The sequence below is a fragment of the Ochotona princeps genome, chromosome 8 (assembly GCF_030435755.1).
Source record: "Ochotona princeps isolate mOchPri1 chromosome 8, mOchPri1.hap1, whole genome shotgun sequence".
NCBI lineage: Eukaryota > Metazoa > Chordata > Mammalia > Lagomorpha > Ochotonidae > Ochotona > Ochotona princeps.
The window spans coordinates 15,813,669-15,874,616 of NC_080839.1; the positions used below are offsets into that span (position 1 = coordinate 15,813,669).

Sequence of the window (60,948 nt, forward strand, 5' to 3'; positions counted from 1 at the left end):
TCAAAATCCTTGCTGATTTTGAGTCCATGGCAGCTTCCTGAGTGCCTTGAGTGCCACCTCTCATTCTAGGTTTGGAACAGGGCAGTGGCTGACCTGGACTCTGCTGCCCATGGGCCAGACCCCAATTCCAACTGACAGGCTGAGGAAGAGGAGCTGTAGGAGCTGGAGAGGAACCAGCGCTGCCTCCTGAGGTGCTCAGCTTGAAGTGGGGCTGGTGATCCAGTGCCCAAAGCTGGGCCCTCCTCAGTTTTGGACACCAGCCAGGGCCTCTGCAGTGACCATGCGTCATCTTTTCTTGTATCAGGGTGCAGAGGAGGGGTGTTGAGGTTACTCAGGATAGCAGGTATCCTCACAGGTCATATAACACATCATCTGAGGTGATTGATTGACTTATTCTGTCCTAGTTTTTGTGCCCTTCTGTGGGGGGTGGTAACCCAAGAGGGAAGAGTTCCCTCCCAGGCCACTACCACTCCCAGATTATGCACTCTCCAGGTGGTTTAACTTGACAGAACTAGCCCCCAGTGCCAGCCTCTGCCAGCTGATGCTGTGGCTAAGCCCCCAACAACCCTCACCCACTCTAATTATAGATTGTACCAGTAGGAATAATCAGCCCAGCCTGTTTTTTCCCTGATCTGGTCCACATGAGGCGTACAGGTGCTATAGCCCTGCCTAGTCTGGTCTACCCTAGTTATATGTTGGCAATGAAAATACTGGGCAAATGGAGACTCTATGATGGACTATGTCAATCGTGGATTCTCCAACGACTGCATCATGCTTGGAGTGGTGAGAGTGGCAGCAATTCAGAACTGTTGAACTATCAAAACCACTTGAGTAAGACCCTCAGAGCATGCCCCACATCTGGGACCTGGGGTGGGTAGGAGATTGACTGGGGCTTCTCCCTTAAAACCTCCTCTTACATCAGATATATTAAGGAAACAATACGGAACTGATTGTCTTGCCCCCCCCCCCCAAATAAGAATATTTTAATTTCCTTCCCTAAATTTTTTTTCTATCTAATGGCAAAATGGTGTAATTACATGGAAACCCTTATTAGAAGAATTAACAGTATCATTTCGTAAGTTAAAAAAAAACCACATCATCTGTATAGAGGTGAACATGCTCGCCAGCAGGTGATTGTTGTAGGTGTTAGATTCTGGGCATGCACAGTCTTGCAAAAGAAAAAGAGGGCTTAGCATGACTTTTTAAAAAGTTAAAAAAAAAAAAAAAACAGTCCTGGTGCAGTTGCCTAGCAGCTAAAGTCCTCGCCTTGCATGCACCGGGATTCCATAGGGACACCAGTTCATATCCCAGCGACCCTACTTCCCATCCAGCTTCCTGCTTGTGGCCTGGGAAAGCAGTAGAGGATGGCCCAAAGCCTTGGGACCCTGCACCTGTGTGGGAGACCCAGAGGAGGCTCCAGGCTTCTAGTTTCAGATCAGATCAACTCCAACCATTGTGGTTAGTTGGGAAATGAACCAGCAGACAGAAAATCTTCCTCTCTGTCTCTCCTTCTCTCTGTATATCTGACTTTTTAATAAAAATGAATCTTAAAAAAAATACCCATCTGGCTTCCACATATGGCTTCTTCCATTGGTTTTCTCTACACTTGATCTTAGCCAAAAGGCCGAGAAGCTATCTCTCCTAGTACTCTGAAACGGAAGAAAGCCATCTGGTTCCAGAAGCGTTGGAGCAAATGGAGGCACCTGGTGCTCTGCCCAACAGCCTGGCATAGGAAGCTATGGAGCAGATCCCCTATTTCCATAAGGAATCTGCAGAATGTCAGTTAGTTCAGTTTCCAAGTTAGCTGAATGTTTCCATCTCAGTACCGATGTGATCCAAAGCGTTTTACAAAGCAAATTTTTACCCTCATTGGAGCAGAAACTGAAGCAGGGTCTGAAAGTTCTTCAGAAAGCTGGCTAGGCCACTGTGGATGTAGCAAACCCACTCCCCACAGGCTGCAAGGAGTCAGGCTCTTGGCTGGTGCCAGGGGATAAAACCTCAGCCAGAGGTCAGGGTCCTGGCATGTCCTTGAGGGCAATAGAAGCAAACCTGCCTGGTGCAGGTGCACCAAGGAGATGGAAGGGATAATGGAATCAAGACAGCTGCAGCCAACAGAAGGAGAGCTTGGTGCCTGGCATTGCAGCCTTCAGTCAACAGAGAGCAACCAAGTACTGACTATCACAAACGAAGGACTGAATTGAAAGTGGAGCAGCAGAGACATGAACTGGCACCCATACGTGTGCTTGCAAGAGGAGGATTAACAACTGAGCCATCACACCGGGCCCCATCCTCACCCCTTCCGTCACACACCAACCCTTTGAATTAGATGCAAATATTATCTATTTTAGACACAGGGAGTTTATAAATAATCTCTGGTTCCCAGAAAGCAAAGCTCAAAGTGGAGGCTTCTGAGTGCATAGTTTAACTGGGAGAATGGGTCCAGAAGCCAAAGGTGAGGAGCAGTGGGAAGGAAAGAAAGCCAGTACAAGGTGTGTGTTGAGTAGCACAGCACTTTGAAGATGGTTGTTTGATCCAAACTGAGATTAGTTCATCCAAGGGAGACAGAAGACACCTTTATCCACTAGTGAGCCCCAGTCCCTACCCCTAGTGGTCCAAGTTTGATTGCAATTTATTGACTGGTGTATTTGCAAGCTGCACAAGAGTGAGAGCTGAGTGGAGTTGTGGACATACACAAGGCATGTCAGAGAAGCCCGAAGGCAGAAAACAAGGCACCTATTGTATAGATGCTGTCAGGCTACATTGGCTAGGTCCAGATAAGGGAGTGAGGCAAAGAGCTTTTGCACTAAGCAAGAGATAGGCTGTCCAAGGCCACACCACTAGTGTGCAGTGGCACATATGCTTCTTATTAGGTTTCACTCTTGCTGTTGCTGGGAAGACTTGGAGGTGGGAAGAGAAAAATTAGAGAGTGGACAGTCCTATTGCAACTTAGATTATCTTAAACTATACTACGCTTTATAATCCCTGCCAGGCATTGTATCTTGAACTGTCAGATTAGCAGATTTCCAAGGCTCTTACTGCAGGGGCTACAGTACCCTGGGATAGGGTTGGATACTTGCACCCACAAAGCTACCTTGGGGTGGGGGGTGGTAGTTATCATCAATTAGCATAGGTGCATCTGATCTACACCAATCATCATTGGGCGCTTTCTATTTGATCAGCTCAAAACATGGGAAATTTCTGAGCAAACCATAGCCCCGTGTTTCTTCTACCTCCGTTGTCTGTGGATTGGCATGGTTTTCCGATTGTCTCTGTTTTCTCTTTAGTTTTACATATATATATATTTTTAATAGAGCGAGCTCTGAATACAGACACACATTGGTTTGAATCTTCGACCTGCCATTAGCTTTGTGGCTTTGGTAAATGACTTTTGTTGATCCAGAAGATAAAAGCAGACCTTGTTCTAAAACCCAAGAGCATCCCCAGGCCTGGATGGCTGTCAACCATGTCAGCAATGCCCAGACTAGGCACAGGTCACAGTATCTGGCTCTGCTGAACACCTGAACATTCTGGAACCATTCTGAACCATTACTCGAGCCTGTATACTCAGGAAGTACTTGAGCCAGGAGTCATGCTGAGTCTTGGAGAGTAGGAAACAAATCATGCATTAGCCCTAGACTTTAGTTTACACTGTAAGTGTGAGATGTCAGATGATACTCACTAAGTGAATGAATTGAAGATGGTAACAGTGCTATGAAAGCAAATAGGACATGCTATTAGGAGGGGACTTGGGAGAGTTACTTTAGCCAGTTCCCTAGGAGAGGCCTCTGAGGAACTGGAGCAAGCCATGTATGTCAATTTCCTATTACTGAAGAATAAAGGATCTCACAATGACCCAGCTAAAACCAACAAAGGTTTCTTATCTCACAGCTTCTGTGGGTCAGTGATCTAGACAGCTTAGCTAGCTTTCTCTGGTTCAAGGTCTCTCAGAGGCGAAATTCCAGGTGGTCACTAGGGGGTCTGTGGTCAGCCTCCAGGCTCCTAGATGTGGTCAGGCCCAAGTTCCTGCTGGCTGGGAGCGAGAAACACCAGCTTCGGGCCCAGGGACCTCTCCATTGGGTAACTCACAACAGCAGCTGGCTTCCCTCCAAGCAAGCCAGCAAGAAAGTAGAGAGACTGTGCCCAGATGGCAGCCTGGAGCCCATCATTGTTCCTGAATTCAATTCACTAAGTCACTAAAAGCAATTCCAGGGGAAGGGATGATACAGAAGTGTGCAAACACCAGGAGCCTGGGAAGATTGGCACCATCTTAGAACCTGCCTGTTACACCACACAGAGAGCTGGGCAAAATGTTCAAGGCAGAGGGAATAGCCAGTGCAGTGGCAGAGAGAGAGAAAGAGAGAGAGAGAAAGAGAGAGAGAGAGAGAGAGGTTTTGTTCAAGGAAGTGAGAGGAGGTTGATGAAATAGAATATACTGAATAAAAAGAAAAAGAAAACAAAGTGTAAGAGATGAGGCAATCAGAAAGCATGGTCTAATAGGTATGGATTTTAGTCTAAGTGCAATGGAGACCCAGGGGAGGGTTTTAAGCAAGGTCATCCAGCTGCTTGGCAATTTCCAAAGCTCTATGATAGGTGTGGTCTCACGAGGAAGAAGGATGGATGGAAGGGAAGGAAGAAAGGAAGGGAGGGAAGGATGGAGGAAGGGAGGAAAAAATGTTCTCCTGATATAAAACTGTCGATGGCACCAAATGCCTACTCAACTAAGTATAAAGACCTCATGCCTTCTAAAGTATTCCCCAGGCTTATTTTTCTAGGCTTATTTCCAACCAATGCCCTAATGCCAGTTAAAGTAATGTCTCCATGGCCAATGCCAGGACCAGCAATTTAAACCTCTGCTTGCCACACCAGCATCCATTATTAGAGCACTTACTCAAGTTCCAATTACTTCAATTCCAATCTAGCTCCATGCTAATGTACCCAGGAAAGCAGCAGTATCAAGGCGCATTACTTGAACCCTGCCTTCTGCCCCCCCCCCCCCACCGTGGGAGTTTCAGGCTCTTGACTCTGGCCTGGCTAGGTCTTATCCATTGCAACATTTGGGGAATGAGCTACTGGATAGAAGATTTTCCTCTCTCCATGTCACTCTGCCTTTCAAATAAACAAATAAGTCTTTTAAAATATTTACTTTGTTTTTATTTGAAAGGTAGATCTTTACAGAAAGATAGGGTAGGGTCTCCCATCTGTTGGTTCACTCCTCAGATGGCTGCAAAGGTCAGAACTGAGCCGATCCAAAGCCAGGAGAAAGGAGGCAGAAGCATCTTCCATGTCTCCCACATGTGTGCAAGGGCCCGAGGACTTAAGCCATTCTCCACTGCTTTCCTAAGCAATATGCAGGGAGCTGGATGGGAAGTGGAGCAGCCAAACACAACCTAACACCCGTATGGGAAGTTGGCACCAAAGCTAGAGGCTTAGCCTATCACAGCCCGAAAGGTGTTTATGTGTTTGTTTGATTGATTGGTTTTTTTTTGGAAAGATTTATTCATTTTATTACAGCCAGATATACAGAGAGGAGGAGAGACAGAGAGGAAGATCTTCCGTCCGATGATTCACTCCCCAAGTGAGCCGCAATGATCCAAAGCCGGGAACCTGGAACCTCCTCTGGGTCTCCCACGCGGGTGCAGTGTCCCAATGCATTAGGCCGTCCTTGACTGCTTTCCCAGGCCACAAGCAGGGAGCTGGATGGGAAGTGGAGCTGCCGGGATTAGAACCGGTGCCCATATGGGATCCCGGGGCTTTCAAGGCGAGGACTTTAGCCGCTAGGCCACGCCGCCGGGCCCTGATTGATTGTTTTTAAGGGATGTTCTCCAAGCATGCACTGTGTTTTCCCATCTCCAAGTTTGTACTGTTTCCTCTGACTGCAGAGTTGTTTCCACCACCTCTATTTGTCAAACTCAGACACTGAATCTTGTATTTGGCTGCCTGGAGCACCCACATCCCATATCAGAGTGCCTGGGTTCAAGTTCTGGCTCTACTCTCAATTCCAACTAAAATGCACATCCTGGGAAGCACTCAGGTGGTTGGATTCCTGCCAGCCATGTATGAGACCTGGATGGAGTTCAGGATTCCTGGCCTTGGCCTGGCCCGTAGCTGTTATGGGAAGCCGGAGAGTAACCCAGGAGATGGGAGCTCTATAGCCGTTTCTTTGCGCACCTCTCTCTGCCTCTCAAATAAATAGACTTTTTAAAAACATATGAACCTTTTATTATCAATAACCACCTGCTAGACGAGACCTTTTCTGCTTCTTCCCTGAATCGCCATCACTCTATGTTTAGTTGTCTTTGAGGATTTGCTACATCTTTCCTGGTCTCAGGAGTTCATTTCTAAGCTGTCAACTCCTTGAAATCAGGCACTCCACTTTGCTTAATTTTGTAACCAATGGAGTACCAAAGACTTGAGCATTTATAATCAGTATTAACCAATATCTATCAGTCTGAATCAAATTGGGAACTAGAAAGTTAGAAAAGCATCACTGGCACTGGGGGTTTCCTGAGAAATACTTATACATTGATTAACACTGTCATGTTATGTTTTTCCTATCACAACTCAAAAATATAACATCTTGGGGCCAATTTTGTGGCACTGTGAGTTATGCTGCTTCCTGCAGGACTAGCATTCTATATAGCTTGCCAGTTCAAGTCCTGGCTGCTCCACTTCTAATTAAATACCCTGCCAATAATCTTGGGGAAACAGTGGAAGATAACCCAAGTGCTTGGCCCCCTACACCCATGTGGGAGAACAGGAAGAATCTCCTGACTCCTCGGCAGACGAAAGATCTCTCTCTCTCTGGAATTCTTTCAAATAAATAAGTAAAAGAAGTATGTATTTTAAAAATAAAAATCTTATCTTCCAAAGTTCAAGGAAAGAATTGAGAGTATTCTGCTTTTTGTGTGAAAAAAGGAGTCATGAAAAAATATACATACATGACCTTCACACTTTTGCAAGAAAGAATAAAACTAAATTAGAAACCATCAAGACTTAACTCTAACGCAAGGCGTAAATGGGAACAGCGTGGAAAGGATGTGTAGAGAACTGGGGTGAGGGATCGGGGGAAAGTTTCAGTTTTCTGAGTATCCTTTGGCTTTGACTTCGAGAATCGTGCTGAGATTCTACACACTCAAAATAAAGAATGCAAAATGTAGTTGATCCACAGTGGCATAGTAGTCACCATAAAAATAAATGAAGTACCTAAAGAAACCTTGAAAATGTTATATGTGGGTGGGTGGGGGGAAACAGATACTTAGGTCAGTAATGTAGAATAGCAGGTTAGGCTTCCACCTGTGTCACTGGCATTCCAAATGAACACCAATTTGCTCCACTTCTGGTCCAGCTCCCTGTTAATACACCTGGGAAAGTAGCAGAGGATAGCCCAAGTGCTTGGATCTTTGCAACCCAGGTGGGAGATTCGCATGGAGAAGCAATCTGAGAGTGGTCAGCCATTCAAACTAGAGGAAAAAAAGGTTTCTTTCTTTGTTTTGATGGATGCCCACTATGTTAGGGAAGCTTGCTACCTTATTTAGCACTGCTCTCTGTCTCATATTTCAATTCTTTCTTGCCCAAAGACAAGAACCTATTCCACTCATCTCTGCTAACAAGCCAGCAAATGGAAGATCTCTCTGAGTGTCTCCCCCTCACTCTGTAACTGTGCCTTTCAAATTAATGCATAAATCTCTTTAAAATAAGCCAGACACTGTATGATTTGATTTGTATGGTGCATTCAGAATAGGTAAATCCATGAGAACAGAAAGCAGGTGATTAGTTTATGAGGGGCTGGGGGGAAGGGTGATGGGAAATGACTGCCGATGAGTATGGGGGCTGCTTATTTGAGGAATGAAAATGTTCTGGAATTAGACAGGGGATGTGATTGCACTGGCTCATAAACATACCAATAATAATTAAAGCGTATATGCTAAAATCATGAATTTTATGGTAAGTGAATTATATCTCTGTTTAAAATAAGAATCTAATTAAAACCAGCCCCATGTGAGAACGCAAAAGCAGATATAAATAGTAGCAAATCATCTTGACTGTATTAAGAATGAGTAACTTAGCAATACTGACAGTTATGGAAAAGATGATATAAACCTATATCTCTTTGGGAAAAGAATGGTTTGAGTACTCAAAGGAAGAACTAAAGATAAATAGTATATTCTAGCAGTAAGAATCAGTTTTCACAAGGGTATGGGCTAAAAATTGTAAAACTAGTCCATGAGTATGCCAGGACTAAAAAAAAATAAATAAAAGCGTAAGCATTTGGCCTAGCAATTAAGAAAATAGGTGCAACGAATTTTTTGAGATCCACCCACAATCTTTTAATAGCATGCACTTTCCATGAACTGTTTGAAGACCCAGGCAGCTCCATGTTCAGAAAGGTGCCCCACTCTGTGACTGTCTTGAAATTTTTTTAAGATTTATTTTTATTTGAATGGCAGAATTACAGAGAGAAGGAGAGAAAAAGTAAGAGAACTTTCATCTGGTGGTTCACTTCGCAAGTGGCCGCAACAGACAGAGCTAAGCTGATTCAAAGCCGGGAACTATGAGCTTCTTCCAGGTCTCTTACATGGGTGTAGGGGCTTAAGAATATGAGCCATCCTCCCATGCTTTCCTAGGCCACAAGCAGGAAGCTGGATCAGAAATCAAACAGCCAGGACATGAACCAGTACCCATATGGGATGCCGCACCACAAGTGGAGGATTAGCCTGTATGCCACTGCACCAGAACCCCATCTTGAAATTCTTAATAATTGTATCTTTAAATTAATGATTTACAAGTGAAGTCCGATGGACATAGGCACATGTGGTTCCCTGGCAACTTCCTTTCCACCACCAGGCGCCCTGTCCACCTTCCCCCTGGCTGTGTTGGCTCTCCCCATTGTTACCTCTGTCTTCCTCCACTCTGGGTGGCAACTGGGTTGTGTCCATGGAGGCCCATTTTCTTCTGTCCTGTGCCCTCTGCCTGCAGGGGAAACCTGGGCTCCAGCACAAGCAGAGTTGAGGCTGGACACGTGCCCCCTGGGTGTCTCCTGACGAGGCCTGGCTGCAGCCAAACCTGTTCCCTGGCAGCTCCATAACTGTTTGGGACCTAGTTGCCAAGAGCAGGTTCCTCACCCATCCTCAGTCTAGCTACAAGCTTGTCCTGGCACTGAGATTGCAATCCCTTCCTACTGCTGTCAGCCAGCTGCTGTTGCATCGAACCCAAGCCTCACCCAAAGAGATGCAGCCCAGACAACTGTGCTAAACAGCACAGTTTATTGAGGAGGCAGGCCTGGAGTCAGCTCTCCTTCACTTCAGAGAGTGACCCAGAGGCGAGAGCTGAATAAGTTTTTAGTGCTCGTTTCGGCAGCACATATACTAGATGAATTTTTATAGAAAGAGTGAGTTATATAGCCTTGGGAACCAGGTGAATTGGACAGCCACAGAAGGCTGCCATGGGGACAATGGGTGGACAATGGATGAGCGATAGCAAGCTCAGGAGGCTACCGTGGGGACAATGGGTGGGCTGTAGTAGCCACAGGAGGCAGTCATAGGAATAATGAGTGAATAAATGATACAACTTTCATTCCTGGAACCAAGGGTTGCTGGCAGGGCATGTTATTCCTTGTGATCTGGCCCAAAAGGCAGGAAACTAGCAAAGCATTTTTTACAGAAGCATAAAGAGCAGATTAGCAAATTTAGGCAGGCCCGAACCAAAGTGACTCCATTTTGTGACCAGATTTTTACACTGCATGTTGGCATGGAGCCATGCATGCATCCATGATGCATTGGCCTGTGGCTGAAGGAATGGGAGGGGATCCTGGTGCCCATGAGAACTTGCACTTGTTCTGCAAGTATTCCCTGTCCAAGGAAACACTCAATTAAAACCCATCATAATGCATCAAGAGAAAAACCCCAGAAACTTAACTGGACAGGTACCTCAAAATCAGGCGTGCAGTATAAGGGCCATGTGGAGATCCTAAATTTGTCAGATGAGAACAGCGTGGAGGAAGTGTTGGTGAGCGTGAACCTTGCCAAAGATGAGCCGGACACCAACACTAATCTTGTGACCTTAATGAAGGAGGAAGGGGCGAAACTGCTGAGGGAGGCGGTGGGAGTTTATATCAGCACCCTCAAAACAGAGTTCACCCAGGGTATGATCTTGCCTACAATGAACGGAGAGTAGGTGGAGCCGGAGGGATGGCCAGCCCTGAGACCCGAGGAGCGCAAGGCCAAGATCCAAGCCATGCGTCAAAATCCCCACCTGTAAGAGCACCCTGCGCAAGACCTTCCTGACGTCGCCCCAGGAGCTCTATAGAGTGTTCACCACCCAGGAGCTGGTTCAGGCCTCAAACATGCTCCCGCGATGCTGGAAGCCGACAAAGGCAGCAATTTCCACATGGTGGACAGCAATGTCTCAGGGGAGTTCACCGAGCCAGTCTTCGAGAAACAGATCATGATGAAGTGGAGGTTTAAGTCTTGGCCGGGGGGGGGGGGGGGGCACTTCGCCACCATCACCTTGACCTTCACTGACAAGAATGGAGAGACAGAGGTGTGCATGGAAGTACGGGGTGTGCCTGCTCTGGAGGAAGAGCGCACGCGGCAGGGCTGGCAGCGGTACTACTTTGAGGGCATCAAACAGCCCTTTGGCTATGGCGCGTGCTTGTTTTAGCTCCGGCCTGCCCTGCACTTCAATCCAGCCCTTTCCTGACTGGGGCTTGCAGCTCGCAGGATTGCACCATCCCAACCGCTAACTTGGGGCTGGGGCCCCTCCCCTCCACATACACCTTGAGTTCGTGCATGTTTTCTGTGGGGTGGGGTCAGAGGATGATTTCTTTTTTGTGTACATACGCTACATAAACATAATTTTAAAAACACAGACGTGACGGTGAATACACTGCCCCCATCCTGACGGCATAGTGTGGTACTTGATACCTGAGTTGCTCACAGGTGCTGAGAACTCTGGAGTCTCTGTAAACATTCCTGTACCTCTGTAAAGATCTGCACAAAGAAGCCAGGGGTCTGTGTGCACACTGGACAGCACAGCTCTCCCCAAATGTAGACTTACTCGTGCTATCCCTTCCTCATCAGCTCCTCATTGCCTAGAGCAGTCACTCACCAAGCAGCACCGTGTCTCACACGTTACTCCCACCTGGAGTGCTTTTTAAGGTGCCACACACTCAGAGGACTTGGGTTCAGTACCCATCTCTCACTCCTGACTCCAGCTTCCTGCTAATTCCAATCCTGAGAAGCAGTGAGGATGGCCCACATCATTAGGGTCCCATGATGCCCACGTGGGAGAACAGGACTGAATTCTCAGCTCCCCACAAGGAGCTATTCTAACCCCTACCATTGCAGCCATTTGGGGAAGAGAAGCCGCAGATGGAAACTCTGAGTATCTGTTGGTGCACAGAGAGGAGGGAGAGAGAAAACAGGCTCGTGCTAGTCATTTTAGTGCTTTGAATGATCCTTTTTTTTTTCAGCTTGCTTGAATAAAACCTACATTTGCATTTTCTAACAGACCTGAAAATTTGGTAGTTCACCCTGCTGTCCCAGGGCCAGAATGTGCGTCATTATTCAAATGCAAGAACAGTTGACTCCAGGAAGTAAGGTGACTTCTTATTTGCTTATTCCACCCTTATTTATCTTTGCCTTCAAAGTGCTTATTGGAGGAAGCCGATGCCTTGGTGTTTCCAGTATTGGAAGAAGACCATACTGGTGACATCTGCAGAGGAAATTGCCAGCCCCCCGAGGGAATTTCTTGGCCATGGGATGAGGTGGTGGGGATAACTGGGCAAGGCAAAGAAGAAGTTAGTGATGTAAGATGATTCAACTGTGTACCCAGCCACTCCCTTCCCTATCTGCGGTTGGGTAACTTTCTGTTGGATCCTCATCTTCAAAGAGCCATGGAAAGCTGGCTGGCTGGAGAAGAGGGCCGTTTATTATGCGCCTGGCACTGTGCAAAGACAGCTGTCCTGCCTTGTACTCCTTTCCACTTTATTGGAAGCTGTTTTCTGCAGGTATCTCTCTCTCTGGTGAAAAGATGGTCTTCCTTTCAAAGATACCAGCTTGAGTGCCAAATAGGTCTGTAACTCAAGCAGATAATGACCGCAACACTCGGGGGGGTGGGGGGAGCAACCTGCTGTGGAAATAGCCAATCAACTGGGTTGTCTCCACACAGGAAGTACTGTAGGAAGGACAGTTTTATAGTCACAGCAAAGCCTATGCCAAAAGGCATTTCTGACTAGTTGAATTTTCTTACAGCATTGGTGTAGCTCGGAGGCCAAGGGCCTTCATCTGAACTCTTCTTTTGTAATGATCATACATGCCTTTTCCAAAACAACTACAAATTACATAATAATATGCTATCCATTAGTGAGTTTTCAAAAACATAAGTTAGCCTGGTAAAATAAGTGGGTGAGTTCAGTTTGTTTCTTTGTTTTTTTAAATATTTGTTCATTTTTATTGGAAAGTCAGATGTACATAGAGGAGAGATAGAGAGGAAGATTTTTCCATCTGAAGATTCACTGCCCACCTGGCCACGACAGCTGGAGCTGAGCTGATCAGAAGCCAGGAGCCAGGAGCTTCTTCTGGGTCTCGCACGCGGGTGCAGGGTCCCAAGGCTTTGGGCTGTCGACTGCTTTCCCATGCTGTAAGCAGGGAGCTGGATGGGAAGCAGGGCTGCCAGAATATGAAGTGGAATCCATATGGGATCTCGGTACATGCAGAGCAAGGACTTTAGCCACTAGGCTACTGTGCTAGGTCCTGTTTTTTTTTTTTTTGTTTATCTTTTTTTTTTCAAGATTTATTTTTAGTTTTATAGGAAAAGCAGATTTACAGAGAGAAGGAGAGAGAGAGAAAGATCTTCCTTTCACTGGCTCACTCCTTAACTGCTGCAACGGCCAAAGCTGAGCTGATCTAATGCTGGGAGCCAGAAGCTTCTTCCAGGTCTCCCATGGGGGTGCAGTGTCCCAATACCTTGAGCCATCCTCTACTGCTTTCCCAGGCCACAAGCAGGGAGCTGGAAGGGAAGTGGAACAGCTGGAACATAAACCCATATGGGACCCCAGTGCTTGCTTGCAAGATAAGGATTTAACACTGAGCCAGCACATTGGGCCCTGGATGAGTTTTTAATCGACTTGCTTTGGTTATTCGGGAGATTGTCCAGGAAATGGACTTGTGCAGGGTTGAGAATCATGGGAAGGAGCAATCGGCAGAATCCAGGGGACCACAGATTTCTGGGATGGTGCGCATGCTCTGTCTGTCCCCACCTCTTGTCTGTGGTGTGTCTGGGGAGGAGCCCCAGGGTGACGTGCTGAAGGATGAACTTTTCCAAGTCAAGAGCTACCCATGCCATGCTTTTTTTTTAGTAGTAGTAACCAAGGAAATGAACACTCATGCCCTTGAGATGGAAAACATCAAACACATTTCCATGCTAGAGACAGACTCAAATCATCCTTGCCTGCGTCAGAGCTGTGCGTATCTGCCACACATAAAATGAGACAAGCTGAGCCCATTCAAGCAGAACTCAAATTTCTAGCCCTTTATTTATTTATTTATTTTACTTTACTATATTTTGGCAATCTTTGCATTGTTGATTAGGGTAAAAAAGTTACAAGGGCTAAAGGGAATATTGAGGAGAAGCCCCACCCAGTGTCCCACCCACCCCAGGTCCCGGTAGTTCACCAGTTATGCATTGCTGCCAATCTCGCCGCTCCAGACACGATGAGGCTGTTGAATAATCCACTGATTGACGTAGTCCATCACAGAGTCTCCCTTTGTCCAGTGTTTCGCTGCCAACATATAGCTGTGGTGGTTGATTGACCTGTTCTGTCTTCTGCCTTTTCTTGGTTAAGGTTCTGAGTCTGCCATTTCAGTTGAAGGAATCCCCAAAGAAACTTCGAGGTGTTCCCAGACCAGACTCCTATATGTACCAGCAAGCACAGGACCTGGCACAGTCCATCTCCCCGATCAACTGGTGGTTGCAATTGCTGGGCCAGTTCTGTCTTGAGTCCCAACTTCCACTGGATCCAATGGGTGTTGCAGTCCATCCTGGTTCTGCTCATCATATACTCGGCCATCACACAAACCAGTGGGAGCTGCGCCTAGTCGGAGTGACCCACAATAACCCCCACCAGGCCCGCCCCCTACCCTGGTTTGCCAGTATGTGTAGCAGACTAGTCCAGTCTGTCCCACATCCCATTTGGCTCTCGTAAATGTCAAAGGGTATTTGAGCTTAGTTCCATCCAACCAACTCAACCGTCCAGCCCTCACGGATGTTGTTAGGTGCCTCTCTGTCCAGCCATCCCAACCCCTGTCGTAGTTATTATTGTGCCCTCCCATAGGAGTGTTAACCCAAGAGGGGGGAGCCCACTATTTCCCTCCCAGGTCACTCTCACTCCCGGATTATGCTCTGTCCAGGTGGCCCTGTGGTTGGACTTGACAGTATTAGCCTCTAGTGCCAGCTTCTGCTACGGTGAAGCCCCGACAGCTCTCACCCACTCTAGTTTTGTTAACACTAGTAGGAATAGTCCGCCCAACCTGGCTCGTCCCTGATCTAGTCCACATGAGGCGCACAGGTGCTGCAGCCCTGCCCAGTCCGGTCCATCCCCATCCTAGCTCACTCTCTCCAGTGAGAGCAGCTATCCAGCAAGGGAACCACCCTTCTTCCCCTGTCGGCTCTGCCCCTCCTTTCCTTATTCTCACGTGTGCTGGTTGGCTGCTGCGGTCTCATCTGGCACAAGCAGCCTCACCTTGGTATTCTGTGTTGTATACTGCTTTTGTCACGACCGAACCTGGCTCGACCCACACTCTGCTCTGGCATTCGGATTTGCCAGTGGATGACGCGAACTCATTCAGCCTGGTCCCCCCAAATGTATGCCAGTGGGACACTTTCCATAACCTCTTCTGGGCTGTTTCCTTCCATGCTTCCTGCGCTTATTTGTAGGATCCGTGTCCTGTCAGAGGAGTTGCTCAGGCTCCTCCCTCAGAACCCCTCCTGATGCCAGGTTTCGCGCTTACCAGTGGGTCTGTGGGCCAGCACTACTCAGTTCACCTCCTGTCCTAGCAGGAACAGTGGCTTTTCTTAACTGGCCTTCAACCCATTCTGGTTCTTGCTGTTGGATGTTTCAGCCCAGCCATGGCTCGTCATACCCACATATAGCATATACATGGCTCAGTTGTAGCCCTTTATTTTTATAACCATTTCTAGCCACTTTTAACCAAAATGTATTTGAGTTAATAGGGCCAGAGAGCAAAGGCGAGTGCATAGGGCATTTCTCTTCTATGCTCCTTGTCCCCACCAGAAGGCCCAGGAGCAAATGGTGGGATGGTTTTCTCCTGTGTTCCCTGCCTGCCATTCTAAGGCTCCTGTCAATCTCCTCATTATTTCTCTTGCTCTCTGCAGTTGATCATGTCTTGGGCACATGCCCGGCCCAGCTCTAGGGCATAAAGCAGCAGATGAAAGATCTCTCCCTGCTTCCACCCCACTCCCTGCCATCCCATTTCACTGTATCTCTGATTTCAAAAAAAAAAAGATACATCTTTTAAAAACAATTTATCATAAAATAGTGAAGCTGAAATTTTTTTTAAAGAAATTTCATGTCTTAGAAAGGTCAAATTAGAGAAAGGGAGGGACAGAAAGAGCTGTATCTTCCATCTGCTTCTTTACTCCTCAGAAGGCTGCAATGGCCAGGGCTAAGCCAGGCCCAAGCCAGGAGCCTGAAACTTCATCCAGATCTCCCATGTGGGTGGCAGGGCTCCACGCACTTGGGCCGTCATCTGCTGTCTTCCCAGGTGCATCAGCAAGAAACACAATCGAATTGGAGCAGCCAGGACTCAAATCTGTGCTCGGATAGGTTACTGGCATTGCAGGCTGCAGCTTAACCAGCTGCTCCACAATGTCAGTGCCTGAATTGTCATCTTTTCATTTGATTATTGTGTATATCCCTTACCTACATTCCTGTTCAACTGTGGACTTGTTATTTTTTTATTTGTTGAAGATTGTATTGAGTAGAGCATTAAACCTTTAGTTATAATATAAAAGTATGTTATCTCAGAAATTTAAAAATGTAAGAAAAGTCTAGATGAGATTAAGAATTTAGGGGGAGTGGATATTTAGCCTAGAGGTTAAGACATCTGTGTCCCACTACAGGGTGCCTGGGTTTGATTCCCACTTCAGCTCCTAGCTTTGCCTGTCCCCCAGCACAGGTCCTGGGAGGCAGCCATGATGACTTCAGTGACTGGGATCGTGGGAAAGATGGATTACACTTCTAGCTCCCAGTTCTAGCCCCAGCCCAGCTCTAGCTGTTACACTGCATTGGAGATCTCTAGTTCTTTCTGTGTTTCAAGTAACAAATAAATTAGTAGAAGAGGTGGAAGATAAAGTTGAAGACATCTTCTAGAAAGTAAAATGAATGGGAGAGAAAAAGCATAAAATTTAAGACTCAGTCTAGGATTCCAACCTCTCACTAATGAGGATTTCAGAAATGGGGCCGGCATTGTGACTGGTATAGTGGGTAAGACTGCTGTCTGCAATGGCAACGTCCCATACAGGTGCCAGTTTGAGTCCTGGCCACTCTACTTCCAATCCAGTTCCCTGCCAACACATCTGGAAAGCAGCAGAAGGTGGTCCAAGTGATGTGAGGAGCTGCATCTATGTAGCAAGCTTAGAAGAAGCCTCTGGCTTTTCTAAAGTTTAGGCCTGGCACAGAAAGAAAGAAAGTCCCGAAATTTGAGAAAGTGAACAGAGGAAATTGCTCAGAGACATTCTCAGGACTGAAGGTCATGAATTGCCACACTGGAAGGTGCTCAGCGAAGTGAAGGGAAGGACCCTGGGACTCCAGTGCATCCTCCAAGTTCAGGGCCTCGAGGATGAAAGGAAGAGCTGAAGAGACTCCGAACGGAAGAAACAGATCACTTGCCAAGCGCAGGAATCAGAATGGTGCCAGTCTTCCAGCGGCTACACAAGCCTGAAGACGGAGGGTGAATCCATGTTTGCAAAATCCTGGGGGGCAGCGACTTCTAATTTAAAATTCTACAACTGGCCAAAGCAGCATTCAAATTGGGACTCCAGTAAATTCTTCAATGACTCAAGAAAAAGAAAAGTATGCATAAAGAATCTGAGAGAACATACGTGATAGAGCAAATGACAAAAAGATAACTGGCTGTTGAACTGGGGAAGGCTATAAAGGAGGATTTTGTAATATTCTTGCAAGAGTTCTCTAAGTTTTGGGGAGGAATCCCCACTTAGAATGAGAATGGAATACAGGAATTTTAGGTGTGGAAGGTCTCCAAGGTTTATCTCCATGCCAACTTTCTTACTCAGCCACTGTAGAATGGGATGTGTACCACGCAAACAGGGAAGGGAAAGAACAAAGTGTCACCATGGATCAAGAAAAGAGAGTAACCCAATACAGAGGGAGGAGATGGGATACCCTGGGTGGCAGCTGTGGATGTGGCCTGGGAGGCACTCAGGAACAGGGCGGCCAAGGGACACAGGTTTATTTCCAATAAAATATGGAATTCACGGATGAGCCATTTGAGGCCCTTTATAGTTTGGAGATTTTGTGGATAAGTAAGTGGATAAGACTATAGAAAATAGAACAAACCAAAATTTATTTGAGTGAATTATTAACTCAAGGGGAAGTCAACAATTTCAGGAGAGATAAATGATGTGACTCAACCATGAACAAGACTTATACGAGTAAATTAGTATAATCAGGAATATGTAATGTAATGTTGGAGATGAAGGGAGGGAAATACATATAAATGTGGAGTATAAAAGAGATAATTCTCATCTCTTCTACATTAAGAAATCAATAGTGTATAAAATGGAAAAATCAAGAAAAACAGTGGGGACTTATTCTATGAAAACCAGAGGTAAGCACACAAAAAAGTGCTAGAAGCATTAAAGGCATTTGCCTCTGAAGAATGAGAATCAGAATGGGGAGAGATGAGCAGGGGACATGTTTTGTTTTGTTTTTGAGCATGATTTGACCGGGGCAGCACCACTTTATCATTCTTAGTCTGGCAGGTTATTCCTACTTCCCCTTTTGTTGTCCAAGTTTATCTGAGCCTTGAGGTGTTATTGACATCATCTGCTAATTCACTCCTCAAACTCCCACAGCTGCTGGGATTGAGCCAGGGTCAGCACTGGGAAGGTATTCCAGGTCTCCCACAGGGTGGCAGGAACCCAGTGACTTGATGCATCCCAGACCCCAGAGGCTGCATGAACAGGAAGCTGGAGTCAGGAGCCAGAGCTGGAAATCAAACACAACACCTGCATGAGAAGTACGGGCACCCTGGCTGCTGGGCTGAATGCCCAGGCCCCATCTCTCTATCTCTGATACAAATACAGGATCATAACATGAGAACTTCTCAGTAAGCAGGTTTATTTTCCCACCAAACGCTACATTTTCCACACAGTTCCACTTCTGTACTCCTGTAGTCATTGGTCTACAGTTTTCTAGTGTCTTGGTGCTAGTCTTCTAATTGCAGCTGCCTGGGTTCTGCAGTAACAACAAAACTCTGCACACACATCTCCATGTCCATGTCCAGTTGTCACCCTAAGCTAAGTTCCCTAAGGAGACATGAACTGGCATTTTAAACTGGCCTCTTGAGAGGCTGCTGTTCAACCCCAGCAGAAGAGGGCTGAGCCCAGGACTCCCACACTCCGCCCACTCACTAGGTTCTTTTGTCAATGTTTTCATCTTTCCTAAGGGTTAAACACCAAGGGGACAAAGCCAGCAAGGGTGTTGGGATGGGAGTCAGCCAAAGCAAACAAGAACTATCCAAAGGGTTCTTTAACCCCTTCTTTCTAGTTCCTGTCACACTCTACAATCTTCCAGTTTGGAACTCTGGAATGGCTGGATCCCTCCTCAGCTCACATCTCTCTCTTCCCCACCCATACCTCTTTCAAATTACATGCAGGGGTTAGTCTTTCCTCGCTAGGGAGTATAATCCTTTGAGGTGAGAGCCATCCCTTGTCATGTCAAGGTTTGAGCAAGGTTGCCCAGTAACACGGTCACTGTGATATGCCCAAGGAGTCTGAAATTTGAGAAGTGTTAGAATGAACTGCTTAATACATTCTTGCACATGCTCTGCCAGTCATGGAGCCAAGGCACAAGGAAGCCAGTTAAGACAGAGCAGGAGGCTAAGGGCTGGCTATATACTCTGCACCACCTCTGATTGTTCCTCCCTGCCATTTGGGCGCCCTCCAAATTCCACCTCCACTCACTGGGCACTGAAATGCCTTGTTCACTTTATTTTTAAACAGAACCTCTCTCTCTCTCCACCCCCCAAGATGTATTCATTTGAAGGGCAAAGTTTCAGAGAGGGAGAGACAAAGAGAGAGAGAGGTCTTCCATCCACTGGTTCACTTCCCGAATGGGCCACAACAGCCAAAGCCAAAGCCAAAGCCAGAGCTTCATCTGGGTCTCTCACGTAAGTTTAGGGGCCCAAGGACTTGGGAGCCCTCTGCTGCTTTCCTAGGCACATTAACAGTAAGCTGAATTGGAAGTGGAACACCTGGGACTAGCAGGTTAAAATGTATGCCATACTGCTAGTCCCAGGAATGCGATTCCCAGGCCACATTGTCAGTCTGTTCTTTACTTTCTAACCCTCATTTGCTCTGAGATGAAGGACCATATGCCCTCTCTTATTAAAACTTTCACCGTTGAACAGTGGCTTAGCTCAGCCTGTAGTGCTGGCAATTCCATATGGGTGCCAGTTCATGTCCCAGCTTCTCCACTTCTGATCCAGTTCTCTGCTTATGACCTGGGAAAACAGCAAAAGATAGCTCAAGACCTTGAGACTGCGCCCACATGGGAGACTCAGAGGCTCCTGGCTTTGGATCAGCTTAGCTCTGTCCATTGTAGCCATTTGGGGAGTGAACCAAGGGATGGAAGACTTCTTAGATTCTCCTTCTCTACAAAATCTGCCTTTCAGATAAAAATAAATAAATATATAAAAAAAACAACCACACACCTTTCAGCTTTAATTTAGGACAATTTAGTGCAATGGTTAACCAGCCTCTTGTAATCCCAGGGCTTCTTCCTTCCTGATCAAGGGTGTTGGTCATGACCGAGCTTGTAGTCTATGAACCCACACAAAGAGTATATTCCATGCCGCTCAGCAAATGGAAGGACCAGGTACTTCAGGCTTCTGCATACTACTCCCTTCACGTAAATCCTACTGCTGGCAAGACACACATCCATTGGCAGGAGCAACATAAAACACATGGAACTTTGCACCTTGATTTAGCAACATGGTGAAACCTTTGTCCTGGCAACTCAGGGTTCCCATATGTGGTTTGTAACATTCCTGAAGCTAAAAGGAGGTAGACTCTAACAGCTAGGCACAACTGGGACTGTTCTACCTCCCTTTTTGGTAAAAATTTCCTCCAGCACACGTGTACACAAAACCACATCCTCATGCAAAGGCAGACAAACACGTTTCTTGGGGTTTCACCTTCTACTACCTCGGACCAACAGCTTTCCAGAGCCCACTAGGGCTCAGCATTCACGGTCACCGCTACTTCGACCAATTTTTAAAAAAGGATCATGAACTATCATTCTATTTCTACCAAAAAAAAAAATAATTACATAAAAGTGACACACAGTCCAAAAGTCCAACCCTCGGACCTAAGCAAACACTAAACACGTGCAGGGGCAAAGGGGAGGTGGCCACTTTGGGGAGCTGTCTGGAAGCCCAGACCGGCCGGCCAGTCCCGCACCTCCTTCCCGCCCACTTAGCTCGTCGGCCCGGCTCCCGGCCGCGCCCTCCCGGCCCTACGGGCGCTCCCCTCGACGCCCCGCCCCGGCCCCGCCCCTCGGCCGACGTCACTTGTTATGTCTCGGTTCGGCCCGCGGCCGCAGCTGATCTGCTCCGGGGGCGACGGCCGCGGCCTGAGGAGGCGGCGTGGGGGGCGGCGGCTGCGCTGCGTGCCGCCCATCCGAGCTGGGCGGGTGCTGCGTGACCGGGAGGCAGGCCGGTAGCCGCCGGCGGGAGTCGTCGACTCGCATTCCGGTTTTTTTTTTGCTTAAAAAAAATTTTTTTTCCCCCTTCAGGACGGTCTCCCGTGCGTCCGACTTCCCTCTGCGGAGACCGCGACGTCTCTGTGAGGCGCCGCCCGCCCGGGCGAACCCGGAGCCGCTTCCCGCGGAGCCTGGGCGGCCGGCGGGGCCTGGGGCCTGGGCGCCGGGCGCGGCGCTGCGGCGGCCTCTCCTTCCCGCGCCAGGGCGCGCTGGGCCCCGGGCCTGGCCGGGCCGAGCGCCGCGGAGGAGCCTGGCGGTGCGGCCGCCAACCGCCGCTCGGGTCCGGCCTCGCCGCCGGGACCTGTGAGGAGCTGAACTGCTTTTTGGGGTCTGTCCCCTCCGTCCCATTTCAGATTACGGTGCCGGAGGAAGGGGCTCTGCGCCAGGGAAACGCTGCTGGCGTTTTGTTGCTCTCTGGGCGTCCTATTCCGTTCGGTGTTCATGGATGGACGTTTTTGAGTTTTCCCCCTTTTCTTTTCCTCACCTTTTGACGGGAAGGCCTGGCGCCTTGTGCCCGCCTCGTCTCTCCCCAAATCCACCTGCCCGGCCGCCGGGGATGACCCGCCGGTGACCACCCCGCGCGCCAGGGCCGGGGGCTGCCGTGAGAGCCGCCTTGGACCACCTCGTGCCCGCATTCTCAGCTCGCTGGAGCCGGAGGCCACGCCGGCCAAGATGTGGCTGAAGCTTTTCTTCCTGCTCCTCTATTTCCTGGTCCTGTTCGTCCTGGCCAGGTTTTTTGAGGCCATTGTGTGGTATGAAACTGGCATCTTCGCCACCCAGCTGGTGGACCCGGTGGCGCTGAGCTTCAAGAAACTCAAGACCATTCTGGAGTGCCGGGGGCTGGGCTACTCCGGGCTGCCCGAGAAGAAGGATGTTCGGGAGCTGGTGGAAAAGTCAGGCGAGTATGGGGCGGGCTGCCTGGGGAGGGGGCGACCCGGGCCACCCACCACCCCCTGTCCCTCAGGCTGAGACGGGTGTCCCCCCCGAAAGGGTTCGGCTAACTCCTTGGTTTTCTTTGTCCAGATCTGCGGTAGAATATGTGGTCCCCAATTTTGAGCAAGGGAGCTAAGGGGTGTTATGTGTCTGTTGGGGTTACTTTAAGGAATGACAGTTGAGTGTACTTTCTTATAGTTTGCTACATTGAGTGACTGTTCACATTCCTCTCCTCCCCTTTCCTCCCCCCCCCCCCAAATTCGGGAACGGCAGCAAAGTATTATTTGTCAGTTGAAATTCCAAAAAAACAAAAAACAAAACAAAACAAAGATACAAGAAAAGCTTGGAGGCTGTGTCCATCTGTAGCAGTTTTCATTGGGGGGGTAGTGGGAAGAATCGGATGTCAGTGGGATTTTCTGAGGCTGTGGGGCCTGCGACTTTAGTGTGAAAATGTGAGTTTCAGAGTCACGTGGGCACTGTGCAGTACTGGCTTTTCACACTTGAAGTCTGGCGATAATAAGGGCAGGATGTTGTGGGATGTCTGCCTTGATGGTGTTTCTGTTGGCATGTTTATAAACAATTGTGCATCTTCCACTTGGATGTTTTTTTCCGTCCCTCTTGGGTCACAGACAGAGCTGAATCACTCAGGGAGTTGGTGAATAGGATTGTAATTGTGCTAAGGGGATATTTTCTCTCTTAAAAAAGGTACTTTCCATAACTAGGTTTGGGGGTAGGATTGGGTGAGAAATACTCATTTGTTTTGTTGCTGAGTGAAGACGTCTGCTTGTTTAGATAGGTTCCTGAAAAGGGGGAACTTGGGCTGAGGAGCACTTGATTCTCAGTTGCTGTACAAAGCCAAACTGATGGCTTGTCTGCTGTGTTATTTCCAGTGGATCCTCAGCAGGGGCTTCTACCCCAAACAAAACACAAACCAGTTCTTTTTCTCCTTATTTCGGACCCTGTAGCCGCTCAGGAATGATATACTAGAATACACCTTGGAGGTTAAGGGCTCTAAAACTACTGGGATGAACAAGGGAATCCTGTCTGTTAAAGGGACCCTTGATTTTTCCTTCAGAGAAAACATGAGGAAATTTATGGGGGGCAAATTGAAAGACAGGCTTATTTTGGTGCGTGAAAAAGTTGAAATCCATACACAGGTCTTTTTCATGTTCGGTGGAATTTCTGAAGACACCCTGTATGACATTGTGTGCTCTTAGCCCTTGTTTACGAACTGATTTGTGGTGACTTTCGTTTCTGTAGAGAAGATGGAATACACTAAATAAAAGATTTCTAATAAATAAATAAGATCTCTGGGTTTATGAATGAGAAATGTCTTGGCTGCAAAAATCAAATCATCTTTTGACATTTCAAAAATCCTTGGTTTTATTTGAAAGACAGAATTACAGACAGGCGAAGACAGAGAAAGACCTTCCATCTGCTTGTTTAGTTCCCAAATGGCCTTAACACTTCGGGTGGCCCAGACAGAAGGAGGAGCTTTCTCCGGGCCTCCTACAGGGGTGCAGGGACTCTAGAACTTGGTTTGTTTTCTGTGGCTTTCCCAGGTGCATTAGTAGTGAGTTGGATCAGAAATGGACTCACCAGGATTCAAACCAATGTGCATATAGGATGCCGGTAGTGCTGGTGGCGTCTTCACTCACTACACTACAGCAGCAGCTCTTGTTGCTTCTCTTAGCCCAAAAAATACATCCCATGTTGAGCATACAGTGTGTCTACATATCATCTAAAGAATATATACAACCCACAAGAGTATGACTCAGATCACTAATTTTATAGCAGGAAAGTCTTGGTATGTCAATTTAACCGTAAAAGTTAGGTATTCATTGTGATTAGTTTTGCTTTTGTAATGGAACAGTGCTGGTTTTATTCACTTCAGAATTTAAAATAACTTGACATGTTTTGCTTTTTGTTTGATGATACAAGTTCTAAATTTATACAGTAAACTAGTATATGAATGTGGTACCCGTCCTACGTGGTAAAATTCTAGCCCTCAAGTCATATAAGCCTGTCACTGTTTTAAGTGGGGCTGATGACATATGTAACAAGCCCATTTCTAAAATACTTAATATTGTAATCATCTAAATCATACTGTATAAAATGATGTGAAGACTGGACATGTCATATGCTAAATATCCATTGTGAAGCAGGCAGATGATCACAGATGATCACAGAGCTAGGTCTCCCAGCCATCAAGGTTCACTCAGATGCCACAAAGCCAGGGCTTGATCAGGCCAGAGACAAATGCTTGGAACTCCATGCAGGTCTCCATGTGGGTGTCAGGGACCCAGCTGCTTGAGCCATCACCTGCCGCCTTCTAGGGAGCCGAGCAGACCAAGTGACCTCTCCCTGCTAGGCCAAACACCCAAACTGTCCACTGCTTTTTTCCTTATGGTGTTTAGTGAAGATTTGATAGCAGAGTTCCTAACAATGTAAGAATGCATTAAATCCCTGAGGTTGGGAGGTGGGGTGCTTGAAATGTTACTAGTGCCATCTTTCCCCTCTGCAGGTGACTTGATGGAGGGTGAGCTCTACTCTGCTCTGAAGGAAGAAGCAGCTTCCGAGTCTGCTTCTAGCACCAACTTCAGTGGTGAAATGCACTTCTATGAGCTCGTGGAAGACACAAAAGATGGCATCTGGTTGGTCCAGGTATGGCACATTCTGATAGTTCTTGATCATTTGAGAACCCTCCAAGAATTTTTTTTATCAAAATAATATGTACCTGGCAGTGAGATTTCTGTACAGAGTATACTTGCTTCCTAGACATAACTCAGTTCCCACAAGGAGCCTCTAGTTCTCTCTTGAAAGAAGTCCTGCAGACCAAGGAAAATGAGAATTGTAAAGTGGGAAAGATTGTTGGGAGAGAGGAGCCTGGCTGTTATGTTTAGAAGCATAGAAGCAAATCTGTTTTAGTTGGTGTGCTTTGTGGAGATGAGAAGCACACAGATGTATTCATTTTCTTTAGTAATTTGCATGTTTCTCAATTTTTTTTTAGCTCCAATTTTATGAATCAGTAGACAAACAGTTTTGTACCTGAGGGAAGAGCTTAAAAAAAAAACAGTCCTGTTAGTGGAACAGCCAATTATGTAATTTTAGAAGAGGAACTGATGTGGGGCAAGGGGGCGTATGGCTTTGCTTTGATGATGAATTATAGTTGCTAAATATAGTTACATCAGAAGTGTGAGATTTAATTACCATATTAGAACTTTAGAGCTAGGAATGGCCTTGAAAGTTGTCTTTTATGCTCTCCAAAGTGTGATTTATGGTAAATGAGTGGACACATCGTTTTTGTGTTTAATAAACTTTTAAAACCTATTATATTAAATATATAATTTCATGAACACGAGATTACAGTGTGCATTCGCCCAAAGTGACATGCCAAATAGATTAACAGAATGGAAATGACAGAATTGAGAATGTAGCCTGTAAGTGACTGAAGCTTGGGAGTCGTATTGACCTACCCTTGTCTGAGGCTTTAAAGTTGTAAAGCAGCTTGCCCAAGGTCCTGGTACCCTTACCAGTAATACTGAACCAGGATCAAACCTTATATGCTTTGATTGCTGGTTCAGTGCTCCTGTCATTTCACACTGGGATTAGCAGAGTTTGATTCAGAATATGAACATTAAAAGCACTTCTTGGCATTTCTGTCTGAGAACTAATATGGTAGAGAAACTTGGCATTCTAAGACCTTCCTAGTTGGTCTGATAGTATCACTGAAGAAAGAAAGAAAGAAATAATATCACTGATGATAATTTTTAAAATCTAAAACAAAAAAGAAAGAAAAAGGGTAATATATGGATTAAATGACCTTATGTGACAAAATTTGCCAGTGCAATTGTTGAGTATTTTCTGTAGCACACAGTCTCAAATACATAAATACACAGCTACAGAAGGAGGAATAATATAGCAGTATACTCTGCTAAAGGGTTCAGGTTTAAGAATTACAATGGGGATTGCTTTGGATATGCATACCTTTTTTGAACCTCTTATTGTGTTTGAGCATTTACATTCTAGATGATTAGGCTTTTTAGGTTCAGTACAGGGAAAGCCTTAGAAGGGTCACATGCAATCTGTATGTGATCCTTTCAAATTTTAATTTATTTCTGTGTTGGTATTGAAGAATATGCTCTAGCTACCTCAGAGCTTTTATGTATAAGTTGTTATTACATTTATTTTTTCTTGGATTTGTTTCTAATGGTCTTGATAAAGGAAGACTCATGGATTCTAATAATTTTAAATTACTGAAATTCAGTAACTGGTCCCATTGCCTTGTCTGTATTCATGATCTAAATGGTTATCAACCACATTGACCAATCCCAAGGACGCTAAGTGCCCTCAGAGCTTAGAAGAGCCATATCTTAAGTCTGAAAATTTTTTTGGTCCTTGTTGTGCTGCCTGAAATGACAAACATATTCTGTTTCACTAGTTAGCATGTGTTCTTATACATGAGCAACTTTTTTGATATCCTATTAAAGGTAATATATCGGGCCCCTCGTGATGGCTCAGTGACTAAATTCTCACCTGGCAAATGCTGGGTCCTATATGGGTGCCGGTTTGTGTCCCAGCTGCTCTACTCCCATCCAGCTCCCTGCTTGCAGCCTGGGAATACAGTTGAGGATGGATGGTCCAAGACCTTGGAACCTTGCATTTGCGTGGGAGACCTGGAAGAAGCTCCTGGCTCCTGGCTTCAAATTGGCTCAGCTCTGGCCACTGTAGCCACTTGGGGAGTGAACCTCTCTATATTTCCTGCTCTCCATAAATCTGATCTGCCTTTCCAATAAAAATAAACACATCTTTAAAAAGAAAGAAAAAACATAATGTATGGATTTAACTGTCAGAGAGTTTATTCAGAAGATATGGATGCTAGGCATTGTTTTGGGTCATAGAGGAAAGCCAGGAGCAGTTTTGAGGCTAAGTCCTTGCTCTCTCAGGCCATTCAAATTCTACTTGGGAGATGCAGACACCAAAGAAATATGTCACCTACTATCAGTTGGTAGAAAGTATTAAGAGGAAGCAGTAGCAGGTGAAGGAAACAGGAAGCACAAGGAGTTCTCTTATTGGGAGACACTTGAATGAAATTAAGAACAAGCAATGGTCTAAAATATTAGCATTATAAATTCTACTTGATAAATTTTTCTCATTTGTTTTCATATGGTACTGGTTCAAGCCCCGTATGCTCTGTTTCCTATCTGGCTCCCTGCTTGTGACCTGGGAAAGAGTCAAGGATGGTCCAAAGCCTTGGGACCCTGCACCCACATGGGAGACCCACGTCTACTAATGACTTCTAAGAAAAATGGAATGTATTTACGTGGCGTTTGTATTTGGAAATGATGCAGTAGGACAAACACTTAATTTTCCAAGTGGCTCTCAAGGTTTGAGCTGGTCACCACAGGCTGGCTTGTGTGCCTGTCCAGTGGCCAGTTTGTTCTAGAGAAAGAGTCTGTGGCAGAAAAACTGAGAAGAATGAGCCAGAAACCCTTCCCCTGGTCCTGTGAATTCACTAACTCAGAGATCAACAAATCATCTGGTTTATGGTCTTAGAGGAGAATTAGATATTGGCTTTCTCTATTATTTAACCTGCATTTAAAATTGAAAAACCCTTCCAAGAGAAGAAAAATGTTCTCTCAGTTCCTTGAATTATTTCAGCTCAGATCATATTTATTTAATCTTTTAAAAGAATAACCTTCAAGAATTCAGTTTTTAACAATTTGGACTTTTTTTTAATATTTTATTTTTATTGGAAAGTCAGATGTACAGAGAGAGGAAGAGGCTGAGAGACAGATTTTCCATCTGCTAGTTCACTCCCCAAATGGCCACAGTGACCAGAGCTGAGCCAATCCAAAGCCAGGAGTCAGGACCTTCTGGGTCTCCCATGCCGGGTGCAGGGTCCCAAGGCTTTGGACCATCTTCAACTGCTTTCCCAGGCCACAGGCAGGGAGCTGGATGGGAAGTGGAGCCAGGACACAAATCGGCGCCCATATGGGATCCTGGCGCATTCAAGGCAAGGACTTAAACCACTAGGCTACTGCACTGGACCCAACATTTTAGATTATTGTTTTTTTTCTGAAAGAAGCTGGCAAATGTATTTGCTCTATCATTTGTTAAATCCAGGAGGAATGTTTTGATAGCAGAAAATAACACAAATTCTAATCAATTCAGTCGTCTTCTAGTTGTCAGGCAGCATCTGTCCTGTGTTGTCTGCAAGGGGATATGAATAGAACTAATTTTAGTTTTCAAGGTAGCAACACAAAATAACATTTTATTGGTAATACACCACATAATCCACAAAAACCAAGTATTCTTTTCCCGGCTGGTGTTTCTCATATTCTGAGAGTTCCTTCTTTGTTCCCAGTCCTAGCGCCTATCTTTCATTAGGTATTTATTTTCCAGTTTTGTGGCTGCTTTGATTCTGCCACCACTCAGCTTGCTTGGCGTCACCATTAGAGGACAGGTGCTTTTTTCACAAAAGAATTGCTCAGAAAGGCAAGTGGCACCTTGAATAGACTTTGGAAATAGAAAAAGTTAGCATAATGTATGGGTTTTGTGGATTTGTCCTTTTCATATTTTATTTTATCTGGTTTGGCATTTGTCATAGTTCAAGGAAGGATATATTTGTTCCTTTCTGGCTGTGTCATTATGATAAGGAGTTTAAAGTCCCAGAAATTCAGATAGCAGTGAAAAGCATCTTGTGAATTGGAATACAGATTTGGGTCGGTATTTAGTTAAGTGTTACGTATGTATTTTGACTGTTTGGGTGAAAAGATTTTATGGGTGATTTTTTTTTTTTTTTGATGGGTGATTTTAATCTTGCTTACCTTTGCTCCTGGATGGTAGTTTTGTTTCAGGATATTCTAATTTTTTTATTTCCTACTGAACACTACTCTGGAGATGAAATAAATTGCAAATTGCTTTATTCTGCATTTTGTTTTTGTTTTTGTTTTTGAAGATTTATTTATTTTTATTACAAAGTCAGATATACAGAGAGGAGGAGAGACAGAGAAGATGATCTTCCATCCGATGATTCACTCCCCAAGTGAGCCGCAACAGCCGATGCTGTGCCGCTCTGGAGCCAGGAGCCAGGAACCTCCTCCAGGTCTCCCATGCGGGTGCAGGGTCCCAAGGCTTTGGGCCGTCCCCGACTGCTTTCCCAGGCCACAGGCAGGGAGCTGGATGGGAAGCGGGGCTGCCGGGATTAGAACCGGCACCCATATGGGATCCTGGTGCGTGCAAGGCGAGGACCCCAGCCGCCAGGCCACGCTGCTGGGCCCTATTCTGCATTTTGTATTGGTGAAAAACTTTTATCTGTGCTTACTCAAAGTTAGCTGGTGAGAATACAAAAAAAATTTGTGATGTCATTTAGTTTAGTTTTGCCAATCATCTTTACTACTAATGAGTTTATGCAGTTTGTAGAATATATGTGTATATATGCATATGTGTATATATATATATCAATAGACTGATCTATGATTTTTTGAAAGTAGGGATTCTGTTAGAAATCATAAGAAATGAAGAAAATATCGAAGCACAGCACTCCTGTTCTAAGAAACTTTATTATTTAACTGAACCTGCATGATATTGTGTGAGAATTAACACTTTTAACTGGAGTATGACCAGAGTTCTTATCCATAATGTATCTTTAAATGCATTGAATTTCTATCTGACTGGAAGGAAGGACAGTGACATGCAGTGAGTAGCAGGGTGCTGCTTGTACTGCTGCTCACCCAGAAGACATTCAGGTGGCAAGTTGTGGGGGAAAAGACTCTCACTGTAACAGAGAGCAAAAACAGGATGTGTCTTTTAGAGAATCTGTGTAATCTGAAATAGAACAAGCTACTCAACAGCAAAATAGCCTGCTAGTTCAGTTCAGCTTAAATAGTTATAAGCACCCAGATGATCTAGGTACTGTACCAGTTGCAGGGACTATAATGATAAGTAAGTGTTGAAGCCAGCTACAGGGGCAGGTGCCCCAGGAAGAGAAATGGGAAGACTGCCTTTCGTCTACTCTGTTTTGCCAAGGCCTCTGTAACCTGGAACTCAGGCTATATTTTCACTCAGCTTTTGGGTGGTTTTGTTTGTCTGAAAGTATTTATCACAGAAGCTGTAACTTTTCTTGTCAACTGAATGTTTAATCTCTGAATTTTAAATTGGAGATTGGTATTGGCACACTAGAGTGGCAATAGGCTTAGAGTATTCTGTTATATAGTGTGACTCAGAGGAATTATTTCATGAAAATTTTAGTCTTTTTATAGTGCTTATTCCAAATTCCACTAAATTTAATTTGGTAATCCTTTAGAATCCTTCAGTTAAAGGACAGTAGTTACCTTATCTAGGATATTGGACTAAGCAATCTCTAATTGCACAAATATTACAATAGTCATATAATCTGCTTTTTTTTTTTTTTTTTTTTTTTGTATTTTTGTGTAGCTCTCAGTCAGGGAACCTTAAATCTGTTGAAAGCAGGTACCAGGATAGCCTTGGGTGGTATATTGTCATTTAACTGCTCCTGAGGTGTTCCCAGCTCTCTTCCCTTGTTTCTGCCACCTTTGCATGAACCAGAAGGTACCAGGGAACAATTTTCTCCCATTCCTTTTTCCTTTCCTAGCATTGGAGCTTTGATGAAACACACTGAGACTTAGGCCACATTTACTTTGACAAAGGCCATCCCTTAAGTACTGGATGCAGTGCCAGGACACACACAGACCTGAGAAATGTGTATTATATGCACCCTTAATCAAGAATAGGAAAGTTCTGAACGTGGAGTTCATTTTTAAAAAGGGAAAAATAGTGATGTGACTGCACAGACTTGTAAATCGTCTTGAGAATCTGAAAAGTAAGTTCAAGACTTTGATCAAATGAAGAGCTTATTCTTGAGTGGTGGCAAACAAAAGGAAGGAAGGAAGGAGAAAGAGAAGAAGCCTGCTTTGCTTGTCTTTGATTTTGCAAGGCAAAACTAATTTTAAAAAGCAAAGAAAAATGTGAAAAGTCTTAATGAGTAATATAACCAGTGTGAACTTCCTCAAAAAGAGCTTTCATCTGCTAGGAACGCATCCTCGTGACACCTTCTTCCTGGTTACCTCAACCATTCGAGTTTTGGGACATTTCTCCCTCAGTGAAACCACTGATTTTCATTAAAGAATACCATCAAAATAACCTGCCTCAATGCTCTAATTGTGCATATGTGTGTTTAGGCAGCATCAAAGCTATGTCACAAATGTCACATAGACGTGTATGTTTGTGTGAGGAGAATGATCACATCAGTGGAATATTGGCACAAAAGGGAACTTGAGTAATTTGTCCATTACCACACAGTCAGTTCCTGCTCCCTGATGGTTGTCAGACCTCCCACTTGAGGGAACACAGTTGAGGTAGCTGCAGTATGTGTTGCCTTTCCGAGGGAGTTGACCATTGGCACTCATTTTACTCATCTACCTAGAGCTTCTTGGAAACTCTTTAAACTTGAAAATGCTCTTTCCTGCCAGGAAGATCAGAGGTCCCGGAGTATTGTATTGTAATTTTAGATGGAATAGTATTTATAATAATAGCATTTGTGAAAATAAAGTTGGCTCATGTACACTGACTTAAAGTAAATCAGATGATTTCATGACAACTTTAGATATTTCCGGCTTTCCTTTAAGTTTCATTGAATAAGTTTTGTGGTTTTGTTTTAATATTTTAAAATTTTGGCTATGTTTTCAATTTTAGTGTTTATCTTTCAATTTATTTTAAAGGCAGAGACAGGTGGCAATGCGTTTTCCACCAGCTAGTTCACTCCCAGCTGACTGCAGCAGTCAGGCTAAGCTAGGCCTAAACCAGGAGCGCAAGGACCTGAGCCGTCATCTGCTTCGTAAGGGTGTGCCTTAGTAGGAAACTGGACGGGAAGCAGAGCCACGAGGACTTGAAGCAGGCATTGCTTTGGAGGCAATTTAGCCACCATGCCAAGCACCAACCCCTTATTTGTTTTTGTTTTTGTTTTTTACTAATATCTTAATTGAAATTTTCCTTCCTTCAAGATAGAAAGATTTGAGAATAAAACGGAAATAGGAGTAATGATTAGAAAGACTGACATTTGTTAAAAAAAAAAAAATAAAAGTCATTGTTGGGCCTGGGGCAATGGCTTAGTGACTAAATCCTCATCTTGAACTCCTGTGATCTCATATGGGCATTGGCTCATGTTTGGGCTGCTCCACTTCCTATCCAGCTCCCTGCTTGTGACTTGGGAAAGCAGTAGAGGACGGCCCAAAGCCATGTGCGAGACCTGGAAGAAGCTCCTGGCATCTTACCAGCTCAGCTCTGACTGTGGCTTGGGGTCATTACTTGGGAAGTGAACCAGCAGACAGAGGAGCTTTCTCTCTCTCCTTTTCTCTGTAAACCTGTTTCTAATAAAAGTAATATATCTTTAAAATAAAAAAAAAGAAAAGCCATTATCATTGAATATTTTGAATGAATTTGGAAACTTTTTTCTCTTTTTAAAAATCTAGATGTTTTTCCAATCCTGATTGCATTTGAAAGCTTACTGGTAAATTTGCAGAGGATCAAGAATGTAATTCCTTTCATATGTTAGAGCCTTTGATGATTGTTAAGGCATAGAAATAATATTGGTTTGTTAAAAGCATAATTTAATGGAAAACATGTGTTTGAGTCTTGACTCCATAGTTAAATTTTGAAAAAAGTAAAATATGAACTTGTTGAACTCACGTGTGATAATTTTTAGTAAGTTTTATTTGGATTAATTGTTGTTTAATGCTTTCTTTAAAGAACAAAGAACAGGGCTTGGCAGCGTGGCCTAGTGGCTAAGGCCCTTGCCTTGATCCCATATGGCCGCTGGTTCTAATCCCGGCAGCTCCATTTCCTCTCTATCTCTCCTCCTCTCAGTACATCTGACTTTGTAATAAAAATAAAATAAAAAAAAAGAAGTAATACAGTTGACCTCTTTATAAAAAAAAAAAAAAAAAAAAAAAAAAAAAAAAAACAAAGAACAATGACTCCAAGGGCCATTTTCTTCTTGTGTAACTTAACTCTAGAAAAGAGACCATGTGGTGGAGAATGTGGCTGTTTTTTTTTTTTTTTTTTTTTTTTTAAAGATTTATTCATTTTATTACAGCCAGATATACAGAGAGGAGGAGAGACAGAGAGGAAGATCTTCCGTCCGATGATTCACTCCCCAAGTGAACCGCAACGGGCCGATGCGCCCCGATCCGAAGCCGGGAACCTGGAACCTCTTCCAGGTCTGCCACGTGGGTGCAGTGTCCCAATGCATTGGGCCGTCCTCGACTGCTTTCCCAGGCCACAAGCAGGGAGCTGGATAGGAAGTGGAGCAGCCGGGATTAGAACCGGCGCCCATATGGGATCCCGGGGCTTTCAAGGCGAGGACTTTAGCTGCTAGGCCATGCTGCCGAGCCCGTGGCTGTTTTTTAAATCTGGTTTTGACTACCCTTCTGTATAATGGCTGGAATGTAGGAGTTTATTGTACTGAAGTTAGTGCTTTGAATGTTTTCCAGTTGGACAATTACTCCTTCAAGAACTACATTAATAACAGCACAGTAGACAAGAGCTGGGAACAGAGGATCTTTTTCCAGAAAGAACAATTATATCACAAATTGGAAGAAAAAAGATTAATTTGATTTCATTTTTGGTCATTAAAGTTTCTTCTTCTTTCTTGGGGGATAGGTTATAGCAAATGACCGAAGTCCATTGGTGGGTAGAATTCACTGGGAGAAAATGGTCAAAAAGGTGTCAAGATTTGGAATACGTACAGGCACGTTCAACTGTTCCAGTGATCCCAGGTGAGTTAACTAGGCAACCAAGGCTTTTTGTGTTTAATAAAGGTGCTTGAGCTGAAAGCTGATTGTATTATTTACCATGCTGGCATTTGCACAAATGCTTGATTAATAGTTTTTGATAAATTTGTACTTCCTTTTATTTTCAGCCCCACCTCTGCTGTTCTTTCTGTTATGAATAACCTTTTGTTTTTCTTTTCCATTTTATTTGAAAGTCAGAGTCAGGGACAGAAATGCAACAGCTGGGGTTAGGCCAAGCCAGAGCCAGGAGACTAGAGTTCCATTTATTTGGGCCTCCCACATTAGATGACAGGAGCCCAACTACTTGAGCCATCATCTGGTGCCTGCAGGAGTGCACATTCACAAGAAACGAGTGAAAAACAGAGCTGCGACATAGATCCAGGCACTCTAGGATGAGATGGGCATCCCAGGAGCATCTTCACTGCTGTACCAAACACTTGTCCCAGTTAGGGGATACCTTTGTAAGAGTGTGTCTGCAGCTCTGCGTATCAGTTTTCTTACCCAAAATGACCACGGCATATTCACGGCTTTAGCTTGTAATTCTAACCTGTAGTCTGTATTACTGTGCTGTTTTCCATCAGCTCTGCAGTTGCCCCTACGTGCATTCTTTTCCCTAACATCCAAAATCAGAGTCATCTTTTTTCTTTAGTCAACCATTTTCTTTTTTTTTGTCCTTTACTGCTTTTTTGGCTTTTTTCCTTTGTCTTCACAGGAAAGAATGTTCAGAGGGTTTCATATTTTGGGTGGTAACTTCCAGTATTCAGTTTGATACATTAGTTTGTCTTCATGTTCTATTATTTATTCTTTGAAATGTTTATTTCCATTTCTAATGTCACTAAGTTATAACTTGTACACATTCATTTAATTGTTCATCTGATGAGTATAGTAAAACTAATCATATATACTCTGTTTGGTTTAGTGCTGCGGCGGAGGCCTGTGACTGATGTATATGTAGAAAATCCTTCAGTGCACAGTATTAGCGAGTTTCTAGTGTAGTATGTGCACCTGACTTACCTGTGTCCTTTCTGCATGTTTGCCATGATGAACAAATCATTGACTGTAGGAAACTGCTAAACCGTTGTTTCCCTGCCTTAACCTCCCGTTTGCTTCTGACCTCACAACTCTGATTTTACCTTCTAGTTATGTAGATGCAGTTACCGTAGAACTTCCCCTTGAATCTGAAAGTTCCTACATCTCATAACTCCCCATTTTTCTACCCATAAAACTGCCATTCTCATATTCACCACAAAACCATGATCACAACCCAGTGTCTTTTGTTGAAATGTCCAAGACACCCTGTGTCTTAATATTCTAATGAGAAAGAAACCAGTCTTCTTTATGTCTTTTGTTTACCAAAGATTTAGTTCTTTTACTGCCAAATAAAATCTTAAATGCTTAAAAAAAAAAAAAAAACTAAAAGACTTTTCCTCTCGCCTCTGATAATCACAATACCAGGAAAGATGGGTTTTATTAGAGAATGCCAAAAATCAAAATATTAATATGAACCATTTTCCTTAAAAGTTTTTTATTAAAAAAACTTTTTAAAAAGTTTAATTAAAGTTTTTTAAAAAGTTTAATTATTTGTAGAGTAGAGTTAGAGGGAAATACAAAGAGAGATATTCTAGCTGTTGGTTCACTCCCCAAATGGCCACTATAGCCAGGGCTGCTCCAAACCAAAGTCAGGAGCCTGCAGCTCCATCTAGGTCTCCCACATGGATGGGAAGAACCCAAATAATTGGGCCATCTTCTCTCCTTTCCCAGGCACATTGGCAGGAAACTAAATTGAAAGTGGAACAACCAGGATTTTGGCCAGTGTTACATGGGATGCCAGCACTGCATGTGGCAGCTGGACTATAGAATTTATCTTTTAAAAAAAATCAGGGCCCGGCGGCGTGGCCTAACGGCTAAAGTCCTCGCCTTGAACGCGCCGGGATCCCATATGGGCGCCGGTTCTAATCCCGGCAGCTCCACTTCCCATCCAGCTCCCTGCTTGTGGCCTGGGAAAGCAGTTGAGGACGGCCCAAAGCCTTGGGACCCTGCACCCGTGTGGGAGACCCGGAAGAGGTTCCAGGTTCCCGGCATCGGATCGGCACGCATCGGCCCGTTGCGGCTCACTTGGGGAGTGAATCATCGGATGGAAGATCTTCCTCTCTGTCTCTCCTCCTCTCTGTATATCTGACTGTAATAAAATGAATAAATCTTTAAAAAAAAAAAATCAGTGTATTTATATTCAAGTCAATAATAGGTTTCAAGTACTGTGATATATAAATATGTTAGAAAGTTTTAAATAAAAAGTTCTTTAAAAATATAAAGATTAGGGGCCAGTGCTGTGGCTTGATGGATAAAGCTACCATCTGCAACACCAGCATTATAGTTGGGCACCGGTTCATGTCCCAACTGCCCTACTTCTGATGTGGACCCCTGCTAATGGACCTAGGGAAGCAGTGAAAGATGACCAAAGTACTTGGGCCCCTGCACCCACGTGGGAGACCTGGAGGAAGCTCCTGGCTTTGGAGCAGCCTAACTAAAACCATTGCAGTCATTTAGGCAATGAACCAGCAAATAGAAAATCTCTCACTCTCTCTCTTACTGTAACTCTTTTTAAATAAGTAAATTAAAAAAAATTTTTTAATATAAAGGTTAAACACAATGATACAGCCTAATGTAAATTAACACTGATAAAAATTCAGAAATAAACTATTCATAACAGAAAATAAAAACCTACTAAACATGAAAAACTGAAAGAAATGGTAGTAGTTGATTTTTTTATAGTGTAATCTTAAAAGGAAAAGTGTATCAGAAGTGTCATAGTTGAGTCCAGAGAATTTTAGTACAGATTTTTCTAGCTTTTCATTTGAAAAATTCTTGATTCTGTACCAGCTGAAATATGGTATACTTCTATTCATCTTCAGTTTTATCACAAAGATGATTTTGACAGACCTTGTATCAGTTCCAATGTGGTCCTTTCTCAATTGAAGTTTTCTAACCACAGCTAGAATTCCTGTGCTGTAGACACTCTGCCTTTTTTCTTCTAACTATAGAGATAACAAAATATAAAGATTAAGAGAAAAGGATGTTCCGAATTTCAATGTGAAGAGCATGAGTGGTCAGAGAATGTTACTCAGAATGTGTTTTAATCATATTTGAATAACTGAGTCATCATCTTGTTGTCAGATCAGTATCAAGCTCCTGTGGCTTCTTTGGGTAGTCCTTTCTCTGTGGGAGTCTCTAGGTAGTCTCCTGCGAGAAGCTTCTGATTCTACTGAGGTGTACCAGCTTTGGCTTCTTTCCCCATATCCTAGCATGATAGTCTGGCCTGAGTCTAACTCCTCTCTTTCTCAGCCAGGAGATCTGTTGCAGAGACTTTTCCTGCCAACTCAGTGTTCTTCTTTTCTTTTTCTTTTTGAGAAAAGAGGGGTGGTGGCATTTATATGTGTATCTGTGGAGAGGTAAGAAAGAAATGATGGAGAACATGAGAATTGCAGGGACTGAATGGTAAACTGGCACTTGGAGAGCTTAACGGGGAAGCATCAAGAATGGGGACCCACGGAAGAGGCATGGAACAGGAAGGTGTCAGGAGGAGTGACCAGTTAAGGTCAACATCACAGATGGTGGAAAGATGTGACCAGAGTGGTCAGTGTGTGAGCGGAGTTAGATTTATCAAATACACTGCAAGAGAGCAGGGGCAGTCAGGATAGCCAGGGGCTAGCCGACTGCTGCTCGTGTTGCGGGGGAATAACAAGGCAGGCAGGACAGCCAAAGTGGACTGCTGCTACAGCATGGGAGATACATAGTGGAGGCAGATGGCCACTGCCTAGGGACTTTTCCACTACTGACCTTCTTGCTGCTGGGGATTTTGCCTAGGGACTTGTTTATTCTGTGACCTCCACAGAAGGGAGAAGACAACCAGGACAATATTTTATTCCTAAAAAGGAACGTGAAGCATTAATGTTCATTTCCGTTTGGCCAGAGTTTCAAAAGTTTCAATGAACTGTTTATTGGATTTCTTTTGACCGCTGATTCCATGAATGTGTCTGATGTTTTCTAAGTCTTACAGATTTTCTCATAATCTGGAGAACGTGATTTGAGACATTGTTTACATGTATTAAAATATTGCACAGTACTGCATAAAAAACATACAAGTATTACATGTTAATCAGAAACTTTTAAGAAATAAATTATTGAAAGGCCTGTGATACATGGAATTTTCTTTCCTTTGGTACCCTCAAATTCTGTCTGGCCTATAAATCTGAAAACTGTCACTCTGAACTGAAAAGAAAGTAAACAAAGTATTTCCTTACAAGAAGAAAAAATAAAATCTTAATCTATTTTAGAGTCAGGAATCCAGAGTAGTTTTAAGAAGATAAAAAGAATGACCATGAATAGAAATGTGTCATTGCAAGTAGCCTACACAATTTAAATCTTGAAGCTACTTAGCGATATTTAAGATGTAAATAAAGCAATTATCTGTATGTATTAGACTTGCTTTTTTGGCATGGGTGAGAATTAAATTCATGTTAATGACTGAGTTGTTATGTGTGTACAAATTCAGTGTTAAGGGATAAAAGATCTGCATTTTATAGGAATGTATGCTTTTTAAGCCATTTCAGCCAAAACTATACTGATAATAAGAAACTTTGTTTTGTGAAAGAAAAGAGTCAATTTATCAAGAAGCTGACAGGCCCATCTGTAATCCTGAGTCAGCTGGATAGCTTACCCACCTGTCTTTAAGACATACCATATTGCCTTTATTTAAATTAAATCATACAATGAGCTTTGTGGCACATTACATTAAACTGCTGCTTTGTGATATGCCCGTGTTAGAGTACTGGTTCAAGCCCTGGTCATGCTGCCTCCCACCAGCTCCCAGCTAATGTACTAGGGAAGCAGTAGATGATGGCCCAGGTACATGAGTTTCTGCCCTCAACACACCCCCTGCTAATGTATGGGGGTCGCAGATGGAGTTTCTGGCTTCAGCCTAGCTCAGCTCCAGGCACTGCAGGGTAGTGAACCAGCAGATGGGAGATCTCTGTCAGTCTGCCTTTCAAATAAACAATCTTTTAAAAATTACATCACAAAATTCCTAAGATAAAATTAGGTGTGTTATTGTAAAACCATATGCTATGTGTGAGTTTTTGTGTTTTAACTAATTGTATAAATTTGCAGTATGTTTATTAGTTTAACATAATCCATGCTTACTAAGTGAAAGTATAACAACTGTGATTTTATCTTACTATTCTAAGTAAAAAAGTAAAAAAGAAACATTTACTAATACCCATTTACAAATTCATAATGAAAAAATATATGTGGTAAATTTTCTTATAACTTTATTGAGGAAAGTTTCACGTATCTTGCAGTTCCTTGTGTAAGTTCGTGGTTTTTTAAATATGGTTTTTAAAACAAAGGAAAATGTACTTATAAACACTCCACCATAATGCAACAGCTGTTTGCCTTTTCAGTATTTTTATCACTCCGGTTTAGGGGGAGATTATCACAAAGCTCACAGCTAAAACCTGTCCACTTCCCACAAAGGAGCAGAGTGATGGCCCTACTGGATAAACCTAAATAAACAATTTCAGTTAAATTCTTCAGTGTTTACTCTGCTGTAAAGTAGAGCAGTCTTGGACTAAATTTTTTCTCCTACTTTGTGTATTCCTTTGCGTTAAGTATTATTCTTCCCGATCTTTGATAAGAGAATAGAAAAATAAAAGTGTTTGCTGTAGCGGTTTTCTGGGTTGGTCTTGTGCAGTTTACTTGGTAATACTGTCTTTGTGCAGCAGGCGTGATGGTAGATGCTGAGTTCATAAATGGCTATGGCATGGCTGCTACCTTCAAGGAGCTTGTACCAAATCAGACTCAACTTGTTTTTTCCTTCTCTCTTCTCTGCCCATCTGAATTCTAGCTACCCTTCAAGACCTATTCTGGTTACCAAATTTTCTGTGAAATCCTCACCAACTGAAGTCCCTAAAGCATTCCCCTTTTTTTTAATGAACTTCTTTTTGCTTTATTTAGCAATAACGTATATAGCTTATATTGATTTTTTTAAAATAGGATTTTAAATTCCGTGTGAGAAGGAGTTAATTGCCTTGTATCTTTTAGGTCTCATCAGCACATCATACAGAAAGAGGTACATCAGAGATGCTGTCATGTTCCCTGGTTCTTGGAACTCTACCACTTACAAATGTACTGATTGATTACAAAGGCAGAGTGACAGGAGATAGAAGAGGGAAAGAGAAGTGACTTGCATCTACTGGTTCATTTCCTAAATGACTATGACAGCTGAGGCTGAGGCCAGCTGGAGCCAGGAGCCAGGAGCCAGAAACCCCATCCAGGTCTCCTCATGGGTGCAGGAACTCAAGTACTTGAGTCATCACTGCTTCCCAAGCACAGAAGCAGCGTAGCTAGGCCTGAATCAGCACTCCAGTATGGAATGCAGGTGTCCAAGCAGTGACTTAGCCAGTTATGTCACTGCACCTGCCCCATCAGATACTTTCAAAGACATAACTTCCTTAACAAAAGAAATGAAAACAAATACAAAGCAAACTACAGGGGGAAAAAAGCTTGCTTTGTCATCTTGCACAGTGGCCATGAGTTAATACCAGATTTTTTTGATTATTTGAGGGTCATTTGATTTGCATAAGAGGATGTCTTTTGGGTGCTGGGGAGAAAAACAAAACAAAACAAAACAAAAAAAACGCTTGTCAGCCTAATGATTTACTCCGAGTTGACTCTGTTACAGATACTGCAGGAGAAGAGGCTGGGTCCGATCCACACTCATTATGTCTGTTCCACAAACAAGTACTTCCAAAGGAAAAGTCATGCTTAAAGAATATAATGGCCGCAAGATTGAAGTAGAGCACATTTTCAAGTGGATAACTGCTCACGCAGCCTCTCGGATCAAAACCATTTATAGTGCTGACCACTTGAAAGAAGAATGGAATAAAAGTGATCAGTACTGGATAAAAATATACCTGTTTGCCAACCTTGACCAACCACCAGCTTTCTTCTCTGCACTAAGTATAAAGTTTACTGGGAGAGTTGAGTTTATTTTTGTTAATGTGGAAAATTGGGACAACAAGAGCTATATGACAGATATTGGCATACATAATATGCCATCGTACATACTTAGAACTCCTGAAGGAATTTACAGATATGGAAGCCATGCAGGTGAATTTATATCACTTCAGGCCATGGATTCCTTTTTGCGCTCCTTGCAACCCGAAGTGAATGATCTGTTTGTTTTGAGCCTGGTTCTAGTTAATCTTATGGCTTGGATGGACTTATTTATTACACAGGGAGCCACCATAAAACGATTTGTGGTTCTCATAAGCACTTTAGGGACCTACAATTCTCTGTTGATCATTTCCTGGCTACCTGTGTTGGGCTTTTTACAGCTGCCTTACTTAGACAGCTTTTACGAATACAGCTTAAAATTGTTGAGATACTCCAATACAACGACGCTGGCTTCATGGGTAAGGGCAGACTGGATGTTTTATTCTTCACACCCAGCCCTGTTTCTCAGTACGTACCTTGGACACGGTTTACTCATTGATTACTTTGAGAAGAAGAGACGACGCAACAACCATGGTGAAGTCAATGCCAATAACTTAGAGTGGTTGTCGAGCCTGTGGGACTGGTACACCAGCTACCTCTTCCACCCAATTGCTTCTTTCCAGAATTTTCCTGTAGAATCTGACTGGGACGAAGACCCTGATTTATTCCTGGAACGGTTAGCTTTCCCTGACCTTTGGCTTCACCCCCTGATTCCCACCGATTATATCAAAAACTTACCAATGTGGCGATTTAAATGCCTTGGACTCCAGTCTGAAGAGGAAATGTCAGCGAGTTCTCAAGATACTGAAAATGACTCAGACAGTGAGAACACAGACTCTTTTGACAGTGAAAAGGAAGTGTTTGAAGATAAACAAAGTGTAGTGGACAGTTCTGCAGGAAGCTCAAGTCACTGTGATGCTGAGGCTTGTTCATGTGCCAATAAATATTGTCAGACCGGCCCATATGAGAGAAGGGGGAGGTCATATGGATCCTATAACACTAATGAAGACATGGAACCTGACTGGTTAGCCTGGCCTGCTGATATGTTGCACTGTACTGAATGTGTTGTTTGCCTAGAGAATTTTGAAAATGAATGCTTACTAATGGGGTTGCCTTGTGGTCATGTGTTCCATCAGAATTGCATCGTGATGTGGTTGGCTGGGGGCCGACACTGTTGCCCTGTTTGCCGGTGGCCTTCTTATAAAAAAAAGCAGCCATATGCACAACACCAGCCCTTGTTAAATGATGTCCCATCTTAACCATGTGCAATTTGTCCTTTATAAGCTTTGAGTACCTTACAGCTTGCCTTTTTAATGTTAGTCATAATGTTTTTGTGGTTTGAAGTTTAGTTTAATGTTAGTGCAGTGACAGGAAATACACATTATGCTAATGTTGATGACAGAATTTACTCGGTTGCCTTGTGTGTCAATTGAATGCATACTTACTGTAAAAATTTTTATTTACAACATTGGAAATTCAGAAGTTAATGTCTTTTGTAAGCACAAAAAGAAGTATGATAGAAATTTACCTTAGCAAGACTTAACAAGGTAGGATCAGATTCTAATGAAATTGAGCTGGTTTCTTATCCTTAATGTTTCCTCCCTTTTTACAATCTCTGTCCAGCACCTCTTGGTTAAATAATGTATGCTCTGAAAAATGAAATTAAAACAGACCTATGAAATAAATTATTTTAAAACCAAAAGACTACAGGTTTTCCAGTTGTAATTTATTTTTCATAACCTGGCTGAATTCTATAGCTGCTTTGCTGATTAATTAATTTCATAGGTAAGTTAGAGATGATCTTTAATTTGTGGGAACAAAAAATGAAACTCATGTTGCTGACACTGGTTTCAGATGATCTTAGTTCGTCTTTTAGCTGAGTGGGCTTTTATGGGAAAGAATTTTATGGAGGTCTGTTTTTTAAGCACTAAATTAATCTATTAATATTTAGCACATTCATTAAGCCAAATCAACCAGAGCATAGTTTACCTTATATTTACTTCCTTTTTTTTTTTAAGTTTTTTAATGTTCATTACAGAGGTGAGGAGATGGAGATTGCAGACCCATGTGAGCCACTTTTATTTATTTATTTGTTTAGTGTTTGATTTATTTTGAAAATTTTTCAGACTAGAGAAGTTGCAAATACTGCAATGTACACATTATTTATTTCATGGTATTAACATTTTATGACATTTTATCACTGTCTTTTTCTTTCTCTTTTTTTTTTCTTTAGTCTGATAGAATTCCTGTTTTGTGATTGACTTCCCACATCCCCACAACAGCTGAGGCTGAGTTGGACCGAAGTGGGAGCTGGGGATCTCCCTTCTGGGTGGCAGGGACTCAACCACTTGAACCACTCCTACTGCCTCCCAGGGTTGGCCGCAGCAGAGAGCTGGGATCAGGAGCAGAGCCAGGAGTTAGTTGCACCCCAACAATCCAACATGGGATGTATTTGTTAAAACTAAGTCAAATGCACACTTGGCCCCACCCTTTTTTATAAAGTTTAAGTTTATCTTAAATATTTTTACTTGGTTGAAAGGGATGCACACCATTAACAGCCACTGGTTAGAGTGGGGAAGGTCTAGATACTCAGGAAGGTGGGTGGAACAGATGTTTCAGCTTTGTTTTGTTTTTTCTTCTTTCATGTCTGCTTGTGGGGAAGAGAGAATGTCCCTGCTTGCTGCTGTTCAACTACATCAGCATCCAGGGATAGGGACAGTAATTTGATGACGCCTTGGAGACCTTGATGTGACAAAGAATGTTCTGAGGGTATTATTTGAACCTTTTGAAAAAATAATCCTTTTGGGCCTAGTATGTAGCCTAGTGGCTAAATCCTCGTGTTGCATGCACCAGGATCCCATATGGGCACCAGTTCCTGGCTTGTCCCAGCTGCTTCATCCAGCTCCCTGCTTGTAGGAAAGCTGTTGAGGGTGGCCCAAAGCCTTGGGACCCTGCACCTGCATAGGAGACCCAGAAGAAGCTCCTGGTTCCTGGCTTTGGATCGGCTCAACTCTGGCTGTTGACGGCCACTTTGGGAGTGAGCCAGTGGATGGAAGATCTTTTCTGTTTTTTTCTCTGTAAATCTGACTTTTCAGTAAAAGTGTAAAAGTAATAGTAATCCTTTCGGAAACAACTTTTAGTTATCATGATGCTTCACTTAACTCAGTGTAACCTAATATGTAACCTGTATTCCCCAATTGCTCCCAGAATTTCTTTTATTTTTTTACATGTTCTCATTTTATTTCTTTTGTGAATTCAGAGAGAATTGGCAAATTAGATGTATGCTCCTTCTTTTTCATCCTTTCTCTCTTGTAGGAGTGTGGAACCTTTATTGTGCCAAGGGCCATTTGGATAATTATCACATCATTTATGGAATATATAAATATAAACATAAACTGTTAACTTAAAAATTAATGTGCTATAGGTTTATTTGTTTGAGTCCTCCCTGCGGTTGTCTCGGCAGGATATTCCCCACCCCAACTTTAGATCAGTTCCCTTTTTCTGAAAACATTTTTGAAAAGTACAAGCCAGTAGTGAACATTCTGGATTTGTCTGAGTGTTTATGATGACCAATGAGAAATTATTGCCTAGTGCAATGTGGAAGTCCTTCGTCGCTTTTTGATATGAGATATTCCAGGCTTACTTTGTAATCACTTATTTCCTCAAGTTCCCATGTTGCATGGTGTACTTTTTAAATCCCTAACTCATTGATTCTCAAAGTGATAAGAAAAAAAAAATGGAGCTACTTTTTTCCTTCGCAGTGCAATTTGCCCCACTGTCAAATACTAACGCACATGTTCCTTCACTTGTGAGGGGGTAATATCCCAATAAGTCCAGAGTAAGTTTAATGTGCTATATTTAAAACTACTTTGAGAGACAGAAAATGCTATCCACTGAATCACTCCCAGCAATAGCCAGAGCTGAGAAAGGCCAAAATTGGGAAGCAGGACTTCACTCCAGGTCTGCCATGTGGGTAGCAGGAACCCAGTTACTTAAGCCTTCACTGCTGCCTCCTGGTATCTGCAGGATGCTGAACCTAGGTACTCCAATGTTGGACATAGGTGTCAACCACTAGGCCAAATGCCCATCCCACTATTTGCAAACTTTGGAAACAGTAATGTAAGTAGTATTCCTTGTGCTCTAGTTTTATTTTGCAAAAAGTAGTTATCTTGCAAATGAGGTTCTTCTCTTTTCTCCCATTTGTCCGAGTAGAGGACCCCCTCCAGAATTTCTGGTTTAATGTGTAGCTATCTGCCAGACAGCACCTGTAGGCTTTATTTAAGTACTTGGAAAATGTAAAACGGCTTTTCATTCTCTCGCACCTACAGTCCCTTTGGAGTCCTGATTTCAATTATACACTCCAGTGTACACAAAGCATCAGAATGTTAAAGGACAATCAAGAATTCTTCTCTAGCATTCTAGGGCATGTTATACTTTGGTGACCACTAGCCTGGAATACAAGTCTAGAATGTCACCTACTCAAGTGAGAGCTTCAGCAACAATGAGGCAAATTGACATGCATTCTTGTATGTCCTGGCAGTCCCTTGTACACACTTGTCATGCTTAACTGCCTTGAATTCAAACTGTGCATGAGGTCTTTTTAGAATGAGCAAATTGACATGCATTCTTGTATGTCCTGGCAGTCCCTTGTACACACTTGTCATGCTTAACTGCCTTGAATTCAAACTGTGCATGAGGTCTTTTTAGAATGAACTTCTTTATGATTGAGACTTACCTAAATTACCACAGTTCATGACATAAAATAGACATAGTACATGTTTGCACATTACAACATGCCATAAAAATACCACAATGAGGTCAGAGAGGAACAATTGCCAGAGGCTCAGGTCTGCAGGTGAGCTTGACTCATCCCTTAATTGTTAAGCACAGCAAATAATGTTTTTGCAGTTTTCCTGGAGGTGGAGAACTAAAGGAAATGTTAAAGGTTGACTGGCTCTATACTTTTAACTATGTTTAACAAGCAAGTTCAGAATAAACTATTGTATTTCCTGTACTATAGATCCTGACTGTGTGGGCTCTAGTTACCCAGCAGCATACACAATGTGCTCTGTTCCAGAAGTTTTCTATGCTAATAACTTCTAGACGCTTCCTGACTAATCATTTCTTGTTTCCTTTCTTTTCTAAGGATGATAAGCTCATGAAGGCAGCAGTGATGCTATAATCTGCTCTTCTATCTTTAACACAGATCCAGCAGAGATCTCAGTAACTGTTGGCTTGCTTTATTAGAATCTATTTTAATTTTGCTCTTTGCTAAACTTTTTTATTTATTTATTTATTTGAAAGTTATAGATAGGGAGACACACAGAAAGCACTCTTCTGTGGGTTCACTCACCAAAAGGCTGCAAAAGCTGGAGCTGGGCCAGGCCAGATCCAGGAGCCAGGATCTCCATCCTGCTCTCTCTCATGGGTGGCAGGGGTCCAAATAGTTTAACTCTCTTTTACTACTTTCCCAGGTACCTTATTAGAAGAGAAGCAGCCAACACTCACATTTGATGCTCATTTTGTAGGCACTAGCTTAAATTGCTGCAGCATGACCGCAGCCCATTTGCTAAACTTTTTACGAAGCATCTATGTTGGGTGGAAAAGATAAAACAGAAGAGATTAAATTTATAGTACTTGCCAGAAAACATGAAAAGCTTCATTTTTCCCCCAAGTAAAATACTTACTTTCATCAATTTTTAAAATTATTTAAGCCTAGCAGATTATTCGTGTAATCTTTCTTCTTACTAGCCCATTTTCTCATTTGGTCATTTTATTATTCCTTAAAGTTACCAAAGAGACAAGGTAGAGAGAGATGAATGTTGAGTCACCTTGCTATTGTATCTCATGAAAATTTTAGAGAGGAGAAAGATTAAAGGGGTATATTTTAGTTATCTGTTTCAATTAGTCCATTCTTTGGTGTCAGTAATTGTGTTGATTCATGATCAGTGTAGGTAAGTTCTTTGTTAATTTTTGGTATTTCTCACCAGAAGTTTTTATTATTTCATTTGTAATAGATAACAGTATCTTTGTACAATTGATAGAATAGAAAGATTTTCCACTAAATAGATGGTCAGCAACTCAGGACAACTGTGATAGTGGAAGATGTAACAAATACACAGGTTTCAAATTTATCTATTTTCAGGGCCAGAGGAAGAGTTTCAAGCAGAGAATGGGAAGGGCTACAATATTTATGCTCCACCGTTATTTACTTTTTTTTTTTTTTTTTGCTTCTGCTTTGAGACAGAAAGGGGAGAGGTCCAAACTGCTAGCCCAGTCTCCCAAATCCCACAATGACTGGAGCTGGACCAAGCAAAAGCCACAAGCTGGGAGCCTAACACCCTGCCCACCTGGTTTGCAGGGACCGAAGCCCTTGAGTCATCACCTGCCTCCCAGGTTGGAAGGTGGAGTCAGGAGCCAGAGCTTGCAATCTAAAACACTTGAATGTGGGACATGAACAATGTCTTAACCAGTGTCTTAACCACTAGACTACAAGCCACTCCTACCTTTAATTTTCTTTAAAAAGAAAGATTTGTCCCAGTTAATACCCAAACTAGCTGTGGTCCTTTTGTAACTTCTAAGTAAGATCCTATCTTTCAAAACAACAACGAAACATAAAATTCCAGCTTGGTCATGAATTTTCTTACCATATCATTCCACCATATCCTCTCAGAAATAAATGCGTTTATGGAAGAGGCAAGTGTAAGCAGCTGCCCTTTCTTTTGTCAAACATTATCCTTTATGCTCATGCTAAGTTGCATACTTGTTATCGTCAGGTGGGAGAACAGGCTCTTGATGCTTGAACACTCTTGTACGCAGGTTGTGTTTACAAGATCACTCTTAGTACTGACACAAAGAATGCCTAGTTGAATTTCTAGCATATGTCTCTAAGAGTGAAGAACAAAAGTAAACCCAAAGAGAGGGTCCAGGCTGGGAACTCAAACATTTTCTTATTCATAAGCTGCTTCTAAGAGCCTTGCAGATGCTTACTGAGAATTAATTTTGGGGCCCAGTGCCATGGCCTAACAGCTCAAGTCCTCACCTTGAGTGCCAAGATACCATTTGAGTGCTGATTCTAATCCCTGCAGCCCCGCTTCCCATCCAGCTTCCTACTTGTGGCCTGGGAAAGCAGTAAAGGACAGCCCAAGGCCTTGGGACCCTGCACCCGTGTGGGAGACCTAGAACAGGCTCCTGGCTCCTGGCTTCAAATTGGCTCAGCTCCAGCCATTGCAGCTGCTTGTGGAGTGAATCATCGGATGGAAGATCTTCCTCTCTCTTCTCCGCTCCGTATATCTGCCTTTCCAATAAAAATAAATAAATCTTTGAAAAAATTAATTTTTATTTTGCAAAGAATGTAAATAAGCTTGATGACATAGCTTCCCAGGCTAGAGAAAGCAGCAAAAGGTATAGAAGTCATGCAGTAGGGGAAAAGCCTGCCCCAGACCGGACAAAGGAAAAATGTATTCCATATATCCTTGACATAGGTGATAAAACCTTCCCCTGTGAAGTCGGCATCCTAAATGAGTGCAGATTTTAGTCCAGGATGCTTCACTTCTGACCCAGCTCCCTGTCAGTGTTGACTGGGACAAGCAATGGAAGATGGCCTAAGTCCTTGGGCCCCCATACCCACATGGGATACCTAGCTCCTGACTTGTGCCTGGCCCAGTCCTGGCTGTTTGTGGCCATTTGGGAAGTGAATTAGTGAATGGAAGAGATCTCCCTTTCTGTTTCTCCTCCTCTCTCTGTAACTGTGCCTTTAAAATAAATTAATTAATCTTTTTCCAAAATAAATGAGAATTTTTAAGAATTTTTTATTTTTTTTTAAAGATTTATTGTTATTATTGGAAAGCCGGATATACAGAGAGGAGGAGAGACAGAGAGGAAGATCTTCTGTCCGATGATTCACTCCCCAAGTGAGCCGCAACAGGCCGATGCGTGCTGATCCGACGCCAGGAACCTGGAACCTCTTCTGGGTCTCCCACGCGGGTGCAGGGTCCCAAGGCTTTGGGCCATCCTCCACTGCCTTCCCAGGCCACAAGCAGGGAGCTGGATGGGAAGTGGAGCTGCCGGGATTAGAACCGGCGCCCATATGGGATCAAAACAGAAGATGATAGTTCCTGGCCAGGAAGTGTAGTGGTAAATGATTTCTTGAGAGGATATCACTCTAGCCAACAATGACTCTGTGTCATTTAAACAAAAACAATAAAAGAAACACATTGCAAGTGTACCATCAGCACAAGGAATCAAAGCGATTCCTTTCAAAATATTCCCAGTAGTTCACTTGAACATCTTCGACGGGGCAGGCATGGGACACAGCAGTTACATTGCTACTTGGCATCCCACATCTCATCTCTGAGGGCCTGGTTTAAGACCTGACTACTATGTTTACAATTCAGTTTCCTATTAATGTATTCCCTGGGAGGCATTAAATAGAATGTGACCAAAGGGATGATATGCCTGAATCCATTCTTTCCCTTGGACCTGAGACCAAATCCAAATTGGTCTACCGGACAGAAAGACTTCATGGAGAAATCTGAGTGCTCCACTCAACATCCAGTCGGCCCCTGCCACCCATATGGGAGACCCAGATTGAGGTCTGCCTGGCCTTGGTCAGGCCCTGGCATGATGGCTGGAAACATTTGGGGAATGAGCCAGTAGACAGAAGATCTCTTTCCATCTGTCTTTGTCTCTCTCCCCCGCCCCATGTCATTCAAGTAAAATGAAAATAAATAATTTTTAAATGAAAAAAAAAAACCCTGAAATTCCTTGGGATACTGTTACTTTTAAAAATGCTTTGACAAAGTGGAAAGGTTCTTGTTTTCAGGAAAACTCAGTTTTCGAGATTTTCTTCTTTGACACCCTGATAAAGATGAATGCCTAACAGGCACACCAGTTAGGGATTAACCATGCCACCAGCCATACAAAAATGACAAGTGCAGCAAACACTTAGTGTCATTGCTGCTGTAAAATCCTGTAAGCGCCTTTCATTAGAGAACAGGCCTGTTTGTTGATAAGGCACACACGGATGCTGTGCCTACCCAAAGGCAACTTGAAGTCTTTTCACAAAGGAGTAATTTTCTCACAGAGCCAAAGGGATGTTAGAATTTGCCTGGGTTTTCGGGACAGCTTTGGCATCTAGTGTTCAAGTGCTCTCCAATTGTTTTCACTGACTTCCTGTGCCAAGTGGCTAAAACAGTAGGTTTCTGGAACAAAAGTCCTCAAGCTGACTCTTGGCTCTGTTGCTGAAAGCATGAGTTACACAAACACCTCTTAAAGCACCAAACACAGCAGCATCTCTGGTGTTGAAACAGTATTATTGAGATGATTTGTTAATCTTGAACACAGTGGACAATGATGGATGAGGATGTTTATTGCTTTGTTTTAAAAGCACCTGGGTTTGCCCAAGGAGAAGGGGGAATCAATGTGATTTTTACCATTTTCCTGTTTAACAGAACCTGAGTATCAGAAGCAGATTGGAATGTCGTTGAATCCAATCTTCTGCGTTCGTTTAGATTCTTGAAGTCCCTATCATGGACTGGCACACTTCCTCACCTAAGAATGAGCATGCTACTTGTGTAAAAATCTGTAAAGAGTCCAGCTGCCAGGACCCACACAAAACCCTATAGCTAGCTGGCAACAAAGCAACAGTGAGTCCAGATTCGGATACCACCCATGCCACCACCTTTGTAAAGGGGGGTGGAGGTAGCAGTTCGCATTGTAATGAACTAACAATGCAGACTTGCTCTGAAATAATATTCCATTCTCCATCAAGTGGATACGTACCCAGCCAGGAGAAGCCTGGAAGCCATAAGCTATTCAAGACCATTATCACGTGTTCAGCACCAAATTCCTTTCATTCCCCCACTAACTACCCCACAAAAGAGAACAGGAAACAGAGTAGATTTCTGCTGCTGGGGCCAAGCATACACCCTGCTGTTCCTAAAGGCAGATGTGTATCCATCACTGCTGTCTTTGTGGCTGCAGTGAGGGTGGGAGATAGAACTGCCCAGTCCACAGGCAGATAGAATTGCAAGTCCAAAGATCCATGCACAACATGCATCAGACTGGATCATATAGAAATTAGAGAAAAACCCCTTCATAATTTCAAAATCTTTCTAAGGAAAGGAAAAGCCTACAGTTACCCATTCAGTTGCTTTTCTGGAACTCCACCCAGGACTTAATTCATTCTGGGGAAATGTGAGTATAAGTGTTTTGTACGGAATCTGCTCCTCAGAGACCTAGAGTTTGTTCTAACAACCTGCAAGCTGTTAGCCCAGGTGGATGTAGCATCAACTGTAAGCCACTTGGCTTCTCTGAGAAGTGTTTCGCAGTCTGAAAGCAGTAGGAGTACTAGTATTTCCTGAACTGATATTCCCAGACGGCAACTCCTATGTGGGAAGTAGAAACGGCTTTGGATATCTCCTGATACGTGCTGTTTATCAGAAGGATGGGGACAGAAAAAGGAAACAGCGTGTAGACAGAGTTCTCATCCTCTATTCTCTCTTGAACCCCTTTCAACCATCTCTGGAGATACATTTTTTATTATTTTTTATTAAAAATTTATTTTTTTATTGGAAAGGCAGATATACAGAGAGGAGAGACAGAGAAGAAGATCTTCCATCTGATGATTCACTCCCCAAGTGAGCGCAACGGCTGGAGCTGAGCCAGGAGTCAGGAGCTTCTTCTGGGTCTCCCACATGGGTCCAGGGTCCCAAGGGTCCTTTACTGCTTTCCCAGGCCACAAGCAGGGAGCTGGATGGGAAGCGGGGCCGCCGGGATTAGAACTGGCGCTCATATGGGATCCCGGGGCATGCAAGACGAGGACTTTAACTTCTATGCTATCGCACCGGGCCCGAGATACATTTTTTAAATATATCATTAGTTAAAGCTTCTACCAAGAACTATTCATCTTGAAAATGTGCAAATCAAAGGCTGGTATTGTAGCATGGTGGGTAAACTGCTGCTATGATGGCAGCATCTCATATGAGCACTTCTTTGTGTCCTGGCTGCTTCACTTCCAATCCAGCTACCTGCAAATGACCTGAGAAGAGCCATGGAAGATAACCCAGGAGTTTGGGCCCCTAAAGCCCGTGTGGGAGATCCTGATACGTTCCTGGTTTCTAGCTTCAGCTTGGCCCAGCACTATTGCAGCCATCTGGGGAGTGAACCAGTGAATTAGAAGATTCTCTGTGTGTATGTGTGACTATCCATCTCTTTCTCTCCCTCTCTCTCTCTGTAACTGACCTTTAAAATAAATAAATCTTTCAAAAATATATAAACAATATATGTACAATTTATCAATTTATCACTAAGTCAATCTACTCATATAATTTTTCATTTAGGTCAAGAAATAGAAAAATTGTCACATCCCAGAAACCCTTCTCTGGCTTTTCTCTCAGTCACTCCTCTACAATCCTCATTGGACATGATTTATATCATAACTTCTAAAATTATAGATTAATTTTGCCTTTTTAAAAAAAGACTTATTTATTTTTATTGGAAAAGCAGATACACAGAGAGGAGGAGAGACAGAGAGGAAGATCCTCTGCCCAATGATTCACTCCCCAAGTGCTGCAATGGCTGGTGCTGCACCAATCTGATGCCAGGAGCCAGGAACCTCTTCCAGGTCTCCCATGTGGGTGCAGGGTCCCAAGGCTTTGGGCAGTCCTTGACTGCTTTCCCAGGCCACAAACAGGGAGCTGGATGTGAAGTGGAGCAGCCAGGATTAGAACCGGTGCCCATATGGGATCCCGGCACTTCCAAGGCGAGGACCTTAACCACTACGCTATCATGCTGGGCCCAATTTTGCCTTTTTGAAAAGATAAAAGCATGGGACCTTGTAAGATTTTTGTGTATAGTTTCTTTCATTTAAAATTTTGTTTGTAGGGCTCATCTCTATTGCATATGACAGTTGCTTGTTCCTTTTCCTTGCTGTGTGGAGTTACAGTCATATATCACTTAAGGATAAAGGTGCATTGTGGAAAATGCACTATTGGGTGATTTTGTCATTGTGCAAGCATTGTAGAGTGAACCTATGCCAGATAAGACACCTACCGTATCACTACACGGTGTGATCTTAGGAGACCACTGTGGTACATTCTAACATACTGCTTTGTGATGTATAATAGAATTATGTGAACACACCATTTAGTTATCCATTTTATTGTGATGTACATTTAGCTAATTTCCAGTTTTATAAGCCACAAATGATATTGATTGGAATGTGCTTATATGTGGCTTTTGTTTGCATACCTTCACATTTCTCTGGTGGGTGGGATTTCTAGATGCTTAAGCAGGCGAGTGTTTGGTTTTCATAGACCCTACTGGTTTTCTTTTTTTTTTTTTTTTTTTTTTTTAAAGATTTATTCATTTTATTACAGCCAGATATACACAGAGGAGGAGAGACAGAGAGGAAGATCTTCCGTCCAATGATTCACTCCCCAAGTGAGCTGCAACGGGCCGATGCGCGCCGATCCGAAGCCGGGAACCTGGAACTTCTTCCGGGTCTCCCACACGGGTGCAGGGTCCCAATGCATTGGGCCGTCCTCAACTGCTTTCCCAGGCCACAAGCAGGGAGCTGGATGGGAAGCGGAGCTGCCGGGATTAGAACCGGCACCCATATGGGATCCCGGGGCTTTCAAGGCGAGGACTTTAGCCGCTAGGCCACGCTGCCGGGCCCGACCCTACTGGTTTTCTAAAGTCATTGTAATCATTTACATCCTCTGCAGCAGTTTATAGCATTCCACATGTTTGCTGACATTTTATGTCACATATATATTCATGTTAGCATTTCAAGTAGATATATAGAGATTTGTTGGTGGCTTGAATATACATTTCTCCAGTACTAATAAAATTCACCAGTCTGGTGCAGTGGCTCAATTGACGTTGCCTCCACCTCCAAGTGCCAGCATCCCATTTGGGTGCCGGTTCTTATCCCATCTGCTCCACTTACCATCCAGCTCCCTGATTATGGCCTGGGAAAGCAAAGGAGAACAGCACAAAGCCTTGGGACCCTGCACCTGTGTGGGAGATTCAGAACAAGCTCCTGGATTTGGATCAGCTCAGCTCCAGCCATTGCAGCCACTTGGGGAATAAACCAGCGGATGGAAGATCTTTCTCTCTTTCTTTCCTTCTCTCTGTAAATCTGTCTTTCTAATTAAATAAAAGAAGGAGGAATAGGAGAAAGAGAAAAAGGAGAGGGACAGAGAAGGGAAGGAGAAGGAGAGATCACAGTTCTAATGCATAACACTTCCACACTATCAAAGAGTTTAAAAGTTGTTGGCATGAGTTGGGAGCCCAATGTGGTTAGAATCTCACTATATGTAGCCTTTCCAAGGATTTTCTTTTACTTTGTAATATGAGCTTAAGTTTTCTCTATGTCTTTTGATGGCTTAGTGGTTCATTTCTTTTTAGCACTAAACAAGATCCCATTGTTCAGATCTATCAGTTAGTCACTTACTAAAAGAACTGGGTTGCTTCCAAGTTTTGTCAATTATGAGTAAAGCCATTATAAACAACCATGAACATATTTCTGTGGATATAAGTTTTCAACTCCTTTGAATAAACAATAATGTGATTGTTGGCTCATATGGTAAGATTATGTTTAGTTTTGTGAGAAATTGACAAACTTTTTTGTATTTATTTTTTTATTTTTAATGGAAAGTCAGATATACAGAGAGGAGGGGAGACAAAGAAGAAGATCCATTGATTCACTCCCCAAGTGACCACAACAGCCAGAGCTGTACCAATCTGATGCCAGGAGCCTGGAGCTTCTTCCTTCCAGGTCTCCCATGTGAGTGCAGGGTCCCTAGGCTTTGGGCAGTCCTCGACTGCTTTCACAGACCACAGGCAGGGAGCTGGATGGGAAGCGGGGCAGCCGGGATTAGAACTGGCACTCTTGTGGGAGCCCAGCACATTCAAGGTGAGGACTTTAGCCGCTAGGCCACGCTGCCAGGCCCTGGAAGCAGATTTATTAAGAAAACCATTTTACAGAATTACAGAAATTGGGAAGTCCCACAACAGGCCTCTTGCAAGCTGGAGACCCAGACGTGCTAGTGGCAATAGCTCAATCCATGTGCTGAAACGTCTGCACCAGGGAAACGAAGTGAGTGCCTCCCAGCCTGAGGATAAGGTCTAAGAAGCCAGAGGTCACAAAGGGGAGAACCTGGGTGCATGTCCACAGATGGGAGAACTTCAGGTTACGGTGTCCCTTAGCAGGAGGAGAAGGCTGTGCCAGTTTCAGGTGAGAGAGTAGATTCATCTCTGCCCTGTTGCCTTATCTAGGCTCACAGCTAACTGGATGTTGCCTTCCTACAGTGAGGATCATCCACAAACTCAACATACTCTTCTCCAGAAACATCCTTATAAACATACCCCAAAGTAATGCTTTACCTGCTACCTAGATATCTCTCCGTCCAATGAAGTTGGTACCTAAAAGTTACCATCACACTCTTCATGCTGAAATACTGTTTTCTGGATATAGGATTCTGAATAGACAGTTCTTTTCTTCTAACATTTGACAAATAATGTCTCACACCATCCCTAATGAAAAACATACTGTCACTTAAATTGTTCTTGCTTAGGTAAGATATCATTTCTCTCTTGCTGCTTTCAATTACTTTTCTAGCCCTGCTTGCCCTCTTTCTATCCTACCTTCAAGACTCTGATGACAACAATGTTCTGTCTTTTGTTATATCCCACAAGTGTCTGTGTCACTGACTGCAGTACCTGCATCCCATTTAAGCACGAGTTTGAGTCCTGGCTGCTCTGCTTTAGATTTGACTCCTTACTAACATGCCTAGGAAGGCAGCAGAAGCTGGACCAAGTACTTGTACCCTCACCACCCACGTGGGTGCTTTGAACAGAGTTCCAGGCTCCTGACTTTAAACCTGATGCAGATCTGGTAGTTGCAGCCATTGGGGGAGTGAATCGGTAGGAAGAAGTTATCTTTCTCTCTCTTATTGTCTCCCTCACCCCTCAATCTCTCTCTTTCTGTAACTCTGCCTTTTAAATAAATAATTTTTTAAAAGACAATAAACAAATCACAGAAAGGTAAATGATTCCTGCCCTCACATGTGCAATGTTAAACTCAAACTCATGAGAGAGAATAGAATAGTAGTTAAAAGGACAGAAAAGGATTGGAGGAAATGTTGGATAAATGATACAATTTTTTTTGCAAACAGGAGGAATAACTTCAATAATTTTTAGTGATTGTACTGGATACTTGAAAATCGCTAAGAGTAGATTTTACATGTTTTCACTACCCCAAATATATGTGTAAGGTAATGCATATGTAAATCAGATCAACATATCCATTTTATAATGTTTATACATCTCAAAACACCATGTTGTATATATTTTTAAAGATTAATTTATTTTTATTGGAAAGACATATTTATAGAGAGAAGGAGAGACAAAATCTTTTATCCAGTGGTTCACTCCCCAAGCAGCAGGAGTGGCCAGAGCTGAGCTGATCTGAAGCCAGAAGCCAAGAATTTCTTTGGGCCTCCCATGCGAGTGTAGGTTTCCAGGACTTTGGGCCATCCTATACTGCTATCCCAGGGCACAAGTAGGGAGCTGGATGGGAAGTGGAGCAGTGAGGACAGGAACCGGTGCTCCATGGGATCCTAGAGAGTGCAAGGTGAGGATTTAGTCACTGAGCCATCGCTCCAGGCTCCCACATTGTATGTTATAAATAGATACAGTTTTTATTAGTCAATTAAAAATTTTTCAAAATATCTGCCAGTTATTCTAGCATTTCCGCCATCTTGGTCTTATTGTTTTCATTAGTAACCAATTACCACCAAGCAGGTGTCCTGAAACAATAGCTAGTTTCTCTGTTATGATCCAGAGGCCTGGAGCACAGGTGTTGGAAGGGTCATGCTCTGTCTGAAGTCTCCAAGGAGGTCTTTCTTCTGGTCTCTTCTGACTTACGTAGTTGCAGACAACCTTCAGTGTTCTTGGCTTGCAGGTGAATCATGCCAGTCTCTGCCTCTGTCTTCTCCCCCAGGAATTGTGTGTCTGAATCTCCTTCGTGTTGGATTTAGGGCGTGTGCTCATCTGTGACTTCATCCTAGCTGGATTTCTCAACAAAGACTCTATTACCAAATCAGTTTTCATGGGTGAGCCCCAGGTGGACATGAACTTCTAAGAGACCCTATCCAGTTCATTAGAGCATCTGCTGACTGGCTTTTGTTGAGCTTGAAATCTTTCTGTCTCTGGGTGTAATGAGTGATTTGTACTTGAGATCTGGACATTCTCATTATTATGCTCTGGGATTCTGCCTGCTGCTTAAACTCGTTTCTTCCTGCTTTCTCCAACACTGATCTAGTAGGAAAAGTGGGGTGATCCTTGTTATTTCCAGGGAGAGTTAGAAGTACAGTTTGTCTACCTGACCGCTAGTGAAAGATTCAGGGAGTATTTTTTCTTTAATACTGGGCAACATGGGAGTCATAGCTCTCATGTGGTCATCAGGACATTGTGCTGCGGGTCCTCTCATAATCACTGAACACCGGGAGAAGCTCTGTAGTCTCCATGAGGCCTCCTCTGACACCACCACAGGGTTGCTGTGCCAGTTGCAGGTGTGAAGAATTCCAGTCCTCTAATTCCATCATGATTTCATCTTTGTCTTCATTCCAGGACCCCAGTGGATGCCTGAAACCTTAACTAGTACTGAGCTCTCTGTATGTTTTTTTTTCCCCCTTATACATCTATGTCTTAGGACAAAACTTTAATTTATAAATTAGGTACAGTAAGAGATTAAAAACTAAGGCAATAAAAGCAGAGCAATTACAATGTGCTATAATAAAAGTTACATAAATGTGCCTCTTAAAATAACTTCTTGTACCTTCACCTTTTTGCTTAAAGGAAGAATTTTATGACTTCTCTTTGACATATCTGATTTGTCAGATTCATTACTCCTTGAACCATGAGGTCACTACTAAGTTAAATAAAGATGACTTGAATACAGGCAGTGTGAGTCAATTTGGTAACTAAGAGGACTATCAAGTGACTAATGGGCAGGTAGCATATACAGCATAGATACAAGGGAATAGTTGGACAAGGGAATGATACATGGATCTTGACAGCATGGCACAAGATTTCATCCTGCTACTCAGATCGACATGCAATTACAAGCTATTTTGGTTCTGCAATTTTCCTCTTAATATTTTCAAGCCACTATTGACCGTAAGTGACTCAAACTTTGAAAAGCATACAACAGAAGCAAAACTGAGGATAAAAGAGAACTACTGAAAAGGGAAAAATAAAATATATACACGATTCAATACTTTCAGGCAGCTACCCTTCCTTGTAGGTGAGGTTGGGACTAGTATATTTGGAAATATGTTCTTAGATTTCCAAGAAAAATTCTTTTATTATTGATGTCTACCCAAACAAAATATGTCATATAATGTGATACATATAAGAAAGTGATTTATTCACTCCCTTTACATTCCAGTAAATAGGCAATTTTGAAAAATGTTTCATTTGTAGTAATCTGTTATTTATTGCGCATTGGATGTGATAATTAGGCCAAGTATATTGTTTTCTTTTTGTAAAGGTTTATTATTTTATTTCATTTTATTTGAAGGCACAGTTACAAAGAGAGAAGAAGACAGAGAAAGATCTTCCATCTGGGCCTGGCAGCGTGGCCTAGCAGCTAAAGTCCTCGCCTTGAAAGCCCCGGGATCCCATATGGGCGCCAGTTCTAATCCCGGCAGCTCCACTTCCCATCCAGCTCCCTGCTTGTGGCCTGGGAAAGCAGTTGAGGACGGCCCAATGCATTGGGACCCTGCACCCGCGTGGGAGACCTGGAAGAGGTTCCAGGTTCCCGGCTTTGGATCGGCGCGCATCGGCCTGTTGTGGTTCACTTGGGGAGTGAAACATCGGACGGAAGATCTTCCTCTCTGTCTCTCCTCCTCTGTGTATATCTGGCTGTAATAAAATGAATAAATCTTTAAAAAAAAAAATATCTTCCATCTGTTGGTTCATTCTCCAAATGGCTACAATGGCGAGTGCTAAACCAATCCAAAGCCAAGAGCCAGGAACCAGGAGCTCCTTTTGGGTCCCCAGGTGCAGGATCCCAAGGCTTTGGATCATCCTCAGCTGCTTTCCCAGGCCATAAGCAGGAAGCTGGATGGGAAATGGAGCAGTTGAGACTCAAACTGGCACCAATATGAGATGACAGTGCCACAACTGGAGACTTAGGCTGATATGCCATCATGCTGCCCCTAATATCTTGTTTTCATGTCTTGCTTGTTTGTATCAAATATTTGTCCCTTGGGACAGGCATTAGTCTTAGTAGTTAAGACACAGCTGAGGGCACCTGTCACCCACACTGGAGTGCTTTTGGTTTTGGGGTGCTATTCCTCTTCTCTGTCAAGAGAACATCTTGAAGTATACTTTATAGGGCAGGTTTTAAGAGGCAAATTTTTTACTTTTCTTTACTGTGGAAGAATTTTATTTCATTTTCAAAGACAAAAGAAAGCTTTGCTGGATATGTTATTCTAGGCCGACAATTTGGAATATATCGCTCCATTCTCTTCTTGCCTGTAGAGTTTCCTTTGAGAGGGCTTTTGTGAGTTTAATTGGCATTCCTGTATATGTCAATTCATTTTTTCACATGCACACTTAAGGATCTTTTTCTTATGTTCGATTGAAGAAAGCTTGATTATCCTGTGTCGTAGTGAAGATCACTTTTGGTCAACCTGGTTGGGAGTTTTGTGCCCCTCCTGGATGTTGTTTCCCAATTCTTTCTCTAGGTTAGGGAAATTTTCCCTTATTATTTCATTGACTACACCTTTAATCCCAGATTCTCTTTCTGCACCTTCTGGGACTCCCATAACTATTACATTTGGCCTTTTAATTGTGTCTCTTAATTCTTGAATACTCTTTTTAGCTTGACCCAACTCTGCTTCCAGCTTTGTGTGTGTTTGTTCCTGATAACAGGAAATATCTTCCAATTCTGAGATTCGTTCTTCTGCTTCATTCATTCTATTTTGGAGACTCTCTGCTGTACTTTTAATTTGCTCCACTGTATTCTTCGTTTCTGATATATCAGCTTTCATTTGATTCATTTCCAGTGTGACATATTCCTTAAATTTCTGGAACTCTTGTATTACATGCTTCTCGTTATTGATAAGAAACTTTATAACAAGTGTTTTGAATTCTGTATCCCCCATTTTCTCGATCTCTTCCTCAGTTAACTCTGAGGTTGGCATAGGGTTTTGCTCCTTTGCAGGGTAGTCTTCAGTAATATTCATTGTGCCTTTGTCTCCTCTTTTGCTCTTGGTCATTGTACTTGTGGTTAGCAGAATCTTCTCCTTGGGGCAGGTTTCTAAGCTGTGTCACCCACAGGTCTATAGTTCGATTTTACTTATTGTGATTGGCACATGGCTATTTGTTTGCAGTTACTTGTGCCACTCCCTTCTGTGAGTTCCAGGTCTGGGTTCTTGTGTTAGATTTCCATGATGGGCTTCATTTCCCCAACTCCTGGCTCACAGTCTCCACCTCCTGTGATCCCATGCTGAGGCTGCACCGTTGTCTCTACAACCTCTCTCCCACTTTTTGTTAGAGCAGTTCCCAGGATTAGGGAGATACCAGGTGTCCTATATAATTAGATTGTTGGTGGTGCTGATCTTGCCAGATCTTGCTGATCTTGTTGGTTGTTAGGTCTGAGGGGCCACATGGAGCTATTTTGACCTGTACGATGCCAAAATCAGTATTATTTTCCCTGTGGGTCCAGTGCAATGCACTGAGCTCAGTGTGTTTGCTCCCAGCTCAGCGCATGCTCAGCTCGTTGTTGTCCTCTGCAGTCTTAAGTTCTTTGCCACACTGTACGAAATGTCACCTGATGTGCCACTACTAGAGTTCTTGATCTGCTGGCCGTCAGGTCTGAGGGCTACCCAGACCTGTCTTGGGTGGAACCTGTAGGATGCCACGTTGTTGCAGTTCACTGAGTCAGAAATGAGTTCACTCCCAGCTCAGTGTATGCACAGCACTGTTCATAACCTTTGCCTTCCTGTACAAAATGGCTCCCAATTCGGCTCCAGGGGGGTGGATTGGGCTGTGAAATCTAGCCTGTTCCCACACCTCTTATCTGAACCTGTCGCTCTGTCTCTGCTCCTG

General features: G+C 43.4%; 1 protein-coding gene and 2 pseudogenes across 2 annotated transcripts; 2 read left to right on the forward strand and 1 right to left on the reverse strand.

Moving 5' to 3' along the window:
- Nucleotides 1-1,429: 1,429 nt before the first annotated feature.
- On the reverse strand, nucleotides 1,430-1,636 carry LOC131481074 (U2 spliceosomal RNA; annotated as a pseudogene).
- An 8,180-nt stretch (nucleotides 1,637-9,816) lies between these two features.
- LOC101526007 (activator of 90 kDa heat shock protein ATPase homolog 1-like) lies at nucleotides 9,817-10,866 on the forward strand (annotated as a pseudogene).
- Nucleotides 10,867-21,554: 10,688 nt separating this feature from the next.
- On the forward strand, nucleotides 21,555-42,525 carry RNF103 (ring finger protein 103). 2 transcript variants are annotated; one of them, XM_004590729.2, is made up of 4 exons: nucleotides 21,555-21,920; nucleotides 24,480-24,619; nucleotides 33,638-33,753; nucleotides 40,508-42,525. In XM_004590729.2, exons 1-4 carry the CDS (start codon nucleotides 21,695-21,697, stop codon nucleotides 42,078-42,080), a joined length of 2,055 nt encoding a protein of 684 aa, XP_004590786.2. In that variant the 5' UTR covers nucleotides 21,555-21,694; the 3' UTR covers nucleotides 42,081-42,525. The 2 variants fall into 2 exon arrangements, with proteins under 2 accessions (XP_004590786.2, XP_058523637.1); XM_058667654.1 differs by lacking the exon at nucleotides 40,508-42,525 and adding an exon at nucleotides 39,868-40,013.
- Nucleotides 42,526-60,948: the final 18,423 nt, after the last annotated feature.

Bases quoted from the DNA above. Each gene is read 5' to 3' on its own strand.
- RNF103 (XM_004590729.2), top strand. From the start codon at position 21,695: ATGTGGCTGAAGCTTTTCTTCCTGCTCCTCTATTTCCTGGTCCTGTTC. The intron at 24,620-33,637 runs GTATGGCACATT...CTTGGGGGATAG, and splicing joins ATGGCATCTGGTTGGTCCAG to GTTATAGCAAATGACCGAAG. The intron at 33,754-40,507 runs GTGAGTTAACTA...ACTCTGTTACAG, and splicing joins AACTGTTCCAGTGATCCCAG to ATACTGCAGGAGAAGAGGCT.